Source organism: Piliocolobus tephrosceles, chromosome 10 (genome assembly GCF_002776525.5).
Source record: "Piliocolobus tephrosceles isolate RC106 chromosome 10, ASM277652v3, whole genome shotgun sequence".
Taxonomy (NCBI): Eukaryota; Metazoa; Chordata; class Mammalia; order Primates; family Cercopithecidae; genus Piliocolobus; species Piliocolobus tephrosceles.
In genome coordinates, this window is record NC_045443.1 from 44,262,040 (window position 1) to 44,334,128 (window position 72,089).

General features: G+C 42.5%; 1 protein-coding gene and 3 long non-coding RNA genes across 8 annotated transcripts; 1 reads left to right on the top strand and 3 right to left on the bottom strand.

The window, feature by feature from the left end:
* Window positions 1-8,466: 8,466 nt before the first annotated feature.
* LOC111555272 lies at window positions 8,467-9,890 on the bottom strand. Its single transcript, XR_002735476.1, has 2 exons — window positions 9,740-9,890; window positions 8,467-9,051 (listed from the first exon to the last, which is right to left on the bottom strand). It is a non-coding gene; the product is annotated as an uncharacterized LOC111555272 (long non-coding RNA).
* A 1,953-nt stretch (window positions 9,891-11,843) lies between these two features.
* Window positions 11,844-18,099, bottom strand: LOC111555271. The gene is made up of 2 exons (XR_002735475.1): window positions 18,037-18,099; window positions 11,844-12,939 (listed from the first exon to the last, which is right to left on the bottom strand). It is a non-coding gene; the product is annotated as an uncharacterized LOC111555271 (long non-coding RNA).
* Window positions 18,090-23,840, bottom strand: LOC111555270. The gene is made up of 3 exons (XR_002735474.2): window positions 23,603-23,840; window positions 23,388-23,483; window positions 18,090-18,149 (listed from the first exon to the last, which is right to left on the bottom strand). It is a non-coding gene; the product is annotated as an uncharacterized LOC111555270 (long non-coding RNA).
* Window positions 19,257-44,129, top strand: PCED1B (PC-esterase domain containing 1B). Of its 5 annotated transcripts, none has more exons than XM_023231176.2 (4): window positions 19,257-19,397; window positions 19,652-19,706; window positions 23,441-23,908; window positions 42,313-44,129. In XM_023231176.2, exon 4 carries the CDS (start codon window positions 42,532-42,534, stop codon window positions 43,828-43,830), a length of 1,299 nt encoding a protein of 432 aa, XP_023086944.1. In that variant the 5' UTR covers window positions 19,257-19,397; window positions 19,652-19,706; window positions 23,441-23,908; window positions 42,313-42,531; the 3' UTR covers window positions 43,831-44,129. The 5 variants fall into 5 exon arrangements, with proteins under 5 accessions (XP_023086944.1, XP_031792158.1, XP_031792159.1 ...); XM_031936298.1 differs by having other exon boundaries at window positions 42,475-44,129; XM_031936299.1 differs by having other exon boundaries at window positions 23,705-23,908; window positions 42,475-44,129.
* The last annotated feature ends 27,960 nt before the right edge of the window (window positions 44,130-72,089 follow it).

Genomic DNA, 72,089 nt, shown 5'->3' on the forward strand with positions numbered 1-72,089 from the left:
CACTGTATCTTGCGAATTGTTTTTGCATGTCTCTCCTAGCTGACTGCAAACAATGAATTCAAGAGCTGTATTCTATTTGTCTTATTACTCTCAGCACTTACCGTAGGGCTTAACAATTAGTAGACTCTCATATGTACCAAAACATGAACTCTCAAATTTGTTATATCCTCGGAGAGGTTTAAGTAATTGACTCATGTACACGCAGGAAGTACAAAGTGAGCCTGGACTTTGCATTCAGGCATCTGACCATCCCAGCTCCCTATGAGCATAACTGTCCACTCAGTTGTTCAAGCCAATGCAGAAACCAGGGAACCATTCTTTATAATAATTCCCTGCTCACAATTCCTGCCCCCTTCCCCCTTTCCACTGCAATCATTGTTTCAACGCATCACCTTCTTCCCAACCCTCAATCACCATGGTAATTCAGATTACTTCCTTAACACACCTGGATTACAACAATAGTTAGGGTATAGGATTTTGGCTGACCCCCAAAACAAAAGATTAAAAATTATGGATGACTTCTATAAACTACAAGCATGTCTTACAATTTCCCTTAGAGACAAAGATATACTTCTGCATACTCAGCCCTGAGTAGCTTCGATCATGGTTCTCTAGTAAGTTAGAATTATATTTTCTCCCTGTGACATAAATTTCAGTATGAGGATCAGCAACATTGCTCCAGTCCTATAAATCATATGAGGCAACCAAATAGTCTCCAAAATTCTAGCTCATTTTTTGTTCATCTGTTTTAAGATTGCATTTCACCAGTTTATCTCAGGGTATCTGCCGTTTTGGCCCCAGTTTTGATAACTGCAGATTGTTGTTATTTTAAAGCCATTTCGTTGCACAGTCTTGCTGGGACTGGGGCCCTGCCTTGCTCTTGCCCTCACTAAGCTGCATTCTGGTTTCCTGCCTGCCTCCCTTGATTTTGAATAAATATCACATGCTGTTGCTGTGCTTTTGCTGTGCTCTGCTACCTAGAGAGCCCTTGGTCATACTGTGTTGAGACCTCCCTGCAGGACTGGCTGCTTGCCCTTTGCAGCCAGCATTTTTCAGATAACTTCCCTCCATGCTCCCAAAACACATCTGTCTCCCCCCACTGCCTGCCTCCTCTCAGGGATAGGTTTTTTTTTTTTTTTTTTTTTTTAGATGAAGTCTCGCTCTGTCACCCAGGCTGGGGTACAGTGGCATGATCTCAGCTCACTGCAACCTCTACCTGCTGGGTTCAAGCGATTCTCCTGCCTCGGCCTCCTGAGTAGCTGGGATTACAGGTGTGTGGCACCACACCCGGCTAATTTTTGTATTTTTAGTAGAGATGGGTCTTCACGATGTTGGTCAGGCTGGTCTTGAACTCCTGACCTCATGATCCGCCCGCCTAGGACTTCCAAAGTGCTGGGATTACAGGTGTGAGTCACCGTGCCTGGCTGGGATGGGTCTCTTTACAGGTACTGAAACTAATTTAGAACCTTAAATGTCCCTTTTATAGCTACTTATTGCAAACATAAGATAAATTTCCTTAGTGTAAAGAAAATCAGTCAATTTTGGCAAACTACTTAGACTTTCAACAGTGAAGCTTCTCAGAATATTGAGGTCTCCTGCTCTTCTGGGAACTGTGGGAGAAAAGCACTCCAGTTAATATTCTCGGATGACCTGCCAAGAAGAAAGGTCACACCGGTAGGAGTTCCATGTGCTATTTAAAGAACAGACCTTAGATGGGAGAAGCAGCAATATGTGGCCAGGGTTTTAATGAGGAATAGAAAGGTGCCATGTGGCTAAATTAGATAGTAAATGAAATTGTTGTGTTCAGAAACAACACTGGCCACTTATCCTGTTTCATAATTCCTCTGCTTTAAAGTTATTATCTTCATTTTGAGTATTGTGAATTATTTATTAGTATTATATATTTAACTTGTTAAATGAAGAAATGTGTTCTTGTATGAGAGGGGGGAAGTAAAGCCTGTTTTAGTCTTTTGGAATTCATCTTCAGAAATATTTTTAAAAGTAGGCCAGGCGTGGTGGCTCACGCCTGTAATCCCAGCATTTGGGAGGCTGAGGCGGGTGGACCATGAGGTCAGGAGTTCGAGACCAGCCTTACCAGCAAGGTGAAATCCCGTCTCTACTAAAAATACAAAAATCAGCCGGATGTGGTGGTGCGCGCCTGTAGTCCCAGCTACTCCAGAGGCTGAGACAGGAGAATCACTTGAACCCAGAAGGCAAAGGTTGCAGTGAGCTGAGATCGTGCCACTGTACTCCAGCCTGGGCGATGGAGCAAGACTGTCTCAAAAAAAAAAAAAAGAAAGAAAAAGAAAAAAGAAATATTTCTAGAAGTGACAGCTATGTCTCAAGGGAGAAAATGAGGATCATGAGAAAATGAAACAGTTTTTCTCCATATTAATTATGTGTATAATCCAAATCCATCTAATAGTTGGTGACTATAAATTTATTCATTTTCCCTCTACCCACCCTCCTTCCTCTGATTATCTTCTGAATTCACTTACAGGCAGCAACTACCCAAAAAAACCCCATCATAGTAGAGTAGAGGAGTGATGGGTAATGTGTTAAGGAAGGTATAGTCCCCGTAAGTAACATGCTGCAGTAAGGGCCAGAAACAAGAAGATTGCTCACAGCAGCCCCAGTAGAGTTTAATATCAGATATTGAGGTGAGTCAGGAAGATCTAAGAAAATCAAACCTGAGTCTACCAGAGTTGCCTGTTCCCACTTTTTCATTCTTCATTTCCTTACCCTCTATTCACTTTTTATGTGTAGTTAAATATTCATGATTCATTTTATTATGCCCATGAAGATAGCAATCAGAACTTAATGTTGTAGTATACTGGTTATGGTTATGTTTTATTAACCATTTGCTTTTTCTTGAACTTAATAATTGCATTTTTTAAAAACTGCTTAGTTTTCTGGTATCTATTACAGTTCTTCCCACGCCTTCCAATATTCTATTAGCCGAATTTTCCAAAGATTAGTCAAACCAGATGATGTATTAATATCAGTTCCAAAATAAATGAATTCCTTTAACTTTGCAAAGACTATTACATATAGCACTGTGTTACAAAATTTGAATATATAGACATTTTTAAAGTAGAGTGTTTATGTGTGTAACTTTTTAAAAATATGTAACCATAAAAAAGTAGCTAAATAATACCATTTTCAACTTAGAGTGCTTTTCTAGGAGGCAGTAGAACTTTGTAGTTAAATGTCTGGCATTAGAGCAACTAGCTTCAAATCCGGGCCTTGCCACTTACTAGATGTGCCTACCAGAAACAAGATACTCAACCTATTTGCGCCTCCGTTTTCTGATCCATAAAATGGAGATAATAGTACCTAACTCAAGGATTGTTCAAGCTGAACTTACATAATACGTATAAATCACTATGTTGCCTGACATACAGTAAATGCTCAGTAAATGTTAGGTATTATTTAGCACAGTAGCAAAGGAAGAAACAATTTAAAAACACTGAAAACTTCATCTAAAGTTTATATATGGGTTGGGCACAGTGGCTCACACCTGTAATCCCAGCACTTTGGGAGTCTGAGGCAGGTGGATCACCTGAGGCCAGGAGTTCGAGACCAGCCTGGCCAACATGGTGAAACCCCGTCTCTACTAAAATTGCAAAAATTGGCTGGGTGTAGTGGCAGGCCCCTGTAATCCCAGCTATTCGGGAGTCTGAGGTAGGGGAATTGCTTGAACCCAGGAGACAGAGGTTGCAGTGAGCCAAGATCACGCCTCTGCACTCCAGCCTGGACGACAGAGCAAGACTCCATCTCAAAAATAAATAAATAAATAAATAAATAAGTATATATATGAAAAAATATGAACATAAAATTAACAGAAAAGTAATCAGCTGAAATAAAAACTTTGCAGCATGGATGGCAGGTCAAAATGTTAATACACTTAATTATGTAATAATCCTTAGATAAAATAGAAAAGTAGGCAAAGTACACAAATTGACAGTTTATTAAAAAAAAAAAAAAAAAAGATGATAGACCAGTGTGGCCAATATGGTGAAACCCCATCTCTACTAAAAATACAAAAATTAGCTGGACATGGTGGCAGGCACCTATAATCCCAGCTACTCAGGAGGCTGAAGCAGGAGAATCGCCTGAACTTGGGAGTCAGAGGATGCAGTGAGCCGAGGTTGTACCACTGCACTCCAGCCTGGGTGACAGAGTAAGACTCTGTCTAAAAAAAAAAAAAAAGAAGAAGAAAAAGAAATAAAAAAGGATATAAAAACATATCTGCCCTCATCTGTAAAAAAAAAAAAAAAAAAAATGCATATTAAAATACAATGATAGCCAGGTGCAGTGGCTCACGCCTGTAATCCCAACACTTTGGGAAGCCGAGGCAGGAGAATCACTTAAACCCAAAAAGTAGAGGTTGTAGTGAGTCGAAATCGCACCATTGCACTCCAGCTTGGGCAACAAGAGTGAAACTCCATCTCAAAAAAGTAAATAAATAAATAAATAATAAAATAAAATACAATGACATACAAAAAAAGGGAAAAGACGTAAATTACCAATATCAGAAATGAAAAAGGGGCCATTGTTACTGACTCCATGGACATTAAAAGAATATTAAAGGAGAATTAGTCACAACTCTATGGCCACAAATATGATCATTTATATGAAAATAGACCATTTTCTAGAAAGACACAGCCTACTGAAACCCACACAAAGAGAAACAGATAATCTGAATTAACCAAAATATATTAAAGAAATTTAACTGATAATTAATAACCATCTAAAACAGAAAGTACAAGGCCCAGATGGGTTCACTGGCTAATTCTACTGAACATTTAAGGAAGAAATGATACCAATTCTCTACTATTTCTTCCAGAAAATAGAAGTGAAGGAAACACTTAACTCATTCTGTGAGGCTAGCATTAATCCTATACCAAAACCAGACAAAGACGTTAAAAGAAAGGAAAACTACAGACTCATATCTTTCACAGTCATAAATCCAGAAATTCTCAACAAAATATTAACAAATGAAATCTGATAATGTATAAGAATTATGCACCACAACCAAATGTATTTTATTCCAGGTATACAGAGTGGTTCAATTGATTTGAAAATCAATTAATGTAATTTATCTTACCAATAGGCTAAAGAAGAACAATTTATATGCTCATATCAACAGATGCAGAAAAGCACTTGACAAAATCCAGCACTCATTCATAATTTAGAGAAAAAAAAACCCTCAACAAACTAGGAGCAGAGGGGAACTGGATCTCAACTTCATAAAGGATAACTGCAAAATAACTACACCTAACAACATGCTTAGTGTTAGGAAACTAGATTCTTTCTCCCTGTGATCAAAAATAAGGCAAGGGTGTGCCTTCCCTCTCACTACTTCTATTCAGCATTGTACTGGATTAGGAGGCCGAGGCAGGCGGATCACCTGAGGTCAGGAGTTTGAGACCAGCCCAGCCAACATGGTGAAACCCTGTCTCTGCTAAAAATACAAAAAATTAGCCAGACATGGTGCTGCATGCCTGTAATCCCAGCTACTAGGGAGACCGAGACAGTATAATCTCTTGAACCCAAGGGGCAGAGGTTGCAGTGAGTTGAGATTGTGCCATTGCACTCCAGCCTGGGCAACAAGAGCTAAACTCCATCTCAAAAAAAAAAAGAAAAGGAAAAGAAAAAAGAAAAGAAAAGAAAGGAAAAGAAAAGAAAAAGAAAAGAAGGAAAATCCCAAAGAATCAACAACAGCAAAAAACCATCCTGAAACTATCATAGTAAGTAATTATAGCAAGATCACGTAACACAGTTAGTATACAAATGTAATTGCTTTCCTATATATAAGCAATGAACAACTGGAATTTGAAATCAAAAATAGACCATTCATATTTGCACCAAAAAATTACTTAGGTATAAATCTAAGGACCTATATAAGGAAAACTACAAAACTGTGAGGAAAGAAATCAAATCACTAAATAAATGAAGAGTTATTTCATGCTCATGGATAGGAAGACTCAAATTCCTCATGCTACCAGTTCTTCCTGATAACTTGATCTATAGATTCAACACAATCCACATTCAAATATCAGCAAGTTATTTTATGAATATTAATAATTTATTCTAAAGTTTATAAGAAAACGCAAAAGACCCAGAATAGCCAACATAATATTGTAAAAGAACAGAGGTGAAAGACTGATGCTATCTGGCGTCAAGTGTTACTATAAAGCTATAATGATCAAGACAGTGTGGCATTTGTGAAGGAAAAGACAAATAAAACAATAAACCTATATAAATACAGTCAATTGATCTTTGACAAAGGAGCAAAGGCAATTCAATAGAGAAAGACTAATCTTTTCAACAAATGGTTCTAGAACAACAGAACATCCACATGCAAAATAAGAAAAAAAATTAATCTAACATAGACTTTGCACCTTTCACAAAAATTAACTCAAAGTGGATTATAGACTTAAATGTAAAATATAAAACTACAAAACTCCTAAAAGATAACAGGAGAAACTGTAGGTGACCTTGTGTTTAGTTGCGAATTTGTAGATTCAACACCAAAAGCACAATCCATGAAAGAAAAATTGGTAAGTGAGACTTCAATAAAACTAAGAACTTCAGCTTGGCAAAAGATACTGTTAAGAAAATAAAAGGGCAAGCCACAGGGAGAAAATATTTGCAAATACATCTGATTAAGAAGTATTATCCAAGAAGTATTATCCAAAATATCAGCCCGGGCAACATGGTGAAACCGCATCACTACAATACAAAAAAATATGAAAATTAGCCAGGCATGGTGGCACAAGCCCTATAGTCCCAGCTACTCAGAAGGCTGAGGTGGGAGGATGGCTTGAGCCCTGGAAGGTTGCAGTGAGCCAAGTTCACACCACTGCACTCCAGCCTGGGCTTCAGAGACAGATCTTGCCTCAAAAAAAAAAAAAAAAATTCTATCCAAAATATGTAAAGTGTTAATATTCAACAATATGAAAGCAAACAACCCAAGTAAAAAAATGGGCAAAAGACCTGAATAGACACCTCACCAAAAGAAGACATACGGATGGCAAATAAGCACATGAAAAAATACTCAATATCATATGTCATTAGGGAATTACAAACTAAAACAATGAGGTACTATTACACCCCTATTAGAATGGTTAGAAAATCAGAACACTGACAACACCAAATGCTGGTGAGGATGTGGAGCAACAAGAACTCTCATTTGTTGCTGGTAGGAATGAAAAATGCCACAGCTGCTTCAAAAGGCAGATTGGCAGCTTCTTACAACATTAAACTTAGTCTTTTTTTTTTTTTTTTTTTTTGAAACGGAGTCTCGCTCTGCCGCCCAGGCTGGAGTGCAGTGGCCGGATCTCAGCTCACTGCAAGCTCCGCCTCCTGGGTTTACGCCATTCTCCTGCCTCAGCCTCCCGAGTAGCTGGGACTACAGGCGCCCGCCACGTCGCCCGGCTAGTTTTTTGTATTTTTAAGTAGAGACGGGGTTTCACCGTGTTAGCCAGGATGGTCTCGATCTCCTGACCTCGTGATCCGCCCGTCTCGGCCTCCCAAAGTGCTGGGATTACAGGCTTGAGCCACCGCGCCCGGCCTAAATTTAGTCTTAACGTAGAATCCAGCAATCGTACTCCCATTTACCCAAGTGAGTTGGCGTTTATCCAAATGAGCTAAAGACTTAACAACCACCCCAAATCCTGCATTTGAATGTTTGTAGCAGCTCTATCATAATTTCCAAAACTTGGCAGCACGCCAAATGCCTTGCCGATATTAGTGCAGTGTGCTTACAGAATTCCACTGATCTGCTGGACCAGTAACGCTAGGCCATGTCAGTTCAGATCACTGCAGAGTAAGTGGAAAAAATAATAATGAGACTTAAACAATAACAGACGTATGCAATGTGGATTAAAAGACACAGTTGTTCATTTAAATTCTATTTCCTCAGTGTTCTAAAAAACAATATAGACGTTTGTTTGAAGTTATTTGAAAGGCTTTTAAAAAGTTTCAGATGGTATGGTTATTGACACTGCCCAGCAGTATTTTATTGTTATTCCTTAACAAGGAAGAATTTTTTTTTTTTCTTTTTTTCTTTTTTTTTTTAAGACAAGGTCTCACTGTATTGTTCAGGCTGGAATGCAGTGGTACGATCTTGGCTCGCTGCAGCCTCAACCTCCCAGGGTTAGGTGATCCTACCACTTCAGCCTCCTGAGTAGCTGAGACTACAGGTGTGCACAACCACACAGAGCTAATTTTTTGTATTTTTGTAGAGATGGGGGTCTCACCATGTTGCCCAGGCTGGCCTTGAACTCCTGAGCTCAAGTGATCTGCTCGCCTTGACCTCCCAAAGTGCTGTAATTACAGGTGTGAGCCAATGCACCAGGCCTGGAACCAAATATTTTTAAGTCTGTCTTTGAGGAGTGGTGTGTGTAAACCCGAGCATCTATCTGAAAACAGGCCACTAAGCTCTGCCCAATTATGAAGAAATATTTAAAGCCATTTAGATCAAGTATCACATTAGTTAGTATATTGATGTTACAAATATACAATTATCTATATTCATTGTAAGCACCACAAATAAAATATAAATATCACCTAGAGGATACTTATGAAGCATTCAGGCTTTGAGAACCTGATTCTAATGTGCTACTAAGATAATGAGAATTCATTAAGAGCTCTTTGCACATAACAGAAGGGTTAATATTTGCAACGACAGGGAGTTGATACTCAGTAGAACATTCAAAGCTTCCATTCCTTGATTGGTTAAAAGTCTGGAAAATTATGTCAAAATTTGCCCATCAAGAGATGATACTGCACTGCAGAAACACATGAACTTCCAGGTTATGCCAGACTGGATGTTGCCTGGGAAACCATTACTGGTTTTTGCTACAGCTAGAAGAGAAAGTCTGTTCCTAAGGCGAAGATAGTTTCAGAACTTTCTGTCTCTAGTTCTTGCATAGCTTCTGCAGTCCTCACTGCTCACATGTCTTCTACACACAGCTCCAGTTTGATCTGATTCCGTGTAGTCCCTGATTCCCAGATATTTGCCTGAATTTGACTCCTTCAGGTCTAGACATAAGTTAAAAAAAGGAAAAAAGAAAAAAATTGCAAAGCTGCAAAACTGTTTGGTTTTACCTATGCAGTACCTTTTTATTTGAGGAGATGTTTAAAAATCAGGATACAGCTCATATATATATATATATGTATATATATGTATGTATATGTATGTATGTATATGTATCTGTGCATATATATATACTTTTTTTTTTTTTTTGAGACTGAGTCTCGCTCTGTCACCCAGGCTGGAGTGCAGTGGTGCAATCTCGGCTCACTGCAACCTCCACCTCCCGAGTTCCAGCAATTCTCCTGCCTCAGCCTCACGAGTAGCTAGGATTATAGGCACCTGCCATCATGCCTGACTTATTTTTTTAGTAGAGACGGGGTTTCACCATGTTGGCCAGGCTGCTCTTGAACTCCTGAACTCATGATCTGCCTGCCTTGGCCTCCCAAAGTGCTGAGATTACAGGCATGAACCACCGCACCTGACCAAAAATATATATTTACAGGTTTTTTATTTTTGAAAAATTGGAATTTTGGCAATTTAAAGCCATATTCCCTCATGAAGTAATCTGCTAGAGCAGAGTGGCCACTGTGCTCTTAAATGATACATGTGGTCTCCAGTTTGCCACAATCCTCACTAATCCCAATTGTTCCCAACACTGAGGCTATTAATTTTCATTTACCACCATACTTTCACCTCTGTATATTCTTTATGGTAAAGAAGTACTTCTCTTTTCTTTCTTTCTTTCTTTTTTTTTTTCCTGAGGCAGAGTCCAGCTTTGTTGCCCAGGCTGGAGTGAAGTGGCATGATCTCGGCTCACTGCAACCTCTGTCTCTCAGATTCAAAAGATTCTCCTGCCTCAGCCCTCCGAGTAACTGGGACCACAGGCACCAGCCACCACGTCCTGCTAAGTTTTGTATTTTTAGTAGAGACGGAGTTTCATCATGTTGGCCAGGCTGGTCTCAAACTCCTGACCTCAGATGATCCACCTGCCTTGGCCTCCCAAAGTGCTGGGATTACAGGCATGAGCCACCGTGCCCAGCCTTCTCTTTTCTTTTTTTAATTTTTTAAGATTTTTTATTTCCAACTTTTAAGTTCAGGGGTACATGTGCAGGATGTGCAGTTTCGTTGCATAGGTAAACATGTGCCATTGTCATTTGCTGCACAGATCATCCCATCACCCAGGTATTAAGCCCAGCATCCACTAGCAATTCTTCCTGCAACTCTCCGTCCTCCCACCTCTCACCCTCCGACAGGCCCCAGTGTGTGTTGTTCACTACCCTTGGTATCCATGGGTTCTTAACATTTAGCTCCCACTTATAAGTGAGAACATGCAATCTTTGGTTTTCTGTTCCTGCATTAGTTTGCTAAGAATAATGGCCTCCAACTCCATCTTTGTCCTTGCAAAAGACATGATCTCATTCCTTTTTATGGCTGCATAGTATTCCACAGTGTATATGTACCATATTTTCTTTATCCAGTCTATTACTGATGGGCATTTAGGTTGATTTCATTTATTTGCTATTGTTAATAGTGCTGCAATGAACATACATATGCATGTGTCTTTATAATAGAATGATTTATATTCCTTTGAGTATATACCCAGTAATGGGATTGCTGGGTCTAATGGTATTTCTGCCTCTAGGTCTTTGAGGAACCGCCACACTGTCTTCCACAATGGTTGAACTAATGTATACAGCCACCAACACTGTAAAAGCATTTCTTTTTCCCCACAACCTCACCAGCATCTGTTGTTTTTTAACTTTTTAAAAGTAGCCTCCGCCTCCCAGGCTCAAACGATCCTCCACCTCAGCCTCCCAAGTAGCTGAGACTACAGGCATGTGCCACCATGCCTGGCTAATGTTTGTATTTTTAGTAGAGACAGGATTTAGCCATGTTGGTCAAGCTGGTCTCGAACTCCTGACTTTTAAATGATCTGCCTACTTCGGCCTCCCAAAGTGCTGGAATTACAAGTGTGAGCCACCATGCCCAACCCCCATATGAATTTAAAAAATTTTTTTTTCTAATTCTATGAAGAATGTCAATGGTAGTTTAATGGGAATAGCATTGAATCTATAAATTGCTTTGGGCAGTATGGTCATTTTCATGATATTGATTCTTCCTATCCATGAGCATGGAATGCTTTTCCATTTGTTTATGTCCTCTCTGATTTCTTTGAGCAGTGGTTTGTAGTTCTCCTTGAAGAGGTCCTTCACTTCCTGATACTCTTCCATGTTTAATATGGAAAGTGAATCTATGTACAAAGAACAAACACTGCTCATTTACTCATTTATATCTCATGTCTGGTCCCTACAGCCATTTAACTTTGCAACTCCTGGTCTCACTCACAGATCTCTGGGTGTTCTTGAAGTGTGTATTATGCTGTTAATTTACTCCCAGGGCTACCTTGTGCCTTGTTTCCTTAATCCTCCACTGCCTACAGACCAGGGGAGGCAGGTCATGCATCTAAAAGTAAAGGTTCCGGGTGGCTCTTAATTGCTCCTCTGAATTTGCCTTATTGTCTACAGATGGGCCATAACATTTCTTTCTAATTTAGCAATAAATACTATATACTCAGTGACTCTTAGTATAAGAGAGTCTGGATACTCTAGCTCAGTTGCCTCCATAATCATTTAATTTTCCTTGTAATTGAGGTTATATGTAAATACTGTAACCATAAACTAATTTAGCCACTAGTGTAATCACCTAACAGGTTCTCCTTGCCCACTGCCTAGACAGAGCCAGTTTATTAAGACAGGGGAATTGCAACAGAGAAAGTGTAATTCATGCAGAGCCACAGTACGGGAGACTAAAGTTTTATTATTATTCAAATCAGCCTCTCCAGAGTTCAGGGATCAGAGATTTTAAGGATAATTTGATGGGTAGGGGGTTGGAAAGTGGGGAGTGCTGATAGATCAGTTCAGAGATGAAATCATGAAAAGTCTAAGCTGTCCTCTTGCGCTGAATCATCTTGCCTGGATGGAGGCCACAAGATCAGATGAGCCAGTTTATGGATCTGGGTGGTGCCAGCTGATCCATGGAGTACAGGGTCTACAAAATACCTCCAGCACTGATCTTAGGTTTTATTATAGTGACATTATCCCCAGGAGCAATTTGGAAAGGTTCAGAATTCTGCAGCCTCCAGCTGCATGACTCCTAAACCGTAATTTATAATCTGGTAGCTAATGTGGTGGTCCTGCAAAGGCAGTCTAGTATTCAGGTAGGAAGGTGGTTTGTTTTGGCAAAGCGCTGTTATCGTCTTTGTTTCAAAGTTATACTATAAACTAAGTTCCTCCCAAAATTAGTTCAGCCTATACCCAGGAATGGTGTAACAGCTTGGAAATTAGAAGCAAGGTCGAGTCAGTTAGGTCAGATTTCTTTCACTGACATAATTTTCTTAGTTGTAATTTTTGCAAAGGCAGTTTCAATAGTTTTTTTATGAATAGGAGGAAAGAAATAAAGAGAGGGAAGGAGGGAGAAGAGGAGAGAGGAAATGAGGGAGAGAGAGAGGAAGAAAGGAAGGAAAAAGAAGGGTCAATAACCATGTGACTGCCTAAGGGGTTTACCTTGCCCACTGCCTAGACAGAGCCAATTCACCAAAATAAGGGAATTGGAATAGAGAAAGAGTAATTCACGAAAAGCCAACTGTGTGGGAGACCAGAGTTTTATTATTACTCAAATCAGTCTCCCCCAGCATTTGGAGAGCAGAGTTTTTAAGGACAACTTGGTGGGTTGGGGGAAGCCAGTGAGCTAGGAGTGCTGATTGGTTAGGGATGAAATCAGAAGGAGTCAAAGCTGTCTTCTTGCGCTGAGTCAGTTCCTGGGTGCAGGGCACAAGATCAGATGAACCAGTTTACCGAACTGGATGGTGTCAGCCAATCCATCACATGCAGGGTCTGCAAAATATCTCAAGCGTTGATCGTAGGAGCAGTTTAGGGAGGGTCAGAATCTTGGAGCTTCCAGCTGCATGACTCCTATCCATAATTTCTAATCTGTGGTTCATGTTAATCCTACAAAGGCCATCTAGTCCCCAGACAAGAAGGAGGTCTGCTTTGGGAAAGGGCTGTTATCATCTTTGTTTTAAACTATAAACTAAATTTCTCCCAAAGTTAGTTCAGCCTATACCCAGGAATGAACAAGGACAGCTTGGAGGTTAGAGGCAAGATAGCGTTGGTTAAGTTAGATCTCTCACTCTCTCAGTCATAATTTTGCAAAGACAATTTCAACCATAGTCAGCACTCAATAAGTACTAACCATAATATTGTCAATGATTGGTATCAGGCTTGGTGTGTTTTACTCCACCTCCTGCCTCCTTGGTAATTCCTCAGCCTGCTGGGGACAAGGCAAAAGTTCACTTCCATTTTTTTCAGTCTCTCTTTGTATGAATTGATCATTTTTTAAATCCTAGATTTTCTTTGGGGGACTGAGGCAGGAGGATCACTTGAGACCAGGAGTTCAAGACCAGCTTCGTCAATATAGCGAAACCCCATCTCTACATCCCCTTGCCCCTGAAAAAAAAAAAAAAAAATCCAAAGTTTTTTTAGGGACCTTGTATGTTAAAAAGGAAAGTGAGGAAGTAGACTTGACAGTAGTTACTGACACTACCCTGTTTCTACCTTCCACTCTGTGCTCTCAAATCCCAACACCACCAACATAAATAAATGGTGATTGGATGGTTTAGCCAGCATTTGCTCTTGCCTTAGGTAAAGGCTATTCAAATGTCCAGGGACTTTGACATATGCATCCAACTGAAGCTGAACTCAACTTGGCTGGCTCTGCCCAGGTAGAAGGGGCTTTGAATGGGATTTTAGCAAACAATCATATGTTACCAAAATCTTATTAGGAGAAGAGAATTAACCTGTGGTCTCTAGCTCAGGGCCTTGAGGGAATATCCTTTCAGGACCTAGATGGAGCCCCATGGTCAATGCACCAAAAAAATAAAGGGCTTTAGCCTGAAGGTGACAGATGGAGGACTAAATTACTTTAAATGTTTGTCCAAAATATGTAAAACAAATTGCTAGGATAATATCAGTGTTGGTTTGAATAGCCTGTTGGATTGGTTGAGATGAAGTAAGGAGCTGGCAGCTGGGCTCATCTGGTAGCACAGATAAGAACCTAATTAGCTCTATGAAAGAGGAAGCCCTGTGCCACCTCCCCTGAGCTGTCTGAGGCCCAGGGGCACACCTTCCAGCTACCTGAGGCTGCTGCTGAGGAAAGGAAGTGCTGTTTCTCTCCTGATAGGACAAGGATGACCCAGCCGATGGGCGTGTGGGCAGGCAGAGCTCTCAACTACCTTTTCTCTTAGCCTGAGTGATAGTGTGTATGCCCACTGACCTCCCTTCCTTCCTCTTTGCTTCTGTGGACCAAGCAGGAAGGGGCTTCAAATGGGATTTTAGCAAACAATCAGATGTTACCAAAATCTTATTAGGAGAAGAGCATGTAGAGTTACCCTGTAGGCTCTAGCTCAGGGCCTTGGGGGAATATCCTTTCAGGACCTATTGTCATGGAAGGAAATGACAATAAGGAAATCTTCCTTACACAAATATGTAAGTATGCATTCCTCTTCATCAGATACAATCACAACTTAAAGAACTTGCATCAGCCTTGTGATCTGGGTCTTGGCCCCTAAGCCCTGACTAGAATCAATTATTCTTTTTTTTTTTTTTTTTTTTTTTTTTTTTTTTGAGGTGGAGTCTTGCTCTGTCGCCCGGACTGGAGTGCAGTGGCCGGATCTCAGCTCACTGCAAGCTCCGCCTCCCGGGTTTATGCCATTCTCCTGCCTCAGCCTCCCGAGTAGCTGGGACTACAGGCGCCCGCCACCTCGCCCGGCTAGTTTTTTGTATTTTTTAGTAGAGATGGGGTTTCACCGTGTTAGCCAGGATGGTCTCGATCTCCTGACCTCGTGATCCGCCCGTCTCGGCCTCCCAAAGTGCTGGGATTACAGGCTTGAGCCACCGCGCCCGGCCTAGAATCAATTATTCTTAAGATACCTACTGAGAGAACTTATTCAGATAAAACATTTCAGGGCTTTTTTGATTTAAAGCTTTTCTATTTAAAGAATAACAAGCTCCTTCTCTGGTTTTCTTTAACAAACTAAGCATATGACAGGCAAAGGTTACAGATTTTTCATAGCTTACTTCCTCCTGAAATTTAAGTCTGGTTAATCAAGCTCTGTGAATGACAGTTTCTCCTTTGAATTCTGTGGGCTAACACAGCTCTCTGAACACCCATAATTTGTTCGTTTTTTTTTTTTTTTCTTTTTTTTTCCTGAGCAGTGTAAACAATTGTAAAGCTTTAAATAAATGAGCTATAAGAAATTTTCCCAGGGTCTTGATTCTGTGACTCCACCAGGTGTCAAGGTCTCTGAACCAGCTGCCTTAGACACATGCCTGAACTCAAAGCAGCCATACTGTTAAGGGATAGACTTGGTGCTGGGGGATAAACTTAGCGATTTCGGGTTTTGTTTGTTCGTTTGTTTTGAGACAGGGTCTCCTCTGCCAGACTGGAGTGCAGTGGCACAATCATAGCTCACTGCAGACTTGACTTCCTGGGCTCAGGTGACCCTCCCACCTCAGCCTCCTGAGTAGCTGAGTATAGCACACACCACCACCCTCAGCTAGTTTTTTATTTTTATTTTATTTTTTTGAGACGGAGTCTCACTCTGTCACCTGGGCTGGAGTGGAGTATCACTATCTCGGCTCACAGCAACCTCCACCTCACAGGTTCAAGCGATTCTCCTGCCTCAACCTCCCGAGTAACTGGGACTACAGGCATGCACCACCACGCTTGGCTAATTTTTGTATTTTTAGTAGAGTCAGGGTTTCTCCATGTTAGCCAGGCTGGTCTCGAACTCCTGACCTCAGGTGATGCACCCACCTCGGCCTCCCAAAGTACTGGGATTATAGGCATGAGTCACCCTGCCCAGCCTATTTTTATTTTTGTATAGACGGGGTCTCGCTATGTTGCCTAGACTGGTTTCAAACTCCTGGGCTCAAGCAATCCTTCCACCTTGGGCCCCTAAACTGCTGGGTTTACAGGCGTGAGCCACCCGGTGGAACCCAGCTTGCTGGCTGTTTTGATTTGACTTGTAGGAAACAAAGCCTGACACTGGCCGGGTGCAGTGGTTCATGGCTGTAATCCCAACATTTTGAGAGGCTGAGGCAGGCAGATTGCTTAAGCCCAGGAGTTCGAGACCAGCCTCACCTGGTCAACATAGTGAGACCCTGTCTCTACCAAAAATAACTTAACAACAACAACAAAAACAAATGACCTCCTTGACTTTGTCAGAGTGTTTTAATTTTCATTTACATCACCCTTCTCTATGTGACACTGTGGGTGTGGCATCTGTGCTGCTCAGGACACAGTGAGGTGTCTGGTGTCAGGGTGAGCAAAGACCAGGGCAGGCAGAGAGACCTCAGGTTCTGGCTTCACTGCTTAGTGTCAGCTGATTGGCTTGAGGCAGAGCCAGCCCTCCAGGAAGTCCTTTCCCTTTTCTGGTATTCCTCACAGAGACAGTAAGAGCTACCCTGCAGGGTGGTTTTAAAGGTAACAGTAGGCTCACCTGTAATCCCAAAGGTGGGAGGAACACCTGAGGTAAAGTGTTCGCGACCAGCCTGGCCAATGTAGCAATGTAGCAAACCCCTCCTCCACTAAAAATATAAAAATTACTGGGGCATGGTGGCACATCCCTGTAATCCGGGCTACTCGGGAGGCTGAGGGAGGAGAATCACTTGAACCCGGGAGGTGGAGGTTAGAGAGTTACAGTGAGCCAGGATCATGCCATCGCACTCCAGCAGAGCAAGATTTCGTCTCAAAAAGAAAAGGTAACAATAATGAATAAATGAATATGTAACACCTAGTAAAGTAGGCTCTCAAATAATGGTAGCAACAATAATTATTGTTGATTTTGTAAAAAGAGTTAATACACTTTAAATGCTTGGAATAGTATACTCAGTAGGTGTTCGTTGTTATTGAATACTGTTATCAAAGGGAATCCAGATGCCTTATCAATTTGGGATCTTCAGGCTTTATCCCAGTAATGCTATGAATTTGGCTAATGTGTTTGATTAAGGCAGAAAGGCTGGTATCTTCAGAAAAATTTTGACATGATTTAGCAGGTTAAATTCACCCTATAAAGGGAAGTAAAATTATAAGATCTGCGTCTTAGAAAGAGCAAGACTGTGGTTTAGAGAATGGATTGGAGGAAGAAAGGAACATTAGTGGGAAGATAAACTTGGAAGCCACAGCACCACCACAGCAGGAGTCTAGATTTAAACTAAAGCAGAGGCTATAGTTAGAGGCCATAGGAAGAGGACTGATCAAAGATTGGCTTTGGAGATAGAAGCTACTCTACTTGTGGCAGATGAAGACGAAGGAGTCACAGATGATCCTGAGATTTCTGTCTTGGGGCAACCGGGTGGATATTGATTTCATTTTCTGAGAGGAGGAGCAGTTTTGGAAAATAACATGATTCGTTTAGAATTTATTTTAAATTGGAACTTTGCGTAGTCAGTTTATTCAACCAGAAACAAAGACATTTCTTTACTCTTAGCTATTTTTGTCATGTATTTTAAAACTATCCCATAATTTAACCAGCATATATCACTAAGAATAAATGCATAGGTAGAAAATAACCACAATCAGCCTTTTGTCATGATACCAAAATATAAAGTGGCTGGGGCCACAGTTACGTAACACTTAGAAATCATGACTAACAAAATAGAATACTGACATATGATTCTAAGATTTACAATTATAGATTAATTGAACTGCACCAGATTCAGATAAATGAAAGTAATGTCTGATTCTCCATCTTCATTTATTTAAATGTATTTCAGGCCAGGCTTGGTGGCTCGTGCCTGTAATCCCAGCACTCTGAGAGGCCGAGGCAGGCAGATCACCTGAGGTCAGGAGTTCAAGACCAGCCTAGCCAACATGGTGAAACCCTACCTCTACTAAAAATGCAAAAATTGACTGGGCGTGGTGGTGCATACCTTTAATCCTAGCTACTTGGGAGACTGAGGCACAAGAATCGCTTGAACCCAGGAGGCGGAGGCTGCAGTGAGCCAAGATCACACCATTGCACTCCAGTCTTTCAACACTCCATCTGAAAAAAGTAATAATAATAATAAACAAATGTATTTCAGAGAAGCAACAACAAACTATGTTAAGGAAAAGAGCACCCGAAAAGAAAAAGGAAGAGCAAAAAAAGTAAGCTGTAACAATATTTTTGTAAGTGATAATTGGGAAAAATACTTAAAAGCCTACTATTTTACCAATAAAATAGAATAGTGATATACAATTAATTTATAAAACAAATGATGCAATGTGGGCCAATCGTATGTACAAAGTAAATACTCATCAGAAAAGAATATGACTAGGAGCTACTTTTTATGGTGCTGTTTTCAGTCATTTTCACACTTTCAGTAGAATTTTAAAAGTCCCTTTTCAGTAATAGAAGTGATACTCTAACATAAAGCCATAAATGCACTCTCAACGTTGACTTCTAATTATCTGCTTCTGTGTTTTTCCCTCCCTGCACTGTGAGCTATAGGACATAGAGAAGACCATGTCCTACTCAACCTCATATCTCAGGTGCTAAGCACTGTGCCTGACCGAGGGGACACTTAATGAATGTTAATCTAATAAAGTAAGAAAGGACCCAAAATATTAAGTTATTTCCATCTTCCTTGACAAAACAACCTTATGGCTGGGCACAGTGGCTCACGCCTGTAATCCCAGCACTTTGGGAGGCTGAGGCATGTGAATCACTTGAGACCAGGAGTTCAAGACCAGCCTGGCCAACATGGTGAACCCCCAACTCTACTTAAAAAAAAAAAAATAAGTAGCCAGGTGTAGTGGCACATGCCTATAATAACAGCTACTCAGGAGGCTGAGGCAGGAGAATTGCTTAAGCCTGGGAGGCAGAGGTTGCAATGAGCCGAGATCGCACCACTGCACTTTAATGTGGGAGACAGAGTGAGACTGTCTCAAAAAAAAAGAACTGGGCATAGTGGCTCAGGTCTGTAATCCCAGCACTTTGGGAGGCTGAAGCGGGCGGATCACTTGAGCCCAGAAGTTCGAAGCCAGCCTGGGCAACACAGCGAAACCCCATCTCTACCAAAAATACAAAAAACTAGCAGGGCGTGGTGGCTCACTCCTGTGGTCCCAGCTACTGGGGGTAGGTGGGGGACCGAGGTGTGAGGATCACTTGAGCCCGGAGGTGGAGGTTGCAGTGAGCTGAGATCACACCAGCGCACTCCAGCATAGGTGACAGAGAAAGACTCTGTCTCAAAAAAACCAAAAGAAAAAAGGAGAGAGAACCGGAATTAGAAAACTAAACTGTGGTTTAAAGGTAAGGGACATTGCTAAATAATGTAAGACCCAATTCTTGTAGGGTATTAAATTATTCTCCGTAAAAGAGCTTACAGCCTTAGAGAAAAAAATTCATTAACTATTGCTCTGAAACTATGAGTCCGGTATCCAGGAAGCCTGGTCTTTAGTCCAAGCTCAGTAGTTAACCTGTGTGATTGAGGCAGCTGCTCAATCTCCCCGAGCTTCAACTTGACCTAACGATGATTTCTGTCATCTCCCCTTCCACTTGCGCAGTCTCTTCCTGCAGTGATGGTGTCATACCAGCCCATGGAACAGCCCATCAAATAAGGTACTTGTCAGTATTTACATTTTTTTCTAGTGGTTACTCATTTAAAGAACTATTTTGCATTACTAAAGCATGGATGCATGTATACCAATCCCTGGAATAAAATGAGAATTTACTAAGTGCCAAGCAGTCTGCTTAGCACTTTGCATGTTTAAACTTCACAAGTAAAAGTGGGCCAGAGGGGTTGAGTATCTTTCCCAAAGTCACACAGCTTGTGGGTTATTAATTTGGGACTCTGAACTCCAGCTTTTCTGCCTGCAAAGGCCATGTTCTGAAGCACTAAGCTGCACTGGAACAGAATACAGAACTTGCATAAAACATAAGAATTCTAAGAATTTTGTGGAAACGTTTAAGAAATCCTGACAAAATGGGATCTTTTATAAATTCACATTTCTCATTCCATCCATCCTGAATAGTGAAATCACTGATTTGGCTCTTCTCAATCTGTAACATCCCAAATCCCAACAACTATTGCCTTGTTCATCAGCACAAAGTTTGCATGTACTTAGTGCAAAATTTAGTTCTGTTACTAAATCGAATTCATGAGAAGTTTTAATCCAGAGTCTCAAAGTTCCTAATTTGCTATCAGAGAAGATTTTGTACCCTAATAGAAACAAATTATTCATTATTCATATGTGCTTGAAAATGCTAAATGTGAGTGCTTTGAAGAGGACTTATCAAAAATATGTGGACTGTTTAAGTCAGACAAGCAAAGCAAAAACATAGTTGTGTTATTTGCCCAAATTTGGCCCATTCGTTTAAGGCAGCCCAGGAATAGATTTAAGCACATACACACACCAGCCAACTGAAATTAATGTATATATGTATATATTTAATGGGCTGATTTCTGGCCCATTTATAGGATTCCTTAGAAGATAAGAAAAATAATTGTGTTCCTTAAGATAGAAAATGTGGATAAAATGATAATGGCTTGCATAAAGAAAAGTTGAAATTTCTCTGTGGCTATAACTACTAACGAGCTGCTAATATTAAAGGATATCTGTGTGTGAAAGCACATTCACAGGGTAAAACATTATATGTGCATAAGTTGTCATTACTGTTTAAGAAAAAGCTAAGTTTTGTGGGTAAAAAAAAAAAAGAGATGGCTCACTGAGCTTTGAAACATGAAATAGGGCCAGAATAGCACTAGTAGCCAGAATAGCAATAGTAGCTGTCTACATAGAGCATAATAAGTTCTTGGAAGCCAGAAAATCAGTTGAAAATCTGTTGATCTCAAACAACTTTATTTTAAGTTTAAAGAGTATAAGTGGAATTATCATTTGCATTATTACAGCTCCTCTGTTCTCCGGTCTTGGGATGATTACAGAGATTGTTCTTTTATTTTTACAGTGCACAGACCAGCTGAAATCTACAGGACTAGAAAGATTTGCAATTCATTTATGGAATTGCTAGAACTAAATAATGGCAGATTTTCAAAGATATGTAATAGACTACTATGAATTATAAAATATTAAGGCTATCAGTTGGGTGCTGCCTTGATTGTATTACATTTCAATGGTAATGACTGTACTAAAATTCATGGGGAAATTATTGATGGCCATAGACAAGAGGATGAAAACAATGCACAATGTATGGAATTAATTTTAAGCCACACACTGAGTAGACAGTGATGTAAAGTAAAATGATATTTTTCAAGGAAAGACAATTATGTCACATTATAATCCAGTTTACATAAATAGCATACTATTAAAAAAAACTAAGTCTTCAGAGCATGTAATTCAGGAGTGTTTTGAAATCTCTTACTCTCGTTGGTTAGTTATTTTGTACTGTAAGGGAGGGAAAATGGCTTCTTCCATACTTCTAGGTTCTTTGGCTGGGATACAAATTAAATTGACACAAAACAGATTAATAGAAGAAAAAACATTTTTGTCCAGGCTCAGTGGCTCATGCATGTGATCCCAGCACTTTGGGAAGCTGAGGATCAAGGGAGGATCAAGGGAGGATCACTTGATCCCACGAGTTCAAGACCAGCCTGGGCAACATAATGAGACCAAATCTCAATTAAAAAAAAGAAAAGGAAAAAACATTTTTAATTATATGCACACACACTGGAATCCCACAAAACATGAGACTCAAAGAAAGGCCAGATGATGGAAGCGTATCCTGAGCTACAGGAAGGAATAGGGACTTGGGGCTTACAGAGAACTAGTGACAAGTTATAGAAGGGTGATGAGAGGAAATGTATGGTGAATAAAGGTTGTCTTGTTATGTAAATGAAAAGTCTCCCAGGTAATAAAAGTTGTCGGAGAGCAGGACTCTTCCTGATACAGATACTTTGACTAATGTAGATTTCTTTTATAAATATAAATTTATTTTACAAAAGGACAGCTTTTCAGAGATACCCCTGTGTCTGCGGTTGCTCAGAATAATCAGCTTGAAATACGCCAAATAACTATATTTTGGGGTGGCATATTTTTTATTTTTGAGATGGAGTCCCGCTGTCGCCTTGGCTGAGGTGCAATGGTGCAATCGGTGCAATCTCAGCTCACTGCAACCTGCGCCTCCTGGGTTGAAGCGATTCTCCTGCCTCAGCCTCCCAAGGAGCTGGGATTACGGGAACCTGGGGCTGGCATATTCTGATCTTCTGTAGTCATGCATTGGGATCTTCTGTAATCATGCATTTTCTCTCTCTCTCTCTCTCTCTCTTTTTTCTGATTCATTATTAACTTTTCGTATTTGTAGGGAAAGTGATATTCCCCTCCCCGAAATCATATTATTCCAGACAAAAGAAAACAAATTCCTAGGCTTATCTAATCAATCAGCAGACCATCTCCTCACCCCCCTCCCCCCGTTTTTTTATTTTTTAAAGATGGAGTCTTGCTCTTGTCGCCCTGACTGGAGTGCAATGGGGTGATTTCGGCTCACTGTAACCTCCACCTCCCGAGTAGCTGGGATTACAGGCGCCCGCCACCACACCCAGCTAATTTTTGTATTTTTAGTAGAGACAGGGTTTCACCATGTTGGCCAGCTGGTCTCGAACTCCTCACCTCAGCTGATCCACCTGCCTCGGCCTCCCAAAGTGCTGGGATTACAGACATGAGCCACGGTGCCAGGCGAACCGTCTCCCCTTTAAGCACACTGTCCCCTTGAGTTACCTGCTGGTTTCAAGTGGAACACTAGGGGAGGAAGCAGAAAGTTCTTGTCTTGTCTGCCACATACTGAATCTAGCTGAGGCCAGGGCTCAGGCCTGTGGTTTCCTGTAGTGTGGACTGAGCTATTTTTCCATCAGGAAGGCAGTGGAGAGATGAAGTGAAAGGATTTAAAAGTGGTTTGTGGCCTGGCGTGGTGGCTTACCCCTATAATCCCAGCACTTTGGGAGGCCGAGGTGGGTGGATCACCTGAGGTCAGGAGTTCAAGACAAGACTGGCCAACATGGCGAAACCCCGTCTCTACTAAAAATACAAAAATCAGCCCAGTGTGGTGACGGGTGCCTGTAGTCCCAGCTTCTTGGAGCCTGAAGCAGAATTGCTTGAACCTGGGAGGCAGAGGTTGCAATGAGCCGAGACCACACCACTGCACTCCAGCCTGGGCAACAAGACTGAAACTCCATCTCAAAAAAATAAATAAATAAAAATAAAAGTGGTTTGTAAACTGTAACACATTGCACAGAAACACAAGATTACTCCTATGAAATATTAGTTAGAAAAGTAGAGTTCTTCTTACCATTTCCGTGTTTCTTCTCACTTCCTCCTTTCCTCTTCTGACCACCTCCTCAGCCGTGAACGCACCACACCAGCAAGAACAATAAGAGCCGAGGTTCTGAATTGTTTAATCAAAAGAAGAGTCAAAATAAGCTACACCCAGATTACTGAGAAAGGTGAAATGAAAACAAGCTCAAAACCAAATTCCAGGAAGATGCTGTATTTGTATTGACTTACCATTTCATGTTTTCATACATGTCAAAGTCTTGAAGCTTCGGTCATTAGTCTTCTGCTTCCTAAAGCAAGAAAGTAAATGCTGACTCGTGTCATTTGCCCCAGATGCCACCGGAAATGTCATCTTCTCCCCAGACGCTGGTTTGCAAGCATAGCAGCACCCAAAGGCTGACCTATTTCCCCTATAGCCCAAGCTCAGAGATCTCCCGTCTGGCCACAATGATCTACAGGAGAGGAAGAAAGCTATCTAGGGATGAGATCTAGAATCAACTGAGAGAGATGCTTAAACATCACCAGTTACTTTAATGAGTAAGTACTTTTCAGTTTTTCCATTTTATTTGAAACATTAAGTTGGCATTTCTGACCAACCTTTCTTGAGACTGTCATTTTTGGGGCACTTACTGTAGAGAGGAATCAGTACCCTAGCCTCCTCCAGCCCACCCCATGTAACATTAAAGAGACAACTGGTGCTTGGCAATAACAAAAATATTAGTGATTGATAAAATAGTAAATTCATTAAAATGGACAGTGAAAGGAAACAGCCAATTTAGCTGTGAACTGCAGAAGGGACATGAGGCATTTGTTGTCTGCAATCTTATATGTGTGGTTGACCACAAAGGCTTGGCATCAGATTTTACTTCGAGCACTGCTTCTTATGAAATGGATGACCTTGGGCAGATTACTCGATCTTTTAGCCTTAATTTTTAAATGTATAAAATGGAGAAAATTAGAGTATGTAGTCCAGGTGCAGTGGCCCACACCTGTCATCCAGGCACTTTGGAAGGCTAAGGCAGGTGGATTATTTGAGTCTAAGTTCAAGACCAGCCTGGACAATGTGATGAAACCCTGTCTCTAAAAAAACCTATAAAAATTAGCCAGGCATGGTGGCACAGGCCTGTAGTCCCAGCTACTAGGGAGGTTGAAGTGGGAGGATTGATTTAGCCTGCAGAGTTGCTGCAGTGAGCCATGATCTCACCACTGAATTCCAACCTGGGCAACAGAGCGAGATGAAAGAAAGAAAGAAAAGAAGAAGAGAAAAGAAAGAATTTCTTAGGGTTTGTGTGTGTGTGTGTGTGTGTGTGTGTGTGTATGTGATGGAGTCTCACTCTGTTGCTCAGGCTGGAGTGCAGTGGCGCTATCTCAGCTCACCGCAACCTCCGCCTCCCAAGTTCAAGCGATTCTTGTGCCTCAGCCTCCCAAGTAGCTGGGATTACAGGCACACGACACCACACCCAGCTAATTTTTATATTTTTAGTAGAGACAGGGTTTCACCATGTTGGCCAGGCTGGTCTTGAACTCCAGACCTCAGGTGATCTGACCCCCTTGGCCTCCCAAAGTGTTGGGATTACAGGCATGAGCCACCGTGGCCTTCTTAGAGTTCTTGAGAAGAATAAAGAGATAAACTGCTAAAACATGTAAACACATTTTGGAGGGTATACTAAATAATGCCACTAAATAATTAATATTGCTAAATAATAAGTTAAATGCTTCATTTAACTGGAAATCTCCCTTAACCACTAAGCCCAATTTCCAGATATGTTAAGGTGGCTCCGAATAACAATAGCAGTGAACATTTGTAGAGTTTACACAGCACTTCATTTGATTTCCACAATTAACTCTAAGGCAGGCAGTGCAGAGCTGTTGACTTATTTTTGTAGCTGGAGAAGAGAGAAGCGGGAGCTCGGCTGGACACGGCAGCAGGGAGAAAAGCCCCTAGGTCCGTGTTGGCACTGAAGTGGGGAAAACCATGGCCTGGGGAAAGGCCTAATGTGAGAAGTTAATCGGTGTGCCTGGGAAATAGGACATTCATTTCACTAGCACAGAGTCTTGGTCCTCAGCTTTCTTAGTCCCTGGACCTTGCTTGTCCTTTCTTCCACTCCAAGCCGTGGAGCTTGAAACTGGCAAGTCCTCAGTTGCACTGACAACAGGCAAAGCAGTGGGAACTCAAGTTTCCAGAATCCTCTACAACATAGTGTGAGTAAAAGCCAAGGCAGAGACGGTGTCTTGCTCTGTCATCCAGGCTGGAGTGCAATGGTGTCATCACAACTCACTGCAGCCACAAACACCTGGGCTCAAGGTATCCTTCCACCTCAGCCTCCTCCTGAGTAGCTGGGACTACAGGCGTGTGCCACCACATCCTGTTAATTTTTAATTGTTTTTGGTTTTGTTTTTTTGTAGAGACAGGGACGTAGCTTTGTTGCCCAGGCTTGGCCTGAACTCCTGGTCTCAAGCAATCCTTCCTCCGTGGCCTTCCCAAAGTGTTGGGATTTCAGGTGTGAGCCACTCTACCTGGCTGAGACCTGCTCTTATAATCTCATTTTTAAATTCAAAAAATGTTTTCCACAGGTTGGCTATCTATGGAAAAAGGTAGCTCAGGCCTGTAATCGCAGCACTTTGGGAGGCCTAGGTGGGTGGATCACCTGAGGTCAGGAGTTCCAGACCAGCCTAGCCAATATGGTGAAACTCCATCTCTACTAAAAATAGAACAATTATCTGGGCATGGTGGCAAATGCCTGTGATCCCAGCTATTCCGGAGACTGAGGTAGGAGAATCACTCCGTGAGACAGAGGATGCAGTGAGCCAAGATCACGTCACTGTACTCTAGCCTGGGAGACAGAGTGAGACTCTATCTCAAAAAAACAAAAAGAAAAAAATTTATTTTTCCATAGAAACACTATTACAGGTAGAATTTAAATACTACAAAAATGGTAACAATAATGATAGCAACAATAATAAAACAATATCCATTTTTAAAACTCTTTTGTGTAATCCCTTCAGAGGAGCATAGGTGCTATTTCCCCTATTTAATAAGTGAAAAACTAAGCAGCACAAAGATAAAGTAAGCATTAGAGGTGGAAGAAATCCAGGCCTGCTGACTCAGCCCCGGGTTCTTGTTACTGAGTAAATGGACTTTTGTAGCTAGTCCTGGAGCAGAATTGTCACAATCCAACCTGTTCAGCGGTTGAAAGCACTCGTCATTATTGGCTCTCCAATCGCCCTTGTTTTTTATCCATGGAACTTTTAATTCAGCCACTGGTTAGAATCTAGAGTAGTCAGCATAAGCCTAAACATCTGAAACACAAATATAGCTTTAGTGCAGCACTAGGTTTTCCACTGGCTTTTAAGAAGACTAGCTAACAGAGTGATGAAAATTGAACTAAGTTATTTCGCACCTGCTTTGTTTTCTCACAGAAAATTTTAAAGCTGTGCACAAAACATTATTTTGTTTTTCAACAGAGAATAACAAGGAAAGCTACATGCAAATGTTTCTATCTAGATAAGATGATTTTCTTTTCTCTTAATTTAAACAAATATTTATAGCTGAGATTAAAAACTCAGGCTTTGGAGCCATACTTACTCCTAAAGAAACAAAAGGAAACCTTAAGCTTATCTAATTATTCAGAAGATTCACTGTCATTAATGACTGTGGTGGCATGAGCCTAAAGTCCCAACTACCCAGGAGGCTGAGGTTGGAGGATTGATTGATTGAGCCTGGGACGTTGAGGCTGCAGTAGCGGTGATCATGCCACTGTACTCCCGGGTGACCAAGTGAGACCCTGCCTCAAAAAAAAAAAAAAAAAAAAAAGAACAAGAAGAAGATGATACATTGTCAAAAGAATAGTTCTGCCATTTACTAGCTCGGCAACCTTGGGCAATTTATTGATTTATTTTTAATTTATTTTTTGAGACAGAGTCTCCTTCTGTTGTCCAAGCCGGAGTGCAGTGGCATGATCTTGGCTCACTGCAACCTCTGCCTCCTGGGTTCAAGCAACTCTCTTGCCTCAGCCTCCTGAGTAGCTGGGAATACAGGTGTGTGCCACAACACCGGGCTAATTTTTGTATTTTTAGTAGAGACCGGGTTTCACCATGTTAGTCAGGCTGGTCTCAAACTCCTGACCTCAGGTGATCCACCCACCTCGGCCTCCCAAAGCGCTGGGAGTACAGGCGTGAGCCACCATGCCCAGCCAACCTTAGGCAATTTATGTAACCTCTCCATGCCTCAGTTTACTCATCTATAAAATAGAGATAATAATAGTTCCTCCCTCACCGGGTTGTGAGAATGGAGTAGGCCTGGCACAAAGTGAGTGCTCAGTGAGTTCCGATGATTATTAGGCACAGGCACTGGGCCCTGAGGGGTACAAAGATGGGTAAGACCCACTTCTGCCATCCAGAACTAGCATAGAGTGGGATGGAATGGCACATGGGCAGTTAATTATAGAACAAAACAGAACCAAAGGTTAAGTAGAGGCATCCCTCAGAGGAAGGAGAGAGTTTTCTACTTGGGAGAGTAGGGAAGGCTCTCTGACAAAATTGTCTTTTAAACTTGAGTCTTACTGAAAGAACAGAATTTTAGTAAGAGGAAAGGGTTGGGGAACATTCAAAGGTGAGTGATAGAAACAAACATAAAGACATGAGAAAAAAGCCTCTGGGCTTACACAAACCCTATCATTCCCCGCAGTCTTTCAGAAGATCCCAAGAAGAAAGGATCATATCCCAAAATATAAAAAGTTTACAGAATGCAAAATGTTGGAATTATGCTAACATATTCAATGAATTTGAAATTTTAAAACTTAGATGATGAAGTTTTACGTAAGAAAACATATAAAACTAAAACTATGTCATTTAAAAAATAATGTTTTAATCAAAGATAAACTTTTTAAGGACTAAGAAAAATTGGGGGAACGTAAAATATTTAACCATAAATCAAAAACAAATGTGACAGTGATCGCTGTGCTCAGCTTCCCAAAATATATTGCAACATTCCCCTCCTCCCTAAACTATATCTTCAACATATATATATTGTTTCCAATATTCGTTAGACATCAAAATTCTTTTTTTTTTTTTTTTTTGAGAAAGGGATATCACCATGTTGCCCAGGCTGGTCTCGAATTCCTGGGCCAAGTGATCCTCCCGCCTCAGTTTCCCAGAGTGCTGGAATTACAGGTGGTGAGCCACCACGCCCGGCCAACATCAAAAATTTTAAATGATTGCCTGGATACAGATCAGCTTAAGGATTTCTTCACAATTAAAACAAAACCAGTCATCAAAAATAAAAATGACTTTGTCCACACATTTCAGAAGTAAAGTTTATTTCCACCCAATTATGTACTCCCAACCAGTGCTTCAAGCAAAATTATACAGCAGCTCTCTGAAATTGCATGCTGAGAATGTGCTGCCATCATTCCCATTGTTGGTCAATGCAATATTTACCTTTAGGGAGACTGTTCAAAGGTCACGAGACAATTATTTGAGGAATTCAGCCATAGTTTGATGGGAAGATATATGAGTGTCTAGAGAACTGGGAGACTGGGCGGAATGGTTTATGGCTGTAATCCCAGCACTTTGGGAGGCCAAGGCAGGAGGATTACTTGAAACCAGGAGTTCAAGACCAGACTGGGCCACAAAGCAAGAGCCTGTCTCCACAAAAAAATAAATAAATAAATTAGCCGGGCACGGGATGCACACTTGTGGTCCCAACTACTCAGCAGGCTGAGGCAGGAGGATCGCTTGAACCGGGAGATAAAGGCTACAGTGAGCTGTGATCACACCGTGGCACTCCAGCCTGGGTGACAGAGTGAGACTCTGTCTCTTAAAAAAAAATTTTTTTTTTTTTAAAAGAGAATTGGGAAGTGATAGGGGCCTGCATAGACTGCTTTTCCTACCTCCTACCCCCCAACCCCAAAGAACTTTTTGTTCTCTCCACCTGAATATGTATGGAACTCAGGCGACACGTCTGGGCTAGAGACAAAGATAATAGCTACATTCACTGAGTACTTAGAAATGTGGTGGCGTCATGCTAATAACTTTACATGTGTTCATTTAACCCCCACTTGTTAGGAAAACTGCAGTTATATTGTTCCCATTTTATTGATGAGGTTTCTTCAGGGCCGAGAGGTTGTTTAATAGGCCCGGGGACTCAAGGGCTAGTAAGCAGTGGAGCAGGATCTACACCCAAGGGGCCAACCCCAGAGGCCCTCCCTCTCAGCCAATGTGCTTTATTGCCCCAATTCTCAGTCATCTGCATACAAATAGGAATTGATAAGGGATGGTCCGTTGTTACCATCCAAACCAGGACTCTTAAGGCTTTGGGGTGCTACTAATCATTCTGGGAAAACAGGCGGAAACCAGAACTGTTTGGGGCAAATAGGGACATATGGTTACCTCACTTCCTGACACTCTGAAAATGGGTGGACACACGAGGATAAGAATGTTGAAGAAGAGAAGAAAGGACCCCTTCAGTGGCCTTGAGAAAGACCGGGAAGGGAGGGAGAAATAAGAAAAAGAGAGAGAAGAGAGAGAAAAAGACCAACATTTGGGGAACCGCAAGAGAAAGATAAACCCTCAAAAGATACTAGGGAAGGACAAGATACAAGGGTGTCACAAATACGTGGACTTGAGGGCTGGGTTTCTCAGAGGAAGCAGTCAGTCGTGCCCCGACCCCTCATACTGTAAGAACCAAAAAGTGGCCACTGAAAGGAGCAACAAGGAAGTAATCGGTGATTTACTAACAAACATTCCTTTACTTTGATGCAGTCAGAGCCAAATTGAAGTAAACGGAGGAGTGAGTGGGAGGTGGGGCCCGGACCTAGACCCAGTCGGTGCAAGCAAGTTTTGTTTTTAAATGTGGCCTTGGAGCGGAGGCAAAAGATAGGACTGTCCTGGAGGTGGAGTCAAAGATGTTTCCTTTCTTTTTCAAAGCAAGAAGCTAGAATGTGTTTAATGCTAAAAAGAAGGATCCAGGACAAGGAGGGTAAAGAAAATGCAGAATGCAAATTATCCCCTCACTGGGGGATATCCGGGAGCAAAGTCCCTGAGCTGCTGAGGAAGCTTTACACCTAAGAAGGTACCTCTCTGCCTTTGCAGGAGAGTGGGAAGCGGGGTGAGGATGTGAAGGTTTGAGGAGGGAGGCCAGGCAGGGTGCTGTCTGCAGGCCTGTGTTTTCTCTGGAATCACTAGGGCCTACTTTCTGGCAGGCCTTGTATTAGGCTCTTAATGTATGAGATCTCTTTTCATCTTCACTATTGTTCAACGAGGTAGGTAATATTATTCCCTTTTTACAGAAGAGGAAACTGGTTCAAAACTGTGGGCAACCGGCCCAAGAGCACGCAGCTGTCCAGGGGCAGAGTCCCTGGCTGGCTTCTTTGCCTGGAGTTGAAAGCCAGATCACCTTCGGTATCTTTCATTTGTGTTAAAGGGGTAATAGGTAGGAAGTTAGCAAATATACTTTGAATAATGGACGCAAGACCATCATGTAGATGTTTACTATAGACTGTACTTGATTGAAATCGTACTTTTATGTCTATGAAGTGCTTTGATTATTTATTTTAGGGAATATTTACAAAAGGCTATAAAACAAAGGCTTAAAAAAGTGAGCTCACTGGAATTAATGGTCCCTAGTTTTATCTTTTGTTGTTATAGAAGTTACCTGTATATGAGTTATTAAGAACCTCCACTTCATTCATAAAAATGCCCTCTGCATTTCTTTCTGTAATTCATAGGAGTTGTTTATATTAGACTATTATTATGGGAAAATATGCTGCTTTAAGAATTTTTAAACTTGGTAATTTTCAAACTCAAAGTGTTGGGGATTCTTCTTTGATAGTTTATTTTAAAAGAATTACAAATTTCAGATTGTGGCCTGGTAGGGATGATATAAATACAGACTGAATATACCCACAGTGATTCTTGCCTCCACAAAGTAAACCTGTGATTACATGGAGCCCAGTTTGAAGATCTTTATTCTAGTTTCCGTTTTTCACTTATCTTGCATGATTTTAGATGTGTTTAAGGACTACCTGGATAACGAACTTAGAAATACAGGCCTTATGGTGTGGTTTCATGATGCAGGGATTCATAGGGGAATCGTGATCGATGTTGAAGGGTGTGAGCCAAATGTGCAGTAACAGCTGTCATAGCTGTAGATAGACACAAGTGCTCTCTACATTTTTACTGAATTAATTAATGGACTGCAGATCCGAGACCTACGTAGAAAGTGAGGTCAATATAGAAAGGGGATTCAAATCAGTTAACAATCTTTCCAGCGGTTATTTGGCAATTATTTTTCTTTTTCTTTCTTTCTTTCTTTTTTTTTCTTTTTCTGACACAGAGTCTCACACTGTCACCCAGGCTGGAGTGCAGTAGCACAATCTTGGCTCACTGCAACCTCCACCTCCCAGGTTCAAACGATTCTGCTGCCTCAGCCTCCCAAGTAGCTGGGATTACAGGCGCGTGCCACCACGCCTAGCTAATTTTTGTATTTTTGGTAGAGACGGGGTTTTGCCATGTTGGCCACGTTGGTGTCGAACTCCTGATCTCAAGTGATCCACCCATCTTGGCCTCCCAAAGTGCTGGGATTACAGAATTGAACCACTGCACCTGGCCTGGCAATTATTTTTCTATTGCATTACTTACCACAGCATAGCATCTCTCAGTACTTTTCTGTATGTCTCCTTTGCTCCTAAAGCCACTTTTGAAAATAGGCCTGCATTGCTTCTTCCACTTCGGTGTTGTATGGGTCGATGGCTGTTCACTGACTGGCCTCAAATCAAAATATGAGTCTCTAGAGAATCCCCAGTCCACATAAGTTTTCCCAAAGAAAAGTTCGAATTGTTTGCTTTTCTTTTTTCTCTCAAAACTGTATATGGCATGTAATTTAATTTTTGGCAAGTTTAAATTCACTTAGAAAACTAAGCAAATGCCAAGACATAGATAAATTATACAGGTGAGCTCATTAAAAATAATCCCTTATCTGTACCATCCAGTCTACTAAAATTTAACAGAATTTTGGAAAGTTCAAACTATTGGTTAGATCCCCCAAAATGCGGTTATAAGGAAATGAACCATTTATATTCCCAGTACAATATTGTATTAAGATAGTTATACAAGAAACTTATAATTACAAGTACTTCCTACAATGAATCAGAACATCTTGATTGTTAGTGACTCTCTGTGATTTAAAACTTCTCTGCAGGATCTCTAAAGCAACTGGCTTATTTCAATGTACCCCTTCTTGTAAATAAAGATCAATCAGAAAAGAAAAAAATCAACATAAGTATTACAAAACTTTAATGAAAGATAAATGCTATGTGTTTGGTTTGTGATCATTGTAAAGCAATAGTCAATAGTCAATGAGTTGTAATTCATAGCTTATGAAGCTGTTAAAAAATTAATTATCCCCAAACAGGGAAATATAAACAAGATGCCATAATTTATTGTGGCAGTAGACATTATTAATGCATATTTCTGTGACAGCCTTAGCCTCAGCCCAAAGTTTACTTTGGAAGCAGAAAACAGGCTGGGCGTGTTGGCTCAAGCCTGTAATCCCGGCACTTTGGGAGGCCGAGACGGGCGGATCACTAGGTCAGGAGATCGAGACCATCCTGGCTAACATGGTGAAACCCCGTCTCTACAAAAAAATACAAAAACCTAGCCGGGCGAGGTGGCGGGCGCCTGTAGTCCCAGCTACTCGGGAGGCTGAGGCAGGAGAATGGCGTGAACCGGGAGGCGGAGCTTGCAATGAGCTGAGATCCCACCACTGCACTCCAGCCTGGGCGACAGAGCGAGACTCCGTCTCAAAAAAAGAAAAAGGAAAACAGAAAACAACATGGAACTAATAACTATGATTTTTTTTTCTTTGAGACAGAGTCTCGCTCTGTCACCCAGGCTGGAATGCGGTGGCGCAATCTCGGCTCACTGCAAGCTCTGAATTCCGGGTTCACGCCATCCTCCTGCCTCAGGCTCCCGAGTAGCTGGGACTACAGGCGCCCACCACCACGCCCAGCTAATTTTTTTTGTATTTTTTTAGTAGAGACGGAGTTTCACCATGTTAGCCAGGATGGTCTTGATCTTCTGACCTCGTGATCCGCCCGCCTGGGCCTCCCAAAGTGCTGGGATTACAGGCGTGAGCCACCGTGCCCGGCCATAACTGTGATTTTTAAAATTATCGCGAAACTTTTAAAAAAAATTTCTGTTTTAATTCGATGTTGGAATCAGGTTGCAATGATTGTTCATAAACCTCCCTCCTCTAGCTTAGACTCTTCCAACACTCTCAGGTACTTCATTTACATACATCAATTTTAGCAGCCAGCTCTTTAAGTGCCGATTTTCTTACCCCTCCTCTTGAGAAAAGAGATTGCCTCTCTTTTTTTTTTTTTTTTTTTTTTTCTTCCTGAGACGGAGTCTCGCTCTGTCCCCCAGGCTGTAGTGCAGTGACACGATCTCAGCTCGCTACAAACTCCGCCTCCCGGGTTCACACCATTCTCCTGCCTCAGCCTCCCAAGTACAGTAGCTGGGACTACAGGTGCCCGCCACCACACCTGGCTAATTTTTAAAATATTTTCAGTAGAGACGGGGTTTCACCATGTTAGCGAGGATGGTCTCAATCTCCTGACTTCGTGATCCACCCACCTCGGCCTCCCAAAGTACTGGGATTACAGGCCTGTGCCACAGCGCCCGGCCGAGATTGCCTCTCTTTTTGAGACTTGTCTCACTTTGTCGCCCAGGCTGGAGTGTGTTGGTGCGATCTCCGCTCACTGCAACCTCCCTCTCCCGGGTTCAAGCAATTCTCCTGCCTCAGCCTCTTGAGTAGCAGGGATTACAGACGCGTCACCACACCCGGCTAATTTTTTATATTTTTGGTAGACACGGGGTTTCAACATGCTGGCCAGGCTGGTCTTGAACTCCTGATCTCAAGTTATCCGCCCACCTTGGCCTCCTAAAGTGCTGGGATTACAGGTGTGAGCCACCACACCTGACCAAAATTGCCTTTTCATACCTAGTCCTTGCACCCAGTGCACTATTCGGCTCTCTGTGATCTTTATTAAGTGAATGAGTGAATCTATAAAATAGCTACCAAAATGAATAAGTGTGCTTATCAAATCTGAAGCAAAGAAAGATGCCTAGGCTATAAAGATCACTGATCTGGCCATTTTCGAATCTTTTTTTGTTTTATTTTTTATAAATAAAAAGAGCTCTGAAAATGGATGCTATTGACCTTTTTTTAAAATCAGAGAAGGTTTATGTCTCCAAATTATTCTTCTCACTCCCCTAAAAGTGTCATTTTGGTTTTGTTAAGTTTTATTTTTAATGCTTGGTCTCTTAGCTTAAACGCTTCTTTTCTCAAAATGATAGTCTTGAGGGTGTCAGATTTCATTAATCCTGTTACAGTTACAGTGCTCCTCTTTATCAAGAATTTCATTTCCATTTCAGGTTTTTTTGTTTGTTTGTTTTTGTGTTTTTGTTTTTGTTTTTGAGGCGGAGTCTCGCTATATCACCCAGTCTGGAGTGCAGCAGCAAGATGGTAAGATCTCAGCTCACTGCAATCTCTGCTTCCCGGGTTCAAGCAATTCTCCCGCCTCGGCTTCACGAGTAGCTGGGATTACAGGCACCTGCCATGATGCCCACCTAATGTTTGTATTTTTGTAGAGAGGGGGGCTTTCAGCATGTTGGCCAGGTTGGTCGTGAACTCCTGACCCCAGGTGATCCACCCACCTCGGCCTCCCAAAGTGCTGGGCTTACAGGCAAGAGCTACCTTGCCTGGCCCCATTTTGGGTTCTAACTGGAATACTTCTTCCCAATCATTTTCCTCTCTCTTCCTTCTCGCCGTCGTAGCTGCATGTTCCATTAGAGAAGAATAATAAGGCCAGGCACGGTGGTTCACACCTGTAATCCCAGCACTTTGGGAGGGTGAGGTGAGTGAATCGCTTGAGACCAAGAGTTCGAGACCAGCCTGGCCAACACGGTGAAACCCCGTCTCTACTAAAAATACAAAAATTAGCTGGGCATGGTGGCAAGTGCCTGTAATTGCAAGTATCTGGAGGCCAAGGCATGAGAATTGCTTGAACCTCAGAGGCAAAAGTTTCAGTGAGCTGAGATCTCTCCATTGCACTCCAGCCTGGTTGACAGAGCAAGACTCTGACTTAGAAAAGAAGACATTCTCAGGTAAGCATTTTTTGTCAGATTCTGGCCCTGAGCTCTTGGAGCAACATTTGAGTGGGTTAAGTTAACTGGTTAGGATATAGTAGCTCCAGAAGTCCTCAGACACTGTGAGGTTGTCAGTCTTTAGAACTGTGTTTTGCTTCTTCTTCGTTTTTTCTTTTTTTTTTTTTGAGACAAAGTCACACTCCGTTGCCCAGGCTGGAGTTCAGTAGTGCGATCTCAGCTTGCTGCAACCTCCACCTCCTGGACTCAAGCAATTCTTGTGCCTCAGCCTCCTGAGTAGCTGGGATTACAGGTGTGTGCCACTACACCCAGCTCATTTTTAGTAGAGATAGCGTTTCACCAAGTTGCCCAGGCTGGTCCTGACCTCAGGTGATCTGTCCTTCTTGACCTCCCAAAGTGTTGGGATTATAGGCGTGAGCCACCGCACCCTGCCTGAGTTCTTCTGAATTCAAAGTCTTTATGTGTTTTTCTGTCTCCTGCTTGAGATTAGGATATGGGATTATACTCATTCACCAACCATCCCCTCCCTTCGTGACCACCTCTCCTGGGCAAAGGAGAGGGTTGCCTGACTATGAATAAGAAAAGGATAGGAAAAGATCCTTCTTCTATTAGAGAAATACTTTGGACTAAATCTTAACTCTATCACATCAGTATCTTTCCCTGTAAAATGGGAATAAGAGTTATCTCATAAAGGGCTGGGTGTGGTGGCTCACGCTTGTAATCCCAGCACTTTAGGACGCCAAGGCGGGCAGATCGTCTGAGGTCAGGAGTTCGAGACCAGCCTGGCCAAAATGGTGAAACCCTGTCTCTACTAAAAAACTACAAAAATTAGCTGGGCGTGGTGATGCGCACCTGTAATCCCAGCTACCCAGGAGGCTGAGGCAGGAGAATTGCTTGAACCTGGGAGGCGGAGGTTGCAGTGAGCTGAGATTGTGCCACTGCACTCCAGCCTGGGCAACAAGAGTGAAATTCCGTCTCAAAAAAAAAAAAAAAAAGTTACTTCATGAAGAGTTAATGTTGGTAAAGCACCTGGGATCTAGTAGCTGTTCAATAAACATTAATTTTGTTTTAGCCAAAATATTTCACTTGCGTCATCTAATTTGATCTTCATAGAACCCTGACAAACAAGCAGAACAAATATTGTAATCTCTCCTTTATTGATTATTTTTTTTTTTTTTTTTTTTTTTTTTTTTTTTTGAGACGGAGTCTCGCTCTGTCACCCAGGCTGGCTGGAGTGCTGTGGCCGGATCTCAGCTCACTGCAAGCTCCGCCTCCCAGGTTCACGCCATTCTCCTGCCTCAGCCTCCCGAGTAGCTGGGACTACAGGCACCACCACCTCGCCCGACTAGTTTTTTGTAGTTTTTTTAGTAGAGACGGGGTTTCACCGTGTTAGCCAGGATGGTCTCGATCTCCTGACCTCGTGATCCGCCCGTCTCGGCCTCCCAAAGTGCTGGGATTACAGGCTTGAGCCACCGCGCCCGGCCGGGTTGAACATCCTTTATCCAAAATGCTTGGAATGAAAAGTGGCTCACACCTGTCATCCCAGCACTGTGGGAGGCTGAGGATGGCGGATCACCTGAGGTCAGGAGTTCAAGACCAGCTGGCCAACATGGTGAAACCCCATCTCTACTAAAAATATAAAAAATTAGTTAGGCGTGTTGGGTGCATGCCTGTAGTCCCAGCTACTCGGGAGGCTAAGACAGGAGAATCGCTTGAACCCAAGAGGCGGAGGTTGCAGTGAGCTGAGATTGCACCACTGTACTCCAGCCTGGGCACCAAGGGTGAAACTCCTCAAAAAAAAAAAAAAAAGAAAAAGAAGAGAAATCAAAACAAAAGTGTTTTTGGATTTCAGATTTTTGGGTGATTTCAGAATATTTGCATGTATGTGGGGATGCCCGTACATAGGCTGGGATGGGGCCTAAGTGGAAACACAAAATTCGTTTATGTTTCATATACAGCATATGCACATAGCCTGAAGGTAATTTTGTACAATACTTTGAATTTTGTGCAGGAAACAAAGTCTGTGTGCACTGAGCCATCAGAAAGCAAAGGTGTCACAATCTTAACCACTCGTGGACTCTGGTTGTTTGACATCACCATCATTTCTGACTCAGTTTATATGTTTAGAGGCAACCGACAAATAATCATTTTCTTTTCTCTTTTTTTTTTTTTTTTTTTTTTTGAGATGAAGTCTCTCTCTGTCACCCAGGCTGGAGTGCAGTGGCGCCATCGTGGCTCACTGCAAACTCTGCCTCCCAGGTTCACGCCATTCTCCTGCCTCAGCCGCCCGAGTAGCTGGGACTACAGGCGACTGCCACCATACCCAGCTAATTTTTTTTTGTACTTTTAGTAGAGATGGGGTTTCACCATGTTAGCCAGGATGGTCTCGATCTCCTGACCTCGTGATCCGCCCGCCTCAGCCTCCCAAAGTGCTGGGATTATAAGCGTAAGCCACCGCGCCCGGCAAGTAATCATTTTCTTACACTTATTAACACGTAAGTACTTAATAGTAGAAAATACGACATACTTTTCTCTTTTTTTTTGAGACACAGCCTCACTCTGTCGCTCAGGCTGGAATGCAGTGGTATGATCTTAGCTCACTGCACCCTCCGCCTCCCAGGTTCAAGGGGTGTCCTGCCTCAGCCTCCGAGTAGCTGGGATTACAGGCATGTGCCACCATGCCTGGCTAATTTTTGTATTTTTTGTAGAGACAGGATTTCACCATGTTGGCCAGACTGGTCTTGAACTCCTGGTCTCAAGTGATCCACCTGCCTCGGCCTCTCAAAGTGCTGCGATTACAGGCGTGAGCCTCCTCACTTGGCCAACATACCATTAATATAGTGAAAAAGTAATGTGTTCAGTGTAACTTGGAGCATCATGTTAGCTCTCAAAAAGTTTTGGGTTTGGAAGAACTTTGGAATTTTGAATTAGGGGTGCTCAACTTTTAATAATAATAACTAACTTATCAGCACTTACTTCTCATTAGGCATTATTATAAACAGTTTACATTTAATCCCTACATCACATGTATGAAGTCTACTAATAGGTCCATTTTACAGATCTGGAAAGTTAGGGCAGAGAAAGGCTAAATAGCTTGCCCAAGTTCAAAATGCTAGCAAATAGAAGAGTTAGGATTCAAACCCAGGTAGTATGATTCCAAACGCAATGCTCTTTGCTGTTACTCTGTAGACGGGGCTATGGATAGCCTCCACCCATCTTCTTAAGTCGATCTTCTTAAGTAGGATCTTCGGGTGGACTTGGAACCAAATTAATGCAAGACAGATTAACAGAAGAAAAGCATGTATGTTTTATTAATTTTTTTACATGTACATGGGGACCCTCATAAGAGAGAAGACCCCAAGAAATGGCCAAAGCAGAAAGCTTTTATCCTTTGTAGACAAAGAACTACACAATTTGTGAAGAAATGACAGGACAAAGGGGTATAAGCTAGGGGTAGTAAATTCCGGGGGAGTCGCTAGGAGATAAATGGGGAGGGGGTATAAAGCTAGTGGAGGATAAGGGTTTTTTTCGGTAAGTTTATTTATACAGCTCCATTGCAGCGGTCGCTTCTTAAGTCACTGGAAACAAGGGTTATCTTCTTGCGCTGGTGCAGAGAAGGCCGCGTTTTCATAGGAATTTTTATGGCTTGATAAGAAAGGGCAGATCTGGAGGCCCTTTCTGCCACCGCTGATTCTCAAGCATCTTCGCTCAAAAATATTTATATCAGAGAGGCACGTTTTGGGGTGACATAACCCTAGTTTCCTTCAACTCTTAAGTGCCTCTGACAGTCTTTAAGTAGTGAACTTGAACTTAGTATCTTTCCAAGTCTAGGGCACTTGGCTGGCAGAGAAGGAGCGCATTAGGGAATTCCGTAAGCAACACCATGGCAGAGACAGCACTGAATAATTATCAGATCTGCCAGCTTCCGGACAGAACTGTGTTAACGGGGAGGCGCATTAGGGCACAGATTATGGACAGAGTGCCGACCCAGAGAAGGCACAGAGAGCTGGACTGGCACGGGAGCCCTGAAAACACAAGAGGAAAGGGTTTCCGTCTTCACATTTTGCACTTTGGAGACTTGAGTCTAGAGTGGGAAGGAATACTTTTCCCAAAGACCCCTAGACTTTCACAGTTCTTGGCCTTTACCACTTTCCACATGATAATACAGTTATCAACCAGTGTTTCTGGTCTGCTTTTTGAGGGCAAGATCATATTTTACTTATTTTTATGCTCCCTATGTGGAGCCTATGGTAGGCACTTATTAAGTGTGAGTTGGAGGAATAAATGAATCTAAACAAATAAATATGCTTGAGTCCCAAAGGGATTTGGAGTTTGCTTCAGTTTTGTTTTGTTTTTCTTTGTTTGGTTTTTTTTTTGGAGATGAAGGTCTTGCTATGTTGCCCAGGCTGGTTTCAAACTCCTGGTCTCAAGCAATCCTCCTGCCTCAGTCTCCCAAAGTGCTGGGATTACAAACATAAGCCACCGCACCCAGCCAAAACTTTTATTCTGATAGTAAAAATATTTTAATGATTCTTTGTGGGGAAGATGTCAATATTTTCAACTGTTCTCTTATGAAACAATATTCTACCTATTTTAATATTTTCATTTTTGTATTTATATCCATTTAAAACTAAAATAGGATATATGGCTTTTAAAACTTGAATGTATAGTTTAATAATAGCTATCCACCCACACCTATTAAAATGTTTACTAATGCATAAAATCTTACAAGTTTCAAGCTGCGCCGGATTTTCATGGCTTTGTGTAAGTAGATGAAATGGATGCCAGGTTCCTCCCATTTGCAATCTCTAGCAGTGTTTTAGTGTTCCTACTATTTAGTCATCTGTGGATATGAGTTGTAAATGGCAGCTTGAAATAATCTGAAGTTTTGAGGATGAGTTTCACAGCTTTTAACATTGCATCCAATGTGCTGGAGAGAAAAAACTTTTTCTCTACTCTTTTAGCTTCAGCTTCAGTACCTGGGGGCGTACAGATTAAACTAACAAAAGACAGATTAACGGAAGAAAAGGCACACAATTTTATTTATTTATTTTGTGTGTGTTGCCAAGATACAGATCTAGACATTTTATTTGTTTATGTATTTATTTATTTAGAGATGGGGTCTCACTTTGTGGCCCAGGCGGGAGTGAAGTGGCTGGAACACTGCTTACTGCAGCCTCAACCTGAGCCCAGGCCATCCTCCCGCCTCAGCCGTGTGTCACCATGTCCGGGTAATTTTTGTGTAGAGATGGCGTTTTGCCATGTTGCCCAGGCTGGTCTCGAACTCCTGAGCTCAAGTGATCCCGCCCACCCTGGCCTTCCAAAGTGCTGGGTTTGCAGGCGTGAGTCACCGTGCCAGCCACAGTTTTTAAATTAACATTGGCAGGCAGGGAGTGCACCGGAAAACAGTGAAACTTAGGGCTTTGGGCATTAAGGGATGATGAATTGTGGGGAAGTGACTGGGAAATAAATGGGGGGAGCTCATGGAAGATAAGGGCCTTTATAGTAAGGTCTATTTATGAAAAATCATCTTGGTGTCTATTCCCTGTCTTCGGTGAAAAGGATGATAACCTGTCTGATTGATAAGAGTTGCTCTTGTTTCCCTGGTTGGGGGAAGGGTGTTTACCTTCCTCAAAGGGAAATATATGCCCTGATTCTAGGCCAGATAAGAGGAGGGCAGATAACTTCCTGCATCTGTCAATTTTCAGTTGCTTTCTGCTCAAAATAATCCTCATGCTAAAGTGCACATTTTGGAGTGGCATATTCCAATTCTCTTCAAATGTAAAGCAAATAATATTACAGCTGAAATGTATTCAAATTATTTCCAGTTTTATCCTGATTTTTTTCAGTCCTATTGATGAGAAACAGCTACTTCCTTGTAAAATAAGTCTGTTTTTACTGTTTTTTTTTTGTTTTGTTTTGTTTTTTGTTTTTGTTTGTTTTCTGAGACGGAGTTTCGCTCTTGCCCAGGCTAAAGTGCAATGGTGCCATCTCGACTCACTGGCAACTTTTGCCTCCCGGGTTCAAGCAACTCTCCTGCTTCAGCCTCCCAAGTAGCTGGGATTACAGGCAGGTGACACCACACCGGGCTAATTTTGTATTTTTAGTAGAGACGGGGTTTCTCCGTGTTGGTTAGGCTGGTCTCGAACTCCCGACCTCAGGTGATCCGCCCGCCTCAGCCTCCCAAAGTGCTGGGATTACAGGTGTAATCCCACTGCACCCAGCCTGTTTTTATGTTCTTGACCTAGCACAGGTACTCTCCTTGTGTTACCTGTTGCATTTCATTTAATTCTTTTAAAGCTATAGCAAGCAATTTAAGACTATAAAGGATATTTACAAAAATAAAAGGGAAGGGAAGTCAACCATAATCCTATTCTATGAAGATATGTTTTTACATATTTCCTTTCAATGTTATCTATGCATATCTCTTTTATATAGTTTAAGTGATGGAGCATTCAGTATGGGATGTAACTTCTTCCACTTAACATTACATCACAAACATTCTCCATGTTCTTGCATACTTGGGGTCCTCATTATCTAACAGTGGCATAGTGCTAACCATCTCCACTTAGGCTTCTGGGCTGCTTCCAGGCTCTTGGCTAGGCATCCTGCTAGCACTCTCAGCCCTAGGAAGGGTGGATCCGTACTTGGCTCCTCCCCACCAAGTGGAACCTGAGCCTCCAACAGCAGCCTCAGGCCATTCAGAGGTCAAGCCCCAGGCCCAAACTGCGACTAGACAAAAAAGGCTTTTGGCTCTCTCGCCCATCTCCCAGGTCCAGGCTTGGTGGAGCCTGCTATGCGGACACTCCAGTTCCACTCCTCGGGGCAGAGGCCACTGTGTCATCCCCTTCCCCATGGTCTCCCTACCCCCGCCCTGCACTAGGCGCTCCGCCCAGAGGTGAGTCCCTCCCAGCCGTTCTCTCCTTCTGTCCTAGCCATCCGCAGACCCACCCTGTGCAAAGGAAGGAGCTAGGCCGTGCACCCTGGGCGTCATGATCCTCCTGCGGGCCTCCGAAGTGCGGCAACTGCTCCACAATAAGTTCGTGGTCATCCTGGGGGACTCTGTGCATAGGGCAGTGTACAAGGACCTGGTACTTCTGCTGCAGAAGGACTGCCTGCTCACTCCCCGGCAGCTCAAAGCAAAGGGGGAGCTGAACTTCGAACAAGATGAGCTGGTGGACGGAGGCCAGCGCGGCCACATGCACAACGGCTGTAACTACCGTGAAGTTCGTGAGTTCCGCTCCGACCACCATCTGGTGCGTTTTTACTTCCTCACCCGCGTGTACTCTGACTACCTCCAGACCATCTTGAAAGAGCTGCAGTCGGGCGAGCATGTCCCGGACCTGGTCATCATGAATTCCTGCCTCTGGGACATCTCCAGGTATGGTCCGAACTCCTGGTGGAGCTACCTGGAGAACCTGGAGAACCTGTTCCAGTGCCTGGGCCAGGTGCTGCCCGAGTCTTGCCTCCTGGTGTGGAACACGGCCATGCCTGTGGGCGAGGAAGTCACTGGGAGTTTCCTTCCGCCCAAGCTCCGGCAGCAGAAGGCCACCTTCCTGAGAAACGGAGTGGTCGAAGCCAACTTCTACAGCGCCACCGAGGCACGTAAACATAACTTCGATGTACTGGACTTGCATTTTTACTTCCACCACGCGAGGGAGAACCTGCACTCGGACGGGGTGCACTGGAATGGACGCGTGCACCGCTGCCTCTCCCAGCTGCTGCTGGCCCACGTGGCTGACGCCTGGGGTGTGGAGTTGCCCCAGCGCCATCCTGTGGGCGAATGGATCAAGAAGAAAAAACCTGGCCCGAGAGTTGAAGGGCCGCCCCAGGCCAACAGAAATCACCCGGCCTTACCTCTGTCCCCACCCTTACCTTCCCCCACATACTGCCCCCTGCTTGGGTTCCCACCTCAGCGATTGCCGCTGCTCCCGCTCCTACCCCCACAGCCTCCTCCTCCCATTCCCCTTCACCAGGGAATGCCCCGGTTCCCACAGGGTCCCCCAGATGCCTGTTTTTCCTCAGACCATACTTTCCAGTCAGATCAATTCTATTGCCATTCAGATGTCCCCTCATCAGCCCATACAGATTTCTTCTTCCAAGACAACTTTGTGATTGGTCCCCAGTTGCCTATGCCCTTCTTCCCCACACCCCGTTATCAGCGGCCTGCCCCTGTTGTCCATAGGGGTTTTGGCAGGTATCGTCCCCGTGGCCCCTATGTGCCCTGGGGACAGCGGCCTAGACCTTCAAAGAGAAGGGCCCTAGCCAACCCAGAGCCAAGGCCTCAATAGATGGAGCTAGGCCTTATTTCCTCTTTATGAGCATGGATTGGACAGATCTGACACTTCCTTTCCATTGCTTGGCCTGAACAGACTGACCTTGTTGACTTAAGCCTGGAGTCCATTCCTGGTCTTTTTGTTCATTGCTATTACCAAGAAAGCCAAGGAGGAGCAGTCTGACTCATTCTTCTTGGCTGCAGCCTCTTCCCCACTTCCTGGGGGTGACCCAGCATTATTCCTGCCTCCCCACTCTCTATTCTCTTTGCCTTTGTGTAAAACTAAAACTGAAATAAAGAAGTTGCACAAAAGTAGTTGTGGGTTTTGCATGTCTATATTTAATGGATGCCTCTCCATTAAACAATTAGTTCTTAGTATGTTTTGGCTCTGTGTCCCCACCCAAATCTCATCTTGAATTGTAATAATCCCCATGTGTCAAGGGCAGGACCATGTGCAGGTAATTGAATCATGGGGGTGGTTTCCCCTATGCTGTTCTCATTGTAATGAGTGAGTCTCACCAGATCTGATGGGTTGTTGTTGTTGTTTAGACAGAATTTTGCTCTTGTTGCGCTGGCTGGAGTGCAATGGCGCTATCTCAGCTCACCGCAACCTCCTCCTCCCAGGTTCAAGCAACTCCCTTGCCTCAGCCTCCCGAGTAGCTGTGATTACAGGCATGCAGCACCACTCCTGGCTAATTTTGTATTTTTAGTAGAGACGAGGTTTCTCTGTTGGTCAGGCTGGTCTCAAACTCCCGACCTAAGGTGATCCGCCCACCTTGGCCTCCCAAAGTGCTGGGATTGAGCCACCGGGCCCAGCCACCACTTCTCTGTTTTTAAGAATGTTAACATAACTAAGACTGTTTAAATGCTAGGCTCACTGTATCACTCAACTAGTGAAATGTTAATACTTAGATAAAATAGTCAAAATCAGATGTGATTAAAATTGTTCAAATAATAGGATTTTTCATCGCATTGATTTGACTGGTTTGTAGCTCCCCAATACCACTATCCCTAAATTTGAGAAGAATTAGGACATGCTGTCTTGCAAAAATGAGGTTCATGAAGTCACAAGAAATTGGTGAAATTATATATATCTACAGAAGGATTACATTAGCAGCTTTTAATCCACTAAAAAAACAAGATTCTTGGAGAATGGGACCTTTATCTTATATCTGTGTCTCAAATCTTAGCACAACGCCTGGCACTTAATAAACACTGAATAGCATTTCTGGATGAATCAACGAGTGAATAAAGAGATGGCTTATAAATAAATGTTTCTGATGAGACTACAGTCCAAATCTCTAGAGTTACCATAAATCAACATTTAATCTTTGTAACACATCTGAAGGAATATTACTGAAATAGCATGATGATGGTCTTTAAGGATTCTAGAAAGGGAGTGATGAGTCAGAATTTGCCAGAATGTCCCAGCATCGTCAGGAGAAAGAGAACCTGTCTGGTCAATGTAAATGTTCTAATCCCATGGAGATTAGGGCAGCAGACTATGAGATTTGGTAACATTTGCCGTCAAGACGAGCTAGCTGCCTTCATTCTGCCTTTATGTTTCCCAGTCAACACCAAACAGTGTTTAGCTGCTGATCTGAGTAAGCTGACACATTTAATGTTTCTATTTCCATGAACAAGGTAATACATTGATGTTCTGGTTTATAACTCTCTCTTGTGAGTTAGGTCAGTACGTCTGAATCCTTAATATGATGATGCCTGATGAACCAAGGAGAATGAGTTCTTAGATATACAGTGCTGAGGATCAGACGCTGAATCAATGGTGAATCCACAATATTACGGATGAAATTGCATCAACTACTCAACAGAGAAAGTTCTGTTTCTCTCCAATGGGTAGGAGTGCAGGGAGACTCGAACAGGGGAAATCTTTTCCTTCAAAGGTGTATTAATTTCCTGTGGCTGCTGTAAAAAAAAAAAATACACCACAAACTTGGTGACTTAAAATAACCACATTTAATCCATCACTCCAAAATAAAACCCTTACTATGTCCTCACCTGTATAACATGATCAGGCTTCTACCTGCCCTGGCAATGTCATCTTCTGGAACTCTCTTTATTGCTCTTTATTCTTTGAACCACACAGGACTTCTTTCCATTCATACAGCACAACAAGCTCTTTTATAACTTGGGTCTTTGCACTTGCTATTTCCTTTACCGCATTGTTCTATATCCCGTACTTCCTAGGTCTTTTAATTCCTAACTCATCCTTCCATTCTCACTTTGCAAGTTCTCTCCTAAAAGGCCTTTCAGGACCATTTCATCTGAAAGTACCATGATGTTCTGTCATAGCACTCTTTACTTTCTTTGTATGGCTTACCTCACTCTGCAATGGCTTCAGTAGTTGCTTGTTAGCCTCCCTACTAGAATGAAAGTTCCATGAGTCTTGGTTACTCTGGACTTCCCAAGGCCTACTAGCACAGTGCCTGATAAAGAGGTTTTCAAGTATTTATGCTTTAGTCAAATATTCAAGCACATAATTCACTCACATTCAGTAATCAACTAAGACTGCAATTTGTATTAAGATTGAGCAACATCAGCCCAAACAGCTATTGTGAAAAAATAATAATTGAGCAGCGTTTCATTACTTAGAAAATGTCTACAGAACATTCCCACAACTTTACCTAAATTATGCTGGCTAGCTAGCCCTCTTCCTCTCACCCCACCCCTCCACCCACTGGGAGGAAGACTCAGACAGCACATTCAGTGAATGCTTGCCTTTAATTTCATACATATCCTGGCTTTTATCTTCCAGCCTAGGGCTTTCTTCTTTGCCCATATCTGCTATTTTCACCTTGCTCCTTAAATGAGGAAACCTAGCAAAGCAATCAAGCTCTTGTCTGGTAAAAAGAACGAAAACTATTCAGCATCTGTGAGAGAAATTATTGCTCCACTGTTGAGGTTTAGAATGCAGGGTTCATTTGGCCTATTTTCCATCCTCAAGAAACAAACAGCACTCACAGATTTACATACTTGAGTCTTGTCTTAAATTTCCTGGAAGAGTAAAATTAATGATTACATTGACATCATCGAAGCAGCATGTTTTTCACAAGATTCTATACTAATATATTATACCAAAGGCCAGATTTTAAAGCTGTAACAATATTTTTCCATATGTACAAAGAAGGCAAGGTCCAGCATTTGAAAACAAAACAAACCTTCCCTCCCGGGGAAGGATTATTAACAGCCCTTCACGGTCAGCCACAGAGCTCTTGCTCTCGCTGCCAGGAGGCAACATTCACGGCTAAATCTGGAGTTGTACAAAGCGGCAGCTCGTCTCTTCGACAATTTTTTGTTCACGACTTCTGCAAAGGTAAGTTGTTTCAAAAACTTACATTGTTAAGATGCATGTGAGGCCAGGCGTGGTGGCTCATGCCTGTAATCCCAGCACTTTGGGAGGCCGAGGCGGGCAGACCATGAGGTCAGGAGATGAGACCATCCTGGCTAACACGGTGAAACCCCGTCTCTACTAAAAATACAAAAAATTAGCTGGGCGTGGTGGCGGGCACCTGTAGTCCCAGCTACTTGGGAGGCTGCAGCAGGAGAATGGTGTGAACCCGGGAGGCGGAGTGAGCTGAGATCGTGCCACTGCACTCCAGCCTGGGTGACAGAGCAAGACTCCGTCTCAAAAAATAAAAAATAAAAAAAGGTGAATGCGAGAGAAAGAAATTACCGTTGTTTTAAACTATTGTATGTTTGTTTCCATAAACTCCAGGAATAATATTCTCATTCTCATAACTCAAGAGCTCTACCATGGCATGCTTAATTTTATAGATAAACAGTGGCATGCTTAATTTTATAGATATACAAACAGTCTCTGACTTATGAACTTTCAATGTACGATTCTTCAAATTTACAATGGCGGGAAAGCGATATGCATTCATTAAAGAGTGGTCTAAAGGCCAAGTGTGGTGGCTCATGTCCGTAATCCTAGCACTTTGGCAGGCTTGAGCCCAGGTTTGAGACCAGTTTGATCAACATAGTGAGACCCCCATCTCTACACAAAAAATTTTAAACAATTAGCCAGGCATGGTGTCAAGTAACTGTAGTCCCAGCTACTCAGGAGGCTGAGTTAGGAACTGAGGCTTGAGCCCAGGAGTTCGAGACTGCAGTGAACTATGATCATACCACTGCACTCCAGCCTAGGCAACAGAGTGAGACCCTCTCTGAAAAAAAACAAAACAAAAAGTCCAATGATCTCTCTCAATGCTGAGCAGCACAGCCGCAGCAGCTCCCAGTCAGCCATGCCATCACTAAGGTAGCAACTGATAGATACTCTATAGTGTCCTGTGTTGCCAGATGATTTTGCCCAGTTGTAGGCTAATACAATTGTTCTGAGCACATTTAAGGTAGGGTAGACTAAGCTATGATGCTCAGAAGTTTAGGGGAACTAAGTGCATTTTTGATTTACAATATTTTCAGCTTATGATGGATCATAAACTCTTTGTAAGTTGAGGAGCATCTGTAGTTTTTGTCACAAGACTTTACCCATTTAACTTTAAAGAAACATTTCCTAAAACATGTCACTTTGACCCATGGGTTTTACTCCATATGCATTCTATAGGCGAGGATGTTTGTAAAAGGATTCTTTCCATAACTGCTTTACATGGAAATTCACAATGACCTTTAATAGATTAGAGGCTCTGAGAAGTTCTGCATGAAATAAACTTGAGTAACTGTGTTTAACTTAGTATTCCCAAGATGTATTTAACCCAGAACATTGTGTCTTTTATTTATTTATTTATTTATTTATTTATTTATTTATTTATTATTTTTAGAGATAGGATCTCACTTGTCGCCAGGCTGGAGTGCAGTGGCATGATCATGGCTAACTGCAGCCACGAATTCCTAGCTTAAGTGATCCTCCTGCCTTAGCCTCCCAAGTAACTGAGACTACAGGCGCCACTCCCAACTATTTTTTTGTTTAATTTTTCTTTTCTTTTTTTTTTTTTTTTTGAGACTGAGTCTTGCTCTGTTGCCCAGGCTAGAGTGCAGTGGTGCTATCTCGACTCTCTGCAATCTTCACCTCCCGGGTTCAAGTGATTATCCTTCCTCAGTCTCCGGAGTAGCTGGGATTACAGGTGCCTGCTACCAGGCCTGGCTAATTTTTGTATTTTTGGTTGAGACAGGGTTTCACCATGTTGGTCAGTCTGGTCTCAATCTACTGACCTTGTGATCCACCTGCCTTGGCCTCCCAAAGTGCTGGGATTACAGGCGTGAGCCACTGTGCCCGGCTTGTTTTAATTTTTCTAGAAATGGGGTCTCATTGTGTTACCCAAGCTGGTCTTGAACTCCTGGCCTTAAGTGATCTTCCCTTTTTGGCCTCCCAAAGTGCTGGGATTATGGGTATGAGCCATCGTGCCCAGCCTTAGCATCTTGTTAAAAATATATTTTGGGAAATAGTAGTCTAGAGAATGCCAAATAAAATAGTTAGGGTAGGCCGGGTGCGGTGGCTCAAGCCTGTAATCCCAGCACTTTGGGAGGCCGAGACAGGCAGATCACGAGGTCAGGAGATCGAGACCATCCTGGCTAACATGGTGAAACCCCGTCTCTACTAAAAATACAAAAAAAAAACTAGCCAGGCGAGGTGGCGGGCGCCTGTAGTCCTAGCTACTTGGGAGGCCGAGGCAGGAGAATGGTGTGGACCCGGGAGGCGGAGCTTGCAGTGAGCTGAGATCCGGCCACTGCACTCCAGCCCGGGCAACAGAGCAAGACTCCGTCTCAAAAAAAAAAAAAAAAAGTTAGGGTAAGTGAAAAGAAGGTTTGTGAGTGATATTTTGTATACAAAGCCCTTTTCTGATGTAGCAGTGCCCAAATAGGAGCTAATATTTGTTAGGTAAGCCTGGGACAAGTGTGGAAATGGCTGGTTAGCTGAAGTACGATAAACTGGACCAAAAATCGTTGCCCTCGTCTTCCTCTAAAATGGGAGACTGAGACAGCCAATCTTAATAATAAGTTCTGGGCCACGTCCAGTCCAGCCTGTGGAGTGTGGTGTGCAGCAGAAGTGTTCCAGTGCAGAAGTGTTCCAGCCCAGGTATTCAATGCTTGGCACAGGGTCACAGAATATCCCAAGACATATCCCAGTGGAACATGGTAATTGGGAAGTAGAGAATAAACAGTGTTCCGAGGCTGAGCAGAGAGTCATTCAACAGCAGCACACTCTATCAACACTTAACAACGTTGTTAGGAGTAGACTCCAGTCCCTAGGAAAGGGCCTATCTTAGAAAAAGGAGAGCACCAGCAGGAGCTCCTGTAGATGAGCTAGACATCCTTGGAAGAAAAGACATAACCAGCCCATGTGACCTGACAAGTCTCATCTAGGCTCTGGGCAAAGTACCCTCTTGTGCCCTGTAATCATGATACCTCTTTGACTTGACCGTTTGCTGGCTTCTTGAGCTGGACTTGTCTTTACTTCTTACTCCCATGTCTACGTAGCATGGGCTAATTTTTGGCAAGTAGTCTTTGATTTTGTATTTCCTCTGGATAATGATGTCTCACCACCAGATTGATCCTTTCCTTACCATCCACTCTTCCCTACCTGCACCAGCCCTAAGGCAGTGGCTCTCAAACTCTATTTAGTGTGCATCAGAATCTCCGGGTGGACTTGTTAGGACACTGTTGCTGTCCCCCAACCACCCCACTTCCCAAGTTTCTGACTCAGTCTAGAGTAGAGCGCTAGAAGTTGCATTTCCAGTAAGTTCTCAGATGAGGAGGACCACACTTTGAAAACCACCACTTTTTTTTATTCTTCCAAAGAAACAAAACATAGAATCGTGTAGCCATAACCCAGATTTAACCATTGTTAACATTTTGCCAGTTCATCTTTTTTCTGAAGTATTTTAAAGTAAATTAGTTCATAATATTTCATCTATAAATATTTCATATGTTGGAAATAAGGACTTTTTCCCACATAACTGCAGGATTAGTATCATATCTAACAAAATTGACATAAATTGCTGATATTATCTGATAGTCCCAAAAATGTTTTCTCCATCTATTCAAACTGGGATCCACGAAAGAACCACTCATTGCATTGGCTTTTATGTCTCTCAAATCTCTTTTAAGCTAGAATAGAATCCAACACACTGTGTCTTTTTTTTCTTTTTTTCCAAGACATTAACTTGTTGAAAAGACTTATCCTGTAGAATATTTCACTTTCTGGGTTTGTCTAATGATTTTTTCATGGTGTTATTTAAATTTTATTTTATCCCCTGTATTTCTTCTTTTTTTTTTTTTTTTTTTTTTTTTTTTGAGATGCAGTCTCACTCTGTTGCCCAGGCTGGGATGCAGTGGTGCGATCTTGGCTCCCTGCAACCTCCGCCTCCTGGGTTCAAGCAATTCTCTGCCTCAGGCTCCCAAGTAGCTGATATTACAGGCTCCTGCCACCATACCCGGCTAATTTTTGTATTTTTAGTAGAGACAGGGTTTCACCATCTTGGCCAGGCTGGTCTTGAACTCCTGACCTCGTGATCCACCCGCCTCGGCCTCCCAAAGTGTTGGGATTACAGGTGTGAGCCACCGCGCCTGACCTATCCCCTGTATTTCTTACAAAGTGAATGTTAGATCTTAAGTCTTGATTAGATTCAAGTGAAACATTTTTGCTAGGATATTTCATAGGAAGGACAGTGTACTTCGCATTGCACCACAACCAGAGGCACATGAATGATTTTCCCAGAATTAGATGCTAAGATTGATCACCAGGTAAAAAGGAAAACAGCTAGAAGCCTCTACTTAAAAGTTTTGTTTAGGGCCGGGCATGGTGGCTCATGCCTGTAATCCCAGCACTTTGGGAGGCCGAGGAGGGAGGATCACAAGATCAGGAGATCGAGACCATCCTGGCCAACATGGTGAAACCCCGTCTCTACTAAAAATACAAAAAAAATTAGCCGGGCGTGGTGGCATACGCCTGTAGTCCCAGCTACTCAGGAGACTGAGGCAAGAGAATGGTGTGAACCTGGGAGGTGGAGCTTGCAGTGAGCCGAGATCCCACCACTGCACTCCAGCCTGAGCAACAAAGTGAGACTCTGTCTCAAAAAAAAAAAGTTTTGTTTGTCCAGTTGCAACCAGCAAGCATCTTGTGGGGTGATACATTGGTACCATACACATATTTCAATTCTTCGTCAATCTTTTAAAAAAAAAAAGTAGATATGGGGTCTTGCCATGTTGCCCAGGCTAGTTTTAAATACCTGGGCTCAAGTGATCCTCCCATCTCAGCCTCCTGAGGAGCTGGAATTGTAGGCACAAGCTAACACGCCTGGCTTCCTATTCTTTCACGTAACTGTTTTAGCACCGATTGATCATTCTTGTTTGAAACAATGACTTCATTAGGGGTGGGAAAATGTTCATTTTTCTCATTTTACCATTCCTTATACATTTCTTAGCTGGCATTCTCTTGTAAAGAGATTTTTTGCCAGGCGCGGTGGCTCACGCCTGTAATCCCAGCATTTTGGGAGGCCGAGGCAGTCAGATAACCTGAGGCCAGGAGTTCAAGTCCAGCCTGACTGACATGGCAAAACCCTATCCCTACTAAACATACAAAAATTAGCCGGGCATGGTGATGGGCACCTGTAATCCCAGCTACTCAGGAGGCTGAGGCACAAGAATCCCTTGAACCCAAGAGGCGGAGTTTGCAGTGATCAGAGATCACGCCATTGCGCTGCAACATGGGCGGCAAAGTGAGACTCTATCTTGGGGGAAAAAAAAAAAGGAGAGAGAGAGAGATTCTTTTTGTCATCAACTGGGGCTATTTGTTTACCCCAAGATACACTTCTTACAGAAAGCCTGGCTACCATGAAGTATGACAGTGGGTATAACAGGACTGTACCCTCAGACTGCCCCTCCCAGTTAGTTGGGGCTCTATTGACTATGACCCAGGCAGGGGAAAAAGACATGACACTCATCTGAAATGAGGTTTTATTTAAAAGTTGGTCTTTGAAACAACCCAAAAGCCCGCTATCAGCATGGGGAAATAAGCTCACAGCTGGACAGATAGCAGAGATACAGATCAGGTGGAGATGAATCTGCACATAGAGGATAACTGGTTTTGGTTTCAAGGATGGAAAGAAGCCAGAGATTGGGAATTAGGTATGGTATTTGAAGGAGTTAAGGACGATCCACTCCCAACATATGCCAATTTGACACATTGATTATTTCAAGCTACAAGCACTTGAGAAACTGTAATTGCAGAAAGAATTATTTGATCTGTCTTTTCCTTCATGTGACAAGCCATAAAAATTCCTTTGAGGAGGTTGCCTTCCTTATACTTTGGCAAGAAAATAACCCTTATCTCCAAAGACTAGGAATTGCTGCTGCAATGGATCTGTACAAATTAACTTACTGAAGAAACCCTTATCTTCCACTAGCTTTACACACTCCCGTAGGTCTCCTAATGACTCCCCTTGAATTTACTGCCCCTGGCCCATCTCTTCACACATTTATTATTCTTTTTCTAAAACATATAAAAGCTCTCTGCTTTATCCATTTCTTCAGATCTTCACTCTCGTGAGCGTCCCCAAGTACACATGTAAAAATAATAAAACTGGGCCAGGTGCAGTGGCTTATGCCTGTAATCCCAGAACTTTGGGAGGCCGAGATGAGTGAATCGCCTGACGTAAGGAATTCAAGACCAGCCTGGCCAACATGGTGAAACCCCGTCTCTACTAAAAAAAAAATACAAAGAATTAGCTGGGCTAGTGGCACATACCTGTAGTCCCAGCTACTCGGGAGGCTGAGACAAGAATGAATGGCTTGAACCTGGGAGGCAGAGGTTGAGGTGAGCCGAGATTCCGCCATTGCCCTCCAGCCTGGGTGACACATCGAGACTCTCTCTCAAAATAATGATAATAAGAAGAATAAAACTTGTATGTCTTTGTTCTGTTAATCTGCCTTGTGTCAATTTATTATTGTCACTATTTAGCCTCCCTACACTTTATAAACCTAGCCCGTTGGGCCAGTTAGTAAAGGCAAAAGGTAAAAACACTCGTTTGCATGCTGAGTCATCTTCACTTTGGGATTGTATCTTTTATAATCAACCAATAATTAAATGTTTGCACATCAAGGTGAAGTTATTTATGTGTCTTTGAGTTGACAAATGATATACTGGTCTCATATTTGTTTATTGGCAAGTACGTATTTGTTAACTCAACAAAAAATGTTGATTTGGTATGAGGAACTTCATAAAATGTTCGTGGCTAGATAAAAAGATTTAATAAGAAAACCATTACTATAAGAGTATTCAAGAAAATTGCTGTCAGAGTGTATTTTTCTTTTTTTTTCTTTTTGAGATGGGTGTCTTGCTATCACCCAGGCTGGAGGGCAATGGCGCGATCTCGGCTCACTGCAACCTCCGCCTCCCGAGTTCACGCCATTCTCCTGCCTCAGCCTCCCAAGTAGCTGGGACTACAGGCTCCCGCTACCACAGCTGGCTAATTTTTGCATTTGTAGTAGAGACAGGATTTTGCCATGTTTCCCAGGCTGGTCTCGAACTCCTGACCTCAGGTGATCTGCCCACCTCAGCTTCCCAAAGTGCTGTGATTACAGGCGTGAGCCACCACACCGGGCCTTATCGGAGGGTATCAAATTAAAAGTGCTTTATTGAGTAATTCCTTAATACCAGGTTCTCAAACTGTTCCACTGAAATACCTGTAATGGTGGAAATGAAACCCATATATACAGGAGGTCTGCCTGCTGCAGCCACTCCAAGGATTAAATTAATTTCAAGCCTCACATAAAATATTAACTGAAATTCTCTGTTTACTTCATGCAGTATCCTTTGTTTTATAAATAATAATAATCATAATGCCCTTCAAAACATTGAGTAAAATCAGTGCAAAACATTGAGCAAAAATGCAGTGGGATTTATAGTCCTAATCCATAAAATAGAGGGATGATAGCATCTCTTATAGGATTATTATGGACAACTAAATTAATATTTATAGAGCCCTTAGAATTGTGACTGGCACTACTATAAAAATATTTGTCCATCAGGTGCAATGGCTCATACTGTTAATCTGAGCACTTTGGGAGGCCCAGGTGGGAGGATTGCTTGAGGCCAGGAGTACAAGACCAATCTGGGCAACACAGGGAGATCCCATCTCTACAAAAGATTATTTTTTAATTAGGATCCCTTGAGCTCAAGAGATAGAGGCCACAGTGAGCCGTGATTACATCACTGCATTCCAAAGTGGACAAAAGAGACTCTCTCAAAAAATAGGGCTGGGCACGGTGGCTCACACCTGTAATCCTAGCACTTTGGGAGGCCGAGGTGGGCGAATCACCTAAGGTCAGGAGCTCGAGACCAGCCTGACCAACATGGAGAAACCCCGTCTCTACTGAAAATACAAAATTAGCCGGGTGTGGTGCTGCATGCCTGTAATCCCAGCTACTCAGGAGGCTGAGGCGGGAGAATCACTTGAACCCAGGAGGCAGAAGTTGCGATGAGCGGAGCTCACACCATTGCTCTCCAGCATGGGCAACAAGAGCGAAACTCCATCTCAAAAAATAAATTAAAAAAATAAAAATATTTGTCAAATAAGATTAAAGATTGTTCCAAGTTCATGCTATTGTTTTAGCTACTACCTTGTAATTGCCTCTCAGAGTATTAGCAATCCCGTTTGAATGTGATTTTAATGTTTAAGGACATAATTATGGATTGAGCAGGAGAGAGGGGAGATTGTGATTCTTTATTTGAGCTAAGATAGAAAAGGGATCAAAGAATGGATGGAAATGGCATGAAGCCCAGGGTGTTGGCAGAGGGCTGCCAGAGTGACCAGGCTGGTTGGTGCAGTCACTTAACACACATTTCAGAGCACTGACCACAGGCCCAGTGCCAGGCACTACAAACTTGGAAATTATAAGCAGTTGCTGAGATGATGTGATGCAGTATTTCTTAGACCACTTCCATCAGAATCACTAAGATGTTTGTTAAAAAAAACAGTACTAGTGCACAGGCCCCACCCTAAAAACAGTAAATCAGAATCAGAATCAGAAATTCTGAGGGCAAAGACCTGGAGACAAGTGTATCTAAAAGTTCTCCAGGTATTTCTAATGTGCAACTAGGATTAAGAATCACTAATGCCAGGCGCAGTGACTCATGCCTGTAATACCAGAACTTTGAGAGGCCAAGGCAGGTGGATCACGAGGTCAGGAGTGCGAGACCAGCCGGGCCAATATTGTGAAACCCTGTCTCTACTAAAAATACAAAAACTAGCTGGGCGTGGTGGCACGTGCCTGTAATCCCAGCTACTGGGGAGGCTGGGGCAGGAGAATCACTTGAACCCAGGAGGCAGAGGTTGCAGTGAGCCGAGATTTCACCGCTGCACTCCAGCACTGGCAATAGAGGGAGACTTCGTCTCAAAAAAAAAAAAAAAATCACTAATCTGGTTCGGCCTTTTCATTTGGCAGATGAGAAAACTGAGGACTCAGAAATTAAATAACTTTCCTAGGATGGTAGAGCTCTCTTCAAACAGGTTCAAACAGGTAACTGTAAGATAGACTGGCTATGCACTAATACAGTAGTTTTCAAAATTAAAGTAATGCTTCATTAGTAAATTGTAAAAATAAATTTAGTGCATCCTGACCAGAATTTCTTTAGAACAGAATAAAAAATATCAGAGTACAAATCAAGTAATAATGATACTATTCCATGGCATGTGTGTGTGTTTGTGTGTGTGTGTGTTTATGTGTGTATTCTGTGACTAGAAATAAAATGTCATTATTATTATGAGTTGTTGTTAAAAAAAAATTGAAAAGTCCTGCTCTGGAGTTTCCTTAAAATTTGAATATCTAAGGTTAGAAGGTGATGTCTGCATATAGGAGTGATATAACTGCCTCTGCTATCTGGTATGTAGCCCACAGAGAGGGTATGGATGCTATTGAGGTTAACATGGGCTTGGGTGTGCACACATCTTGGAGAAAATTGAGTCTATGCCCTTTATTGGCAATGGGAGCTTTGCAAGAACCTCAAACTCTTTATGGCTCAGACACCTAAACTTTAAAATGAAAATAAAAACACACACCTCACAGGATTGTTAGTTTTAAATGCCATAATATCTGTAAGGCACTTGGCATAATCTTTGGCACATAGTAAATAGTCAATAAATACAAACAATTAAAAATGCATCCATGATCTATCATTTCCTGACTCAGGGAGGAAAGGAACTAAAAAAGGAACTAGGATCAAAATGGTTTCTGGAAGGGTGTATATTCTTGGGACTAATGTTTATTTTAGAAAGACAAAAGTGAAAAAATAGCTGAAATAATTGCTTTAATGGGCAACGTATTAAAAAAAACTTTTTAAAAAAATTTTCACAGAACCAGAAATTATGGTGCTACAAAAATACCTGCTTATCTTAGAGCCAAAACATTTCAATTTTTTAAAAATGACCTTGAATTACAGATACATAAGTCAGGTATGCCACCCCTGGGATCATATCAGATGGGAGGCAGGACTAGATTACAGCTCCAGACAGGGCAGCATGCAGAGGCTCGCACTGTGAATTTTAACTCCAGATCGACTGCAAGAACAAACCAGCAATCCTGAGAGGATCCACAGACTCTCTGAAGGAAGCAGACTGCTCCTGCAGGGCCCAGGAGACCCCCAAATACTGTGAGTGCCCCAACTGCAGAAGTGGGAAAGGGAGAGCCTCCTCTCCCGAACACACACCCCCACTGGAGAAGCTGAAGGTCTGTTTGCGGGAGAAGTTTCCAACTTTGCCTGAAGCTGAGTCAAGTTAGAGAGCTGAGCGAAAAACAGGGGTAGAGGAAGCAGCAGAAAGGCCCTGGGAGCTCACTGGGTGCCCATGCAGCCCATTCCTGCCTGGCACCACAGAGATCTATTGGGAGGGTGGCCAGAGATGCAGGGGGTAACACTCCACATGGAGAAGGAATGCTGTGGCCGAAATTTGTACCAATTTGAACAGGGTGAGAAGCCTCCTGGCCAGAACTCAGGGGAGGGCATGAATCCAGTGTGCAGACTTCACACGTAGGGGGAGAACTAAAGCCCTTTTCTTTCACAGCTGAGGCAGATATCCTTGGGCAAGTTTTAAAGCCCATCTCGCCCTCTGCCTGGAAACAGACTCAGGGCTGTTGGTGGGGACATGGTGAGAGTGAGACCAGCCCTTCGGTTTGCATGAGAGCTGAGGGAGGGCTGTGACTACCAGCTTCCCCTACTTCCCTGATAACCTGCATGACTCAACAGAGGCAGCCCTAATCCTCCTAGGTACACAGCTCCAGTGACCTGCGAATCTCATTCCCATCCCCCACAGCAGCCACAGCAAGACCTGCCCAAGGAGAGTCTGAGCCTCCTGAACAGAGTCTGAGCATGTGCCTAGCCCTGCCCCCGTCTGATGGTTCTTCCCTATCCATGCTGGTAGTGCAAGGTAAAGGGCATATAATCTTGGGAGTTCGAAGGTCCCACCCACTACTGGTCCCTCTCCACACTACTACAGCTGATGTTTTCTAGAAAGTGCCACCTCCTGGCAGGAGGCCGACCAGCACAAAAATAGAGCATTAAACCACCAAAGCTAAAGACCCTCAGAGAGTCTATTGCACCCTTCACCACCTCCACCAGAACAAGTGCTGGTATCCACGGCTGAGAGACCCATAGACAGTTCGCATCACAGGACTCTGTGCAGACAACCCCCAGTACCAGGCCAGAGCTGGGTAGACTCTCTGGGTGGCTAGACACAGAAGACAGACAACAATCACTGCAGTTCAGCTCATAGAAAGCCACATCCGTAGCAAAAGGGGGAGAGTACTGCATCAAGGAAACACCCTGTGGGACAAAAGAATCTGAACAACAGCCTTCAGCCCTAGACCTTCCCTCTGACAGAGCCTACCCAAATGAGAAAGAGCCAGAAAACCAATCCTTGTAATACGACAAAACAAAGCCCTTCAGCACCCCCCAAAAATCACACTAGTTAACCAACAATGGAACCAAACCAAGAGGAAATCCCTAATTTACCTGAAAAAGAATTCAGGAGGTTAGTTATTAAGGTAATCCGGGAGAGACCAGAGAAAGTTGAAGCCCAGTGCAGGGAAATCCAAAAAATGATACAAGCAGTGAAGGGAGAAATATTCAAGGAAATAGCTTAGAGAAAAAACAGTACAAAATTCAAGAAACTTTGGACACACTTTTAGAAATGTGAAATGCTCTGGAAAGTCTCTGCAATAGAATTAACCAAGTAGAAGAAAGAAATTCAGAGTTCAAAGACAAGGTCTTTTTTTTTTTTTTTTTTTTTTTTTGAGACGGAGTTTCGCTCTTTCCCTCTTGCTGCCCAGGCTAGAGTGCAACGGTGCTATCTCCGCTCACCACAACCTCCACCTCCCGAGTTCAAGCAATTCTCCTGCCTCAGCCTCCCAAGTAGCTGGGATTACATCGTGCCCGGCTAATTTTATATTTTTAGTAGAGATGGGGTTTCTCCATGTTGGACAGGCTGATTTCAAACTCCTGACCTCGGGTGATCCACCCACCTCGGCCTCCCAAAGTGTTGGGCCATGCCCAACGACAAGGTCTTCAAATTAAACCAATCCAAAAAAGACAAAGAAAAAAGAATAAGAAAATATGAACAAAGCCTCCAAGAAGTCTGGGATTATGTTAAACGACCAAACCTAAGAATAATCAGTGTTCCTGAGGAAGAAGAGAATTCTAAAAGCTTGGAAAATATATTTGGGGGAATAATTGAGGAAAACTTCCCCAGCCTTGCTAGAGACCTAGACATCCAAATACAAGAAGCACAAAGAGCACATCGGAAATTCATCACAAAAAGATCTTCGCCTAGGCACCCTGTCATCAGGTTATCCAAAGTTAAGATGAAGGAAAGAATTTTAAGAGCTGTGAGACAGAAGCACTAGATAACCTAGAAAAGAAAACCGGCCGGGCGCGGTGGCTCAAGCCTGTAATCCCAGCACTTTGGGAGGCCGAGACGGGCGGATCACGAGGTCAGGAGATCGAGACCATCCTGGCTAATACAGTGAAACCCCGTCTCTACTAAAAATACAAAAAACTAGCCGGGCAAGGTGGCGGGCGCCTGTAGTCCCAAGCTACTTGGGAGGCTGAGGCAGGAGAATGGCGTAAACCTGGGGGGCGGAGCTTGCAGTGAGCTGAGATCCGGCGACTGCACTCCAGCCTGGGCGACAGAGCGAGACTCCGTCTCAAAAAAAAAAAAAAAAGAAAAAAAGAAAAGAAAAGAAAACCTATCAGATTAACAGCTGATTTCTCAGCAGAAACCCTGAGATATATAGATATAGATACAGATATAGATATAGATACAGATATAGATATACAGATATCTATATCTATAGATATATACAGATTCCAAAGAATGGAATCTGGGGTCATGCGGTGAGAGTTATAGCTCTATTAGAAGCTGTGGGTCACGGAAGAGAACCGTGGAACCCAGTGACTAGCGTTCAGCTCGATTAGGACGAACCCCGGCACTTAGCCATGCAGGAACAATGGCAAGCCTTTAGCCCAATGGGGAGTGGCAGTGAGCGTCTTGCTGGATCAGGAGCACAGTGGACACCCTGCTGGATCCGGAGGGATGGAAGTCAGCGGCAGGTCTGCGACGGCTGCAAACAGCAGTGGTGGATGGTGAAAGAAAGCTCAGCTCCAGCCGTAACAACACAGACCAGAAGAGAGTGCAGTTGCAAGATTTAATAGAGTGAAAACAGAGCTCCCATACAAAGGGAGGGGACCCAAAGAGGGTAGCTGTTGCTGGCTCAAATGCCTGGGTTTATATCCCTATCCTTGTCCCGCCTGTTGTGCTCTCAGGCAATAGATGATTGGCTATTTCTTTACCTCCTGTTTTTGCCTAATTAGCATTTTAGTGAGCTCTCTCTATTATCTGATTGGTTGGGTGTGAGCTAAGTTGCAAGCCCCGTGTTTAATGGTGGAAGCAGTCACCTTCTCAGCTAGGCTTAGGGATTCTTACTCGGCCTAGGAAATCCAGCTAGTCCTGTCTCTCAAAACGAGCCTCAATAAATTTAAGAAAATTGAAATTATATCAAGCATTCTCTGACTACAGTGGAAAAAAACTGGAAATCAACTCCAAAAGGAACCTTCAAAACCATGCAAATACATGGAAATTAAATAACCTGCTCCTGAATGAGCATTGAGTCAAAAACAAAATCATGATGGAAATTTAAAAAGTCTTGAACTGAATGACAATAATGGCACAACCTATCAAAACCTCTGGGATACAGCAAAGGTGGTGCTAAGAGGAAAGTTCATAGCCCTAAATGCCTACCTCAAAAAGTATGAAAGAGCACGAACAGACAATCTAAGGTCGCACCTCAAGGAACTGGAGAAACAAGAACAAACCAAACCCAAACCAGCAGAAGAAAGGAAATAACCAAGTTCAAAGCAAAACTAAATGAAATTGAAACAAAACGAAACAATACAAAAGATAAATGAAACAAAAAGCTGATTCTTTGAAAAGATAAATAAAATCAATAGACCATTAGCAAGATTAACCAAGAAAAGAAGAGAGAAAATCCAAATAACCTCACTAAGAAATGATACAGGAGATTTCACAACTGACCCCACTGAAATGCAAAAGATCATTCAAGGCTACTATGAACACCTTTACGCACATAAACTAGTAAATCTAGAAGAGATTGATAAATTCCTGGAAAAATACAACTCTCTTGGCTTAAATCAGAAAGAATTAGATACCCTGAACAGACCTCTAACAAGCAGTGAGATTGAAATGGTGATTTTAAAATTACCAACAAAAAATGTCCAGGACTAGACGGATTCACAGCAGAATTCTACCAGACACTCAGAGAAGAATTGGTATCAATCCTTTTGACACTATTCTACAAGATGGGAAAGAAGGAACCTTCCCTAATTCATTTTATGAAGCCAGCATCACCCTAATACCAAAACCAGAAAAGAATATAATCAAAAAAGAAAACTACAGACCAGTATTCTTGATGAACATAGTGCTAAGCTCCTGAACAAAATACTAGCTAATCAAATCCAACAACATATCAAAAAGATAATCCACCATGATCAAGTGGGTTTCATGCCAGGGATGCAGGGATGGTTTAACATATGCAAGTCAATAAATGTGATACACCACATAAACAGAATTAACAAAAATCGCATAATCATTTTAATAGATGCAGAAAAAGCATTTGACAAAATCCATCATGTTTTTTTTTTTTTTTCCTTTGAGACAGGGTCTCGCTCTGTTGCCCAGGCTGCAGTGCAGTGGTACAATCTCAGCTCACTGAAATCTCTGCCTCCTGGGTTCAAGCAATTCTTGTGTCTAAGCCTCTTGAGTAACTGGGATTACAGATGTGTGCCACCATGCCTAGCTAATTTTTGAATTTTAATACAGATGGGGTTTCACCATGTTGGCCAGGCTGGTCTCGAACTTCCGACCTCAGGTGACCTGCCCGCCTCAGTGCTGGGATTACACGCATGAGCCACTGCACCTGGCCCTATCATCCCTTTATGATTAAAACTCAGCAAAATCGGCATACAAGGGACATACCTTAATGTAATAAAAGCCATCTGTGACAAACCCACAGCCAACATAATACTGAATGGGGAAAAGTTGAAAGTATTTCCTCTGAGATTGGGAACAAGATAAGGATGCCCACACTCACCACTCTTCTTCAACATAGTCCTGGAAGTCCTAGCCAGAGCAATCAGACGAGAGAAAGAAATAAAAGGCATCCAGATCGGCAAAGAGAAAGACTGTCACTGTTTGCTGATGATATGATCATTTACCTTGAAAACCCTAAGTACTCCTCCAGAAAGCTCCTAGAACTGATAAAATAATTCAGCAAAGTTTCTGGATACAAGATTAATGTACATAGGCCGGGCGCGGTGGCTCAAGCCTGTAATCCCAGCACTTTGGGAGGCCGAGACGGGCGGATCACGAGGTCAGGAGATCGAGACCATCCTGGCTAACACGGTGAAACCCCGTCTCTACTAAAAATACAAAAAAACTAGCCGGGCGAGGTGGCGGGCGCCTATAGTCCCAGCTACTGGGGAGGCTGAGGCAGGAGAATGGCGTGGAACCGGGAGGCGGAGCTTGCAGTGAGCTGAGATCCGGCCACTGCACTCCAGCCCGGGCAACAGAGCAAGACTCTGTCTCAAAAAAAAAAAAAAACAAGATTAATGTACATAAATCAGTAGCTCTTGTATACACCAAAAGCAACCAAATGGAGAATCAAATCAAGAACTCAACCCCTTTTGCAATAGCTGCACTAAATAAATAAATAAATAAATAAATAAATAAAATACTTAGGAATACACCTAACAAAGGAGTCAAAAGACCTCTACAAGCAAAACTATAAAACACTGCTCAAAGAAATTAGAGATGGCACCAACAAATTGAAACACATCCCATTCTCATGGATGGGTAGAATCAACATTGTGAAAATGACCATACTGCCAAAAGCAATCTACAAATTCAACACAATCCCCATCAAAATACCACCATCATTTTTCACAGAATTAGAAAAAACAATTCTAAAATTCATATGGAACCAAAATTCTTGCATAGCCAAAGCAAGACTAAGCGAAAGGAACAAATCTGGGGGCATCACACCACCTGATTTCAAACCATACTCTAATGCTTTAGTCACCAAAACAGTGCAGGACTGGTATAAAAATAGGCATATAAACCAATGGAACAGAATAGAGAACACAGAAATAAACCCAAATACTTACAGCCAACTGATCATTGACAAAGCAAACAAAAACATAAAGTGGGGAAAGGACACCCTATTCAACAAGTGGTGCTGGGATAATTAGCTAGCCACCTGTAGGAGAATGAAACTGGACCCTCATCTCTCACCTTATACAAAAATCAACTCAAGATGGATTAAGGACTTAAACCCAAGACCTGAAATTATAAAAATTCTAGAAGATAACATTGGAAAAACCCTCTAGACATTGACTTAGGCAAGGATTTCATGACCAAGAACCCAAAAGCAAATGCAACAAAAACAAAGATAAATAGCTGGGACCTAATTAAATTAAAGAGCTTTTGCATGGCAAAAGGAACAATCAGCAGAGTAAACAGACAACCCACAGAGTGGAAGAAAATCTTCACAATCTATACATCTGACAAAGGACTAATTTCCAGAATCTACAACGAACTCGAACAAATCAGTAAGAAAAAAACAAACAATCCCATCAAAAAGTGGGTTAAGGACATGAATAGACAATTATTAAAAGAAGATATACAAATGGACAACAAACATATGAAAAAATGCTCAACGTCACTAACGATCAGGGAAATGCAAATCAAAACCACAATGCAATGCCACCTTACTCCTGCAAGAATGGACATAATCTAAAAACAGTAGATGTTCCCATGGATGTAGTGAACAGGAAACACTTCTACACTGCTGGTGGGAATGTAAACTAGTACAGCCACTATGGAAAACTGTAAAAATTTCCTAAAGAACCAAAAGTAGAACTACCATTTGATCCAGCTATACACTGCTGGGTATCTACCCAGAGGAAAAAAAGTCATTATTCGAAAAAGATACTTGCACACGCATGTTTATAGTAGCACAATTCACAATTGCAAAATCATGGAACCAACCCAAATGCCCATCAGTCAATGAGTGGATAAAGAAACGGTAGTATGTGTATATATATGTGCGTGTGTGTGTGTGTGTATATATGATGGAATACTACACAGCTCTAAAAAGGAATGAATTAATAGCATTTGCAGTGACCTGGATGAAATTGGAGAATATTATTCTAAGTGAAGTAACTCAGGAACGGAAAACCAAACATTGTATGCTCTCACTGATATGTGGGAGCTAAGCTATGAGGACACAAAGGCATAAGAATGATACAATAGACTTTGGGGATTTGTGGGGAAGGGTGGGAGGGGGCGAGGGATAGAAGACTACAAATATGGTGCAGTGTATGCTGCTAGGGTGATGGGTGCACCAAAATCTCACAGATCACCACTAAAGAACTTACTCATGTAACCAAATACCACCTGTATCCCAATAACTTATGAAAAAAAATTTAAACAATCTTAACAGAAAAAGAAAGAGTAAAATAAAATAATAAAAAAAGGGAAACGTGAAAAAAAATGTCAGGTATGCCATCAGTCATTTGGATGTTGTCGCTTGTTTGGTTTCTTTCGAGAAAGAAAGATTTTAAACACCCACATTAAAAAAATGTTTCACATTCATTTTTGGTGGCTGGATCTCAAACAAAATGAAAACTTAGGCCCAAGAACTCCTTCCTGTTTCTCATATGCTTCAATTTCTCTCTTTGCTCAGATCCTGTGCATGTCCACAGAGCGTTTCTGATCCAGCTCCCCATTTTTAATATGGAACTCTTCAACAAGGAATAAACTCCCTCTACTTATTCACTGTTCTACCTCAGTTTTATGAACAGACAAGTGCACAAGCTGGTCTGAAATAATGATGCGCCTGGTATGCTGAACATTTGTGTGGCAGCTGGTGGAAAACCTTAGGGTTTTTTTTTCTTTCTATTCCTTCCTGCGAAGGCATATGCTTGTTCTAGAATGTCATTTGCATATAGGCATACACTTATATACATACACACATATATGTACATATGAACACATATAAAGGACTCAGATTACATGCTAAGTTCATAGGACATAATGTATTAAGCTTAGCTTTATAGAAGATTTAGAGATGAATCAAACACTAGATTTATAATCAAGGCGCTTAAATCTGATAGAGAAGATAGAGCATGTCCACAAATAACTCTAATCCAGGAGAAAATGTAATAAGTGCCAGGACAAAGAGACAGCTACAGCACTACAGGAGTTTCAAAGGAGGGAGAGATTGCATGCATGCCTCCGATAGATGGAGGAACAGTAGAGACCGTGGCAGAGGAGGCATCTGAGCTGCATCCTGAAAGATGGACCGAATTCGCCTCTGCCGACATGAGGAGGCGGGATAGCCAAATGAAGGAGGGCACACACAAGGATCCAGAATTAGGTAGAAAGGCATGTCTAGGGACCACTGAAGACGTTAGTTGGGCCAGAGCAAAGGGCCCATGGAGGGGAGTAAAAGTCAACTCATTTGGGGAAAGAGGGTATGTATTCGTTTTCTTGGTTGCTGTGACAAATTGCTGGCTGGGTGTGGTGGCTCATGTCTGTAATCCTAGCACTTTGGGAGGCCGAGGCATGCAGATTGCTTGAGCCCAGGAGTTCAAGATCAGCCTGGGCAACATAGGGAAACCCCATTTCTACAAAATTTTTAAAAACTAGCCAAGCATTGTGGCACATACCTGTGGTCCCAGCTACTTGAGAGGCTGAGACCAGAAGATCACTTGGGGCTGGGAGGTTGAGGCTGCAGTGAGCTATGATGCACCACTGCACTCCAGCCTGGATGACAGAGCAAGACTATCTCAAAAAAAAAAAAAAAAAAAAAAAAGGCTGGGTGCAGTGGCTCACGCCTGTAATCCCAGCACTTTGGGAGGCCGAGCTGGGTGGATCACTTGAGGACAGGAGTTTGAGACCAGCCTGGCCAACATGAGGAAACCCCATCTCTACAAAAAATACAAAAAATTAGCTGGGCATGATGGTGGCCACCTGTAATCCCAGCTACTTGGGAGGCTGAGGTAGGAGAATCGCTTGAACCTGGAAGGCAGAGGTTGCAGTGAGCCAAGATTGCACCATTGCACTCCAGCCTGGGCAACAAGAATGAACTCCATCTAAATAAATAAATAAATAAATAAATAAATAAATAAATAAAACAACCAAATCGCCACAAGCTGAGTGGCTTAAGACAACACAAATTTATTATTTTACAGTTCTGGAGGTCAGAACTCTAATGGCCTCCCTGGGCTAAAATCAAGGCATCAGCAGAGCTGTGTTCCTTCCCGCGGGCCCTACAAGAGAATTCATTGTTCTGCCTTTTGCAGGCGGAAGCTGCTCACATTCCTTGGCTTGTAACTCCCTTTTATTTTCAAAGCCAGCAATGGCTGGTGGAGTCTTTCTCACATAACATCACATCACATCTTCTGCCTCCTGCTTCCACGTTTAAGGACACTTGTAATTACATTGGGTCCACCAATGATCCTGGGTAATCTCACTTTACATTAGTAACCCTAATTCCACCTGCAACCTTTATTCCCTTTTGCCAGGAAACAACATATTCATAGGCTCCTGAGATTACGACATGGACTTTAGGGAGCCATTATTCTGCTACCAAAATTTTTGTTCCAATTTTAGATTGGAACCAAAAAGTGGAAAGGCCCTGAATGTCAGGATTGTCATCCACATTCTTCACGCCAGGAGAGAAAATACAATGTCTATTTTCAGATTAAAGATGATTTCAGTTCAAATATTTTCTTGCTTTTATTTAGAATTATAGTGATTCAATCTAGTAGCTCAGATTGTCTCATAGTGATTGGGTGTTCTGCTTGACAGTTCTAGATGCCTTTGATTAATAAAACATGGGGAAGGAAATTAAATATTGATAACTGTAGTCCGGTGCACTCAGTTTTTCGAAACACAGAGCCCTTTGGGAGGGGAAACCATAAAAGGGGATCTCAGTGCTGGGAAGATTGGGAACCACTGCCTTAAAAAAATATGGCCTCTGATTATTCCAATTGGTCCTACTTGTACATATGGTATTTTTCTCTATTACTGTTAGATCTCCAGGGCTGGAGTATGAAAGATTCGGAAAAAGACTTTTTAAAATTGCTTTGTTGAATGTGTTTTATCTTTCAACTTGTTTATAGTGTGATCACTAATTCATTCCTTAGCATCTGTGTCTTAAAGACTATCTTGTCTGTTGTCTTTATGAATGATGAATTAGGATATTGGGAAAACAAAATACCTTCTTTCTAAAGCACAGCATCTCGGATGAAATGCCCATAATTTATAGTGTGTAGAGAACAACCAAAAAAAATGACTTAAAGCTGTGAAACAGGAAGAGGGGTGAAACATTTGATAAAACAGGAAGTACAAATAAGATAACCGAAAATCCATCTGGACTTGGTGACTGAGCTGTTCAGGTGGCCTTTATTTATTTGCTTAGCCAATTTGAAGATTCTCCCTTTAAAATACCATTTAAATTAAAATGTTCTACCATGAACTACTGTTAACACCCAGCTGTTAATCACACCCAGCACAGATACCTTTCCATTTTATGTGTTTGTGTGAAATATATTTTTCTCAAATTCCTAGTGCTTACCTTTCTGTTTTACATAAAGAAAGGGTGAAAAGGCAGAACACACCAGTTATATGGAGAGAAAAATTTAGGCACGGAGAGAAGTGTCATTTGGACACAGACTCTGGCCTGTGCTGCAGTTTTTCAACACATTGCAGCTAACACTTACTGAGCATTGACTCTGTGTCAGGCATTGTGCAGAACTGATAATCCTCGCAGCCGCTCTATGAGCTGTGCACTATTAGACTTATTTCTGATGGAGAAACTGAGGCTTAGAGAGGTTAATTCACTTGCAGAAGCTCACACTATTAGTGAGTGAAGGAGCAGAGAGTCAATCTCCACGCTGGCTTTAAAAAACCACAACTAGAGTCATCTCATTCTCCTGCTTTGTAAATATTATTTTTTTAAACCTCACAATATTGTGATTCTCCACCCTGGCTTCATGGTAGAATCACTTGGGGTCTTTTCACAAAATACCATTGCCTAGAATCCACCCAAGACTACTTAAAAAGAACAATAACAACAAAGCTAATGACAGCCAATATTACATTGGGCTTACTATGTGCACAATATAAGTGTTACTATGTGCCAAGGCTTTCTTTAACATATATGGACACACACATGCACACATATATTCTCTCTAATATATATAACACTAACATACACTTATATTCAAATGAGGCTCTCTCTCCATATATTCATTTAATCTTCAAAATAAACCTTGGATGAAGATACCATTGAGTTCACCAATTTACAAATGGGGAAGGTGAAACTCAGAAGATTTAAAAGCCTAGCTCATATGATTCAAGAGATATGAAAAAAAAAAAAAAAAAGCCTAGCTCTCAGTTATCTGGCTAGCAACTGGCCAAATTGGGATTCTGATCCCAGGAAGTTTGGCTGTGTACAGAATCTGTACTTGTTGCTGGTAACCTCTGGCAGATGCTAGAGAACCAACCCACTCAAAAAAAAAAGTTAAAAAGGAAGAGTAAAACATTTGTCCTGTGTTTACATATATAAACTATACCTCAGGGTAACCAGTAGATGAGAAGAATCTCTCTCTTAAAGAGAATTTTAGCTAATAAATGAATGAGTGATAGAGTATTATCATTTTGCAGCCTCTGATGAAATAATAAACCTAGACCGTGACCATCAGTGGATGCCAATTTCTCAAAAAAGGGATGTCCAGGCTTTATGTTCTTCCTGATAGAAGCATACATTACCTCTTATGGAGGATTTTTCTTTTTCTTTTTTTTTTTTTTTGTGAGATGGAGACTTGCTCTGTCACCCAGGCTGGAGTGCAGTGGCGCGATCTCAGTTCACTGCAACCTCCACCTCCCAGGTACAAGTGATTCTTCTGCCTCAGCCTCACAAGTAGCTGGGATTGCAGGCACCTGCCACTATGCCCTGCTAATTTTTGTATCTTTAGTAGAGACAGGGTTTCACCATGTTGATCAGGCTGGTCTCGAACTCCTAACCTCAGGTGGTCTGCCCACCTTGGCCTCCCAAAGTGCTGGGATTACAGGCATGAGCCACTGCAGCCTTCTTAGAGTTCTTAAGAGTCACTGGTTACTCATATTGGATGCCACGCACTGGTACTCCACAAGGATAAAATAAAGAAGGAAGAAAGAGTCCAACACATGCTCAGTGGTTCCTTATCACTGAAATTTCATTAGAAATGCAAGTGGCTCTAAGTCAACCTGTAGTGTTTCTGTGTAGAATTGTTATAAATGACCTCAATTCCATTGACTCCATCATGCTTGGGGCTGAAGTACATCCTCTGCAGCAGGGTCCTAATCTGTTTCTCAGTTTGGCTACTTCTTGTCCCAGAATCCTGACCCCATCATGGTATTCAAATACAGCTGAAGAAATACGCTCTTCTTTTTTTTTGAGACAGTTTCCCTCTTGTTGCCCAGGCTGGAGTGCAGTGGTGAGATCTAGGCTCACCGCAACATCCGCCTCCTGGGTTCAAGCAATTCTCCTGCTTCAGCCTCCCAAGTAGCTGGGATTACAGGCACGCACAACCACGCCCGGTTAATTTTGTATTTTTAGTAGAGATGGGGTTTCTCCATATTTGTCAGACTGGTCTTGAACTCCTCACCTCAGGTGATCTTGGCCTCCCAAAGTGCTGGGATTACAGGCGTGAGCCACCACACCCAGCCAGAAATGTGCTTTTTTGTAAGGCATTCTTGTCTAACTATTGCAATAACTCACGCTTTCTCTACTACATTTATAGGAATTAGTCAAAGAGAATAGAAAATGGAGAAAATAGTATCTAGAAGGCAGGACTCTTCACCTTGGGCTCAACCTTTAAAATATATGTTGACCGCTGGGCACAATGGCTCACGCCTATAATCCCAGCACTTTGGGAGGCTGAGGCAGGCAGATCACCTGAGGTCAGGGGTTCGACACCAGCCTGGCTAATATGGTGAAACCCCGTTTCTACTAAAAATACAAAAAAATTAGCTGGGCGTGGTGGCACGTGCCTATAATCCCAGCTACTTGGCAGGCTGATGCAGGAGAATCGCTTGAACCTGGGAGGTGGAGGTTGCAGTGAGTTGAGATTGTGCCATTGCACTCCAGGTTGGGCAACAAGAGCAAAACTCCATCTCAAAAAAAAATACATATATATATATATAGGCACAAGGTCATAGCTGACACTTAGATGCTTCTGGAGAGTGCAGTGTAGGGATAACCCTCCCCTGGTATATACGTTGAACCCCTGAGTTATATAGAATCTGAGGAGCCTCCTGGGGAGAAAAAATCTGAGCCACATACATCTGAGGGGACTAGACATGTATACATGTGTTCAAACATGCCAGGTGGTTCCAAAGCAGACAGATTACAGAAAGAATGATGGGGATGACCATGGAAGAATTCTTCATGAGGGAGGAAGGTCTTGCCTTGGGAGCTAGGGATGACAGTGTTTTCAGAAATCATAAGAAGTCAACCTTACTGACACTGAAGTACAGTAGGCCTTTACTTCCAACAGCAACATCATATGGTAGGGTTCCAACTGCATGAGCAGACGTTAATTTTGGTCAAAGCGTCTGGCCATTGAGAATAATATTCTAGCTCAATAGCACCAATGTAGTCCTGTTAGGTGAAAGCGTGCAGTTTCCCAACTGTGAGAAACACTCTTATCGCTCAGGCTGGAGTGCAATGGCGCAATCTTGGCTCACTGCAACCTCCGCCTCCTGGGTTCAAGCAATTCTCCAATAAGCAGGGCTGATCCTTAGACACATGTGGGTTCAACTGGTGAGTCCCAGAAATTACTAAGGAGGGAAGCATTGTCTCATCAGCTCAGTTCAGACCCCCCTACCTTTAGGCCTTCTCTATTACCGTAGCATATTTAAAAAATCAGAAATCCAGTTCCAAAAGAATTGATGAATAATGTTAAAGTCTCTGAAGGACAGAGCTGCAATAAATGGCGCTCTTTTTACTCATTTGCATCCTGAACAAGTTGAAGAAATAAAGGTAGAGCAAATGGGGATCACCTTTGTTACCAGCAGAGGCCAGGCTGGAAGACTAGGTTTTAGGTCTGGTGGTCAAGTGGGCTAAAATTAGACAGACTTGCCCATAGTCAGGCATTTGCTAGGCTAGAGCAGGCCTGCCCAGGCAAGACTTGCAATACAGAGAGACACTGTGCATTCTTGGAATGCCCACTCTGAATAGGAAGCAGCAAAGTTGTTCCAACACGCTCAGCAATTCTTCCAAAATTACCATCCAGTTACTCACTCCAGAGCCCAAGGGGTGGGATGAATAAAAGGGCTAAGGGAAACAAAACATGTGCATGGAGAATTCCCTCGTTATAGAAACCAGGAGAGGAAAAAAAGTACCTCTCCTCTGTATTGATCAGGGTCCCATCAGGTTATTAAATGGAAGGCATTAAACATGGAGAATGAATTACAAAGGTGTTAGAGGAGCTAAACTAGTCAGTAAGGTAGATGAGGCATCCCAAAGATTAGCAAGTGGGAAGCCACTACCCACCCTTAAGACTGAAGAGACAAAGGATCTGGGGGTCCCTTGATAGACACTAGCATTATAACAGGAACATTCAGGCAAGAGCCGGAGCCACAGAGGAGGGCAGCTACTGCCAGATATGCTCCCATGGCA

What these genes read in the sequence shown, in the direction of transcription:
- PCED1B (XM_023231176.2), top strand. Translation starts at nt 42,532, where the DNA reads ATGATCCTCCTGCGGGCCTCCGAAGTGCGGCAACTGCTCCACAATAAG.